Source organism: Lathyrus oleraceus, chromosome 7, assembly GCF_024323335.1.
Source record: "Lathyrus oleraceus cultivar Zhongwan6 chromosome 7, CAAS_Psat_ZW6_1.0, whole genome shotgun sequence".
Classification (NCBI taxonomy): Eukaryota; Viridiplantae; Streptophyta; class Magnoliopsida; order Fabales; family Fabaceae; genus Lathyrus; species Lathyrus oleraceus.
This window is the reverse complement of record NC_066585.1, coordinates 462,134,947-462,207,035: the sequence shown is the minus strand read 5'-3', so window position 1 is coordinate 462,207,035 and position 72,089 is coordinate 462,134,947. Positions and strand designations below refer to the sequence as shown.

At 37.5% G+C, this 72,089-nt stretch overlaps 1 protein-coding gene and 1 non-coding gene across 5 annotated transcripts; both read right to left on the bottom strand.

Annotated features, from left to right (window-relative positions):
• Nucleotides 1-33,206: 33,206 nt before the first annotated feature.
• On the bottom strand, nucleotides 33,207-33,313 carry LOC127108547 (small nucleolar RNA R71). Its single transcript, XR_007796078.1, has one exon. It is a non-coding gene; the product is annotated as a small nucleolar RNA R71 (small nucleolar RNA).
• Nucleotides 33,314-56,879: 23,566 nt separating this feature from the next.
• LOC127108360 (uncharacterized) lies at nucleotides 56,880-63,514 on the bottom strand. 4 transcript variants are annotated; one of them, XR_007796030.1, is made up of 15 exons: nucleotides 63,127-63,514; nucleotides 62,606-62,695; nucleotides 62,308-62,430; nucleotides 61,845-62,012; nucleotides 61,652-61,738; nucleotides 61,387-61,514; nucleotides 60,653-60,691; nucleotides 60,503-60,559; nucleotides 59,416-60,276; nucleotides 58,959-59,141; nucleotides 58,715-58,855; nucleotides 58,392-58,586; nucleotides 57,719-58,303; nucleotides 57,439-57,514; nucleotides 56,880-57,177 (listed from the first exon to the last, which is right to left on the bottom strand). XR_007796030.1 is itself a non-coding variant. In XM_051045824.1 (14 exons), the coding sequence occupies exons 1-14, from the start codon at nucleotides 63,145-63,147 to the stop codon at nucleotides 57,502-57,504; spliced, it is 2,691 nt and encodes an 896-aa protein (XP_050901781.1). In that variant the 5' UTR covers nucleotides 63,148-63,514; the 3' UTR covers nucleotides 57,404-57,501. The 4 variants fall into 4 exon arrangements, 2 of the variants coding, with proteins under 2 accessions (XP_050901781.1, XP_050901780.1); XR_007796029.1 differs by having other exon boundaries at nucleotides 57,439-58,303; XM_051045824.1 differs by lacking the exon at nucleotides 56,880-57,177 and having other exon boundaries at nucleotides 57,404-57,514.
• Between the last annotated feature and the right edge of the window lie 8,575 nt (nucleotides 63,515-72,089).

The following is a 72,089-nucleotide window of genomic DNA, read 5'->3' as shown; positions in this document are numbered from 1 at the left end:
GAAAGGGGGGTTTGGATTTTTTTCATAGGATATAAAAGATGTTTGCAACAACACACATACATAATAAATAATAACAACAGAAACGATTTATCTTGGTTCGCTTGAAATTCAAAGCCACTCCATTCCACCCGGCCAAGGTGATTTCTCCTTCAACAAGGACTTAATCCACTAATCTCAACAGATTATAAAGTTCGTCTAAGAGTTCAACAACCTCTTAGCCCTCTCTAGTCTACAGATCTAAACAAGTCACTTGAGGAATCAAAAACAATTACAAGAATTACAAAATGTTTCGTTAGATGCTTCTAGATAAGCAGTATAGACACAATTTAAGAACAGTGAAAGATAACCACACAATATTGAGCAGCAACTCTTATATGGAAACTTTTTCTTACAACAATAATGGTGAAGAAATAATACTGTATGCAGTGAGTTGTTCTTCGTAAGAGTGGTGAGAAAGTTGTATGACAATGTTGTTTAATCAAAGTTGTCTAAGAGGCCCTTATATAGAACTTGAGATAATATCGTTGGGGGGAAATCAATAAAGATTCCGTGCCAACTGTGGGAGATAAATGTAATAAATTTATTATTCTTTCCATAGCAGACTCGGAGCATAATCAAATGTTTCCTTAAAAGGATTTAACTACTATTTGAATGCTTTCAGCTTAAGTTTCTGACCAGGTGACATCTGATAGCGTGTTTCTGAGCATATGTCAAAGTGAGGTGATCATGATCAGAGTCTTCAGATTAGAGTCTTCATATATCTCTTAAAAAGTCTTTAGATAGAGTTCTTAGAATCAAATCATCAAAGCTTAAACTTTAGAGTCAGATTCTTCAGGTGATTGCTCCTCAGATGCATTATGTTTAGAGTCAGATGGGATTTCTCTGTGTTGGGTCAGCGCTTATGGACTAATTCATATGCCAGATATTCGTTTCTTAATAATCAAAAGATGACTTATTAGATTCATTTTAACTTAGAATCCCGCCCACTTAAGAAAACGGTTAGGGTACAAAATTGTTTCATTCTTTGTTATCATCAAAACTTAGAGATATATTGCAGAATCAAAATCTTGTTCTAATAATCTCCCCCTTTTTTATGATAACAAAACTTAGGATTTTGATGACACAATAAGTACTTTCATAGATAATAAACTGAAAATGATCAGATTCGGATAGAAAAGTGACTCCCCGTGAGATTAGCAATATCCCCCTAAGTCTGATATTTAAAAAAAATTAAAGATGTTTAGTATCAGATATGGGTTTCTGGGGTAGATAATTTCTTACCAAATCTTCTTAGGTTGCTTGACTTGATTTAGTAGTTTCTCTTAAAAATATTCAGTTTCCCTTGATTCAGATAGGTCCTGAGAATTAACTTAAAACTATGCAATAATTTTATGTCAAAATGTAAGCAGTCAGATAGAGTTCTTAGAATCAGATCATCAGAGCTTGAACTTCAGAGTCAGATTCTTCAGGTGATTTCTCCTCATATGCATTCTGTTTAGAGTCAGATGGGATTTCTCTGTGTTGGGTCAGCGCTTATGGACTAATTCATATGCCAAATATTCGTTTCTTAATAATCAAAAGGGGACTTATCAGATTCATTTTAACTTAGAATATCACACACTTAAGAAAACTGTTAGGATACAAAATTGTTTCATTCTTTGTTATCATCAAAACTTAGAGATATATTGCAGAATCAAAATCTTGTTCTAATAATCTCCCCCTTTTTTATGATGACAAAACTTAGGATTTTGATGATACAATAAGTACTTTCAGAGATACTAAACTGAAAATGATCAGAGTCAGATAGAAAAGCGACTCCTCGTGAGATTAGCAATCTCCCCCTAAGTCTGATATTTAAAAAAAATTAAAGATGTTTAGTATCAGATATGGGTTTCTGGGGTAGATAATTTCTTACCAAATCATCTTAGGTTGCTTGACTTGATTTAGTAGTTTCTCTTATAAATATTCAGTTTCCCTTGATTCAGATAGGTCCTGAGAATTGACTTAGAACTATGCAATAATTTTATGTCAAAATGTAAGCAGTCAGATAGAGTTCTTAGAATCATATCATCAGAGCTTGAACTTCAGAGTCAGATTCTTCAGGTGATTGCTCCTCAGATGCATTCTGTTTAGAGTCAGATGGGATTTCTCTGTGTTGGGTCAGCGCTTATGGACTAATTCATATGCCAAATATTCGTTTCTTAATAATCAAAAGGCGACTTATCAGATTCATTTTAACTTAGAATATCACACACTTAAGAAAACTGTTAGGATACAAAATTGTTTCATTCTTTGTTATCATCAAAACTTAGAGATATATTGCAGAATCAAAATCTTGTTCTAACAATCTCCCCCTTTTTTATGATGACAAAACTTAGGATTTTGATGACACAATATGTACTTTCAGAGATACTAAACTAAAAATGATCAGAGTCAGATAGAAAAGTGACTCCCCGTGAGATTAGAAATCTCTCCCTAAGTCTGATATTTAAATTTCTTTAAAGATGTTTAGTATCAGATATGGGTTTTTAGGGTAGATAATTTCTTACCATATCTTCTTTGGTTGCTTGACTTGATTTAGTAGTTTCTCATATAAATATTCAGTTTTCCTTGATTCATATATGTCTTGAGAATTGACTTAGAACTATGCAATAATTTTATGTCTGAATGTAAGCAGTGCATTTCTGAGATTTAAATAAAATAATTCATCAAAAGACTTCTATCTAATTCTCCCCCTTTTTATCAGACTCAAAAAGTAAACAATCCAGAAATTCATTGATTAGAAGAAAAACTTCAGAGAGTACAGCCAGAAAGGAGCGGAAACTAAGCCTTAGAATTAAAAACACTTAGAAAAATATTACAGAGAAATCTTAGTGCCTAAGGTTTAGGTGGAGGAGGCATTCTCTGAAGTAGCTCAGCTAGAAGGCTCTGAATGTTGGTGTTGACCTGATCTTGTTTGCTGATTCTGGCTCTGACTAGTTGTTGTTCCTTCTGCATCTCTTCTAGAGTTTTGATGACTAGAGGGGCAAGATAAAATGTTGATGACTCTCCCTTAGTCAAAACAACCTCAACGGTTTTCTCAGATGCAGACTTCTAAGCAGCTTCTGCGGCCATTGTTGTTTCTGCTTCTAGCTCGGCTTTCTCTTTGGTAGCAGCTTTTGCAGTTTTTTCTCAGCAGCCTCCGTGGCAGCTTTCTCAATTGCTTCCCTTTCATCCTTTTCAGTCGCTTCCTTCTCTAACCGAGCTTCTAGCCTTTCCTCGGCACCTTTAATGAAGTCATTTATGACTTGTTCAGAGAGGCCCTTCATGTTGAAGATCTCAGAAGTCATCCATCTGATGAATCTGTTCCTGTTAGTTCTTACATCAGAAGGATTCTCAGTGGTTTTGGATTCGTCAGAGAGCTTCTTGAACCTAGAAGTTGAACTTTCTGAGAATTTGGCTAATGTCTCATCAAAGGTTGGTAGAGTGAATTCAGGTTCAGAAGGTTCAGGAATAGGTTGGTCTGCTGGTACATAAGGAGTTCTTTTTGAATCAGTTGTGGTTTGAAAGTCTTCAAGGTTTGGGGAGGTCATAGTAAGGAGGGAAGTTGTGGATGGTGGAGAATGTTAGTGATAAGGGTTCGTTGAACAAGAGGGCTTCAGAGTGTGGGATGGAGGTTGTTTGGAGGTTGAAGAGAGGTAATGGAAGAGAAGGTGTGATGGTTCTGAAAGGGATGAGGTCAGAGGTTATGGGTTCTGAGTGGGTTTGGTTAGATGGGTTTGGTTTAGAAGGAATTGGTATGGATGTTGTTGGTTCAAATGAGGTAGGGAGTGAGGTTGTTGGTTGTTGAGATTTGGATTTTTCCGTGGAAGCATTAAAATGTGTGATAGGTGGAGTGGAGGATGTTGTAACTGCGGTTGAGATTGTGGGAGGTGGTAGAGGGAGTGATGAGGCAAGTTGCCTAGAGTCGGAGGAGTTCAGATCTTCTAAGATAGAGATCTTACTAGAAGGTGCTAAAGAAGAGGTCAAAGGCACTGGCTTCTTCTTGGTCACTAAAGACTCTCCCAGCTTGAGAATCTTCTTCTTCTGAACATTCGCCTTCTGAGAGGGTTCCCTCTTTCTCTTCAAGAAGTTAGGAGGATGATCTTGGAGCCAATCCATGTTAAAGCTAGAGATTTCGTAGCCTTGAGCTTCCAGATCTTGCAGATAACATGCTATAACTTCTGGAGGATCAATCTTGGTGAATAGGTACATCTCATTTGCTTTCTCTCTTTTGTCCTTCAGTTCTTCCTAGAAGGTGTTTCTGGTGGGTTTAACAAGGACCTTATCAATCAGTCTCATACTCTTTAGATTCCTCCCATTGAGGGGCTTCCTAACGTCCATTGTGACGTCTTCCAACAGATTTAGATGAATGAGATGATCCACTAAACCACTCTCAATTAGAACATCTGAAATCAACCTACCCAGAGGAGTGTAGTTCCTTGGATTCATGTTTTTTTGGTGTCTCTAACAGAGTCTCTTAGGTATTTGAAGAGAAGAGATGGTAGGTTAAGCTTCAGACCCTTGTGCAAACAGTAAAGGATGCACTTCTGATTTGTGTTGACGTAGTCAGAAGAGCTGGATGATGGGCGATGGTGGATGCATCCCAGAATTATCTTGAGCCACACCCTTAAATTCTTGTGGAGCTCTTGATTCTTAGAGAATGTTCGTCCTTCAGGGTTCTGGGAAAATATGGTGGGGATGATTTCCTGAGACATGTACTTAGCCCTAGGATTGATGTTTTAAATTCTTCTTCCCCCAACCTTTTCCATGTTCAGAAGTGCGGCAATAGACTTTTCAGTTACTACTATCTTGATACCCAGAACAAGAGAGATGATGTAATCATCGTCGCAGTCAGCAAATCTCCATAATTCTTTCACCAGATTTATGTAGATAGGACCATAGATACGGTTGAAGTAGGTGAGCTAACCCTGATTCTTCAATTCTGGTGTTAGATTCATACCATTTTCTTTGAGGTTTTCAAAGTCCACCAGCAACTCACAAAGAACTTCCAGTTGTTCAAATGGTGTTGATAGGTTGATGTGGGATGGGCGATCAAGAACATGGGATTCTTGATAAGAGGTTGTTGTTTGAAGAGTAATAGTGGAGGCAACTTGTTATGGGGATTCAACCTGTTGTTCTGGGGCATTCATCTCTTGAAAGAAAACGAAGACTTATTGTTCTTAAGCATTCATGATGAAGTTGCATAGAAAAAGATGAAGCAAAGTTATAGACAAAAGTTGGTGGTTGTCGCAGCCTAAAGAATATAGTATGCGAAAAACAACCGGCGAGAAAGAAAAGACAGAAGAGTCGCCACCGTGCATTATTTATCCCAAAGGAGGGAAAGGAAACGCTCGAAGTAAACCTGGAAAAAGGAAAGGAAAAGACAAGGCCTCGCAACCAAATCTCGGGTTCGGGAGCCGATTATGCGAAGGGAAGGTATTAGCACCCCTATGCATCCGTAGTACTCTACGGGATCCACTCTTGTTGTTCTTGTCTAAAGGGTGTGGGTTTATCTAATGTACTATTTACTAAAAGAGGGGTCAAAAGAAAATGACTCGCACGGATGTCGCATCCACTGCATACGTATCTCATCTGAATATGAGAATCAGAGTCTTCGTAGCTCGGCTACCTATGGGTTAAAGAGGAGTGTGCTCGCTAAGACATCGCGTCTTATGCCTACGTATCTCATCTGGAATGAGAATCAGAGCAAGCCGTAGTTCGGCTAACTGGGGGTTAAGGGTTGTGTTTTTTAGATGAACGACGTTACTACGCAATCTACCGGATGCTCGACCTTTGGAGACTTACTCGCCTGTAGTAGAAGGAGTTAACGTGTTCTTAGGAGAAGAAAAATCAATGAGTTTGTTGTGTTTTAAGAATGCTCATGCAAAAAGGAAGTCCTAGACGAAGGAACCGTGCTACCTTAATTGACATGCAAACGAGAGACTATACGAAGCCTAGCAATCCTATGGGGAGACGATCACACCATACAAAACAAACATGCATAAAGTAAACAGCCAGCAAGGGGGCTCAAACATACATGGGTAGGGCTTTAGTCAAGAGGGGTCATATCAACCTCGACAAACAAGCCATGGAAGGGTAGTCAAATGGGCTCTTAACCACTGACACTGAATGTCAGGGTGAGCAGATCAGAAGGGTAATGAGGATAAGACCTCATAGCTCTTAACCCTGGACAGGGTGAGCTCATGACAAAAAATGGGGATTCGGAAAGGTGGAACCCTTCCACTGACCGACCGGACAAAAGATCTTGGGCTTTGGTTCTGAAGCATCGACATGTAGTGCGAGCATAAAGAACGACACACTGAATAACGGGGGATTTATTACTAATCCCTTTTATCCATCAATTGCCTCTTCGTGGAGGTCTTTAGCACTGGTGCCTCTTCTTGGAGGTCTTTAGGCACAAAAGTAAACAAATAAAAGAAAACATTGCCTCCTATTGAGGTCTTCCAGCTAAGAAAGCTGTAAAATGCGAGAAAGATAAAGGGATCAAGAGATCTACCACACGGATAAAAATCCGAAGTAACAACAACTAAAGAAACAAGAAACCCAGAGGTCTCTCAAGCTAGCATCATCAAAGAAAGCAAGTCAGCAAAGCAATCAGAATAAATCTCCAAATGGTATCCCACAAATAAAGTGGAATACCAAGCAAGCTATCTCTTCAAGAGTCATGTGAGCCCTCACAAAATCTCAACAAACAGGTTAGAGACACAAGATAGGGTGCAATAAAGAGTTGCACCAAATCAGAATGTAACCACGTGAATCATGCCATTAAAGTTCACAAAAAGCTCACAAGAAGCAACCAAGGGTAGGAGGCCTAAACCTCTTATCAAACCAATGCATCAAAAGGGTATCAAAACTCAAAGTCAGGGGGTAAGGATCCACACATCAAGACGTGCCATATATACTAAAACATGTGCCCGGAGGCAATAGAAAGCATGTCATAACAAAGCGTGAAACGGATTGGAGAGCAAACAAAAAAAAAATCAGCTACTGTCGCGATCGCTACTGCTTCGCCTAGCGAAGGCTTAGCGAAGCTTCGGTGTATGCTCGCCTAGCGATGCGGTTAGCGAATGCCTGCGGGTTCTGGATTTTCCATGGATAACAGTACGATTTCAGAAATTAAGTGGTCAAACATTCAGGGCCTTGTTCTACACATTCATGCATATCTAAACCCACATGTGAAACCTAACTATACCCACTCTCCCGGATTCAACCATAATACCTCATACATTCAAAATTTTCAAATTGAAAGCGTAAAGTAATGGAGATAGGGCAAACCTGATTGGAGAGATCGAAAGAAATTGAATTGCACTGTTGGTTTGCAGAACAATCTTAGGGTTTATATGAGAGGGAATTGGTTCTTTGCAGATGAGTTCCCTTCAGTCTCTGGAGGCTGCTCTGAATTCTGTTAGCTCTTCTCTCTTTTTCCAGGGTTTTTTTTGGGAGATGGAAGTCTAGAATTTATAACCTGATTTTCGTGGCTTTGTGGGCTCAAATGAGAGAGGTCCAAGTCCAAGATTTTTCTGTTATATTCTGAAAACGCGTGTGCTTCGCCTAGCGAAGAATTTGCTCGCCTAGCGAGCATGACAGTTCAGATTCGCTAAGCGAACCACTCTGCTCGCCTAGCGAGCGTGACAGCTCATGAACAAACTTTTGCTCCTTCAAGATTAGTGTTTTGAATGATGAATATACCCTATTTGAACATGTTGGAAGTAACTTAAGTCATTCCCTTGTGTTAACTGATCACTCGGATAAAACCCACAAAGCGTCTTGGATGACATTCATGCTTTTTGGAGCTAATTCTGACTGACATGATGAAATGCAATATGAAATGTTAAATGACCTAAAAATTAATGCATGAATGAGGTGTAAAACATAATCCCATGTCTCCAGGAAAAATGAAGGGTAAATTTTGGGGTATTACAGTGGTTTAGGTTTGTGTAGGTAGTGAAAAGTGAAAGTGTCAAAGTGGGAGTCGTGGGACTATATAAACAAAATTAATTATTGCAAAAAAAAACAGTAACTTGAGAAGGAACATAAAATTAATTGTTGCTAAAACCGAGTTTTGACAATCATGGGAAAAATTAAATGCAGCTAATGATGAGATTCTAATCTCAAGATTGGCACACTGTTTTAGGGGATCTAAATAGTTTAGCCATTGAGTTCTGAGCTAGACAAATGTCTAGAAGAACCAGAGCCACATGTTTGAGAGGCCACGTGTTGATGTATTCGGAGTCAAGAATACCAAAAGGTTTCTGACTAGAGATGTTTCCAATAAAGATATCTTCTAACTTTTAGAAGTGTCAGAATCAAAATCAGAATCAGATAAACATCATATGCTTGAGTCAGAGTCTAATTTTACATTAGAGATGAGAAGCACAGGTTCATAGTCTTTCTGGGAAATTTGTCATATTTAAAATATTCAGAATAAAGAGAAAGTTATCTTCAGCTAAGGGTTTTATAAAGATATCAGCCCATTGATGGTCTATATCTATAAATTTTAAAACAATTGTCCCTTTCTGAACATAATCTCTAATAAAGTGGTGTTTAATTTCTATGTGCTTCACTCTAGAATGTAAAATTGGGTTCTTACTTAAGTAGATGGCAACAATATTATCACAAAAGATAGGAATGTTACTCTCATATATCTGAAAGTCCTCAAGCTGATTCTTCATTCAGAGCATCTAAGTGCTACAAAGTGAAGCTGAGATATATTTTTCTTCTACAATTCACAGTGTAATGGTTGATTGTCTTTTGCTTTCCCATGAGATGAGGTTTCTTCCCAAAAACTAACACTTCCCAAATGTGCTTTTGCGTTCTAACCTGTCTCTAGTATAATCTACATCACAATACAAAGGAAGTCTGTACTCTTATGTTTTCTTATACATCAAGCCAAGATTTGGTGTTCCTTTCAGATACCTAAGGATTCTCTTAACAGCAGTTAAGTGAGATTCCCTTGGATCTGACTGAAATCTAGCACACAGACATACGGTGAATAATATATCAGAATGAGAAGCAGTCAGATAAAATAGAGAGTTTATCATACCACGGTAAAGTTTCTTACAAACCTTTTGACTTACCTCTTCCTTCTCTAGAATGCAAGTAGGACGCATGGGAGTCTTGGCTAGCTTGCTTTCTGACATGTCAAATTTCTTTAGAAGATCTTTTATGTATTTGCTTTGATAGACATATGTGGCTTCTGATGTTTGATTGATTTGAATGCCCAAAAAGAACTTTAGTTCTTGCGTTAAGCTCATCTCAAATTTTGCCTGCATTAACTTAGAAAATTATATCATCAACATAAATCTGACAAATCATAAGAGCGTTTATGATGTTTTTGCAAAACAGAGTGGAGTCCACTTTGCCTCTAATAAAATCATTTTCCAGAAGAAATGAACTAAATCTTTCATACCAAGCTCTAGGAGCTTGTTTCAGACAGTAAAGAGATTTCTTAAGTTTGAAAACATGTTCTGGAAGTTTTGAATTTTCAAATCCAGAAGGTTGATGGAGATACACTTCTTCAGAAATGTAACCATTCATAAACGCACTTTTGACGTCCATTTGATATAATTTAATAGAATAATTTACAGCAAAAGATACAAGGAGATGGATAGATTCTAACCTCACGACTGGAGCAAAGGTTTTATTGTAGTCAATTCCATCTTGTTGACTATAACCTTGTTCCACTAGTCGTTCTTTGTTCCTTACGACTTCAGCCTTTTCATTTAGCTTGTTTATGTAAACCCATTTAGTTCCAATCACATGAGTTCCCTTGGGTCTTGGTACAAGATCCCAAACGTTATTTCTGGAAAACTGATCAAGTTCTTCTTTCATTGCCAGAATCTATTCTTTATCCTGAAGAGCTTCTTCACAAGATGTTGGCTCTATCAGAGATACTAGTCCCATAAGTGTTTCTTCAAAAACTTTGAATGTTGATCTTGTTCTGACAGGTCCATCCTTGTTTCCCCGAATTAGTTCTTCAAAAACATTCTGCCTATTTCTTTGTCTTTTCTGATTGATTGTGTGTTCAGGTGCTTCTGAAGTCCCTCTTTCTGCTTCTTCAGAACCTTTGGTCTTTTCGTCAGAGCCTGCAAGTGTGATCTCCAAATCTGCAAATTTCTCAACTAGCTTTGACTTTTCTAAGTCAAGCTTGTTATCAAATTTGACATGAATTGACTCCTCCACAATTTGTGTTTATGTATTATATACTCGATATCCTTTAGAACATTCTGAGTATCCCAACATAATACACTTTTGCGCCTTAGAATCAAACTTGTTCAGATTATCTTTAGTGTTCAAAATAAAACAAAATCATTCAAAAGGAGGAAAATAAGCAACGTTGGGTTTTCTTCCCTTGCACGGTTCATAAGGAGTCTTCTCCAGAATAGGTCTGATGGAGATTCTATTTTGAATGTAACATGTTGTATTCACAGCTTCTGCCCAGAAGTGCTTAGCCACATTAGTCTCATTGATCATGGTTCTGGCCATTTCTTGGAGAGTCATATTCTTCCTTTCTACAACTCTGTTTTATTGTGGCATTCTAAGACAGGAGAAATCATGGGATATTCCATTAGAGTTAAAAAGTTCTTCAAAAACTTTATTTTCGAATTCGCCACCATGATCACTTCTGACTCTGATAATCTTAGAGTCATATTCATTTTGCACTTTTGAACAGAAACTGGTGAACACATAATGTGACTCATTCTTGTGCCTTAAGAACTTCACCCATGTCCAACGATTGTAGTCATCAACAATGACAAGTCCATACTTCTTACCATTGACTGACATTGTCTTAAAAGGTCCAAAGAGATCAATGTGTAGAAGTTCTAAAGGTTTGGAGGTGGAAACAACATTTTTGGTTTTGAAAGTGGTTTTAGAAAATTTTCCTTTCTGACATGCTTCACAAAGAGCATTTGAGAAAAACTTCAGCTTAGGCAGGCCTCTGACTAACTCAAGTTTATTTAGCTGAGAAATCCTCCTTAAGCTAATGATACCCAAGCGTATATGCCACACCCATTGCTCTTCATTAACAGACATCAAGCATTTCACATTTTGGTTTTTCAAATCTGAAAGTTTTATTTTATAAATGTTGTTCTTCCTCTTTCTAGTGAAAAGGAATGTGTCATTTTTCTGATTGACAGCCTTGCACATTTTTTGATTAAAAATAATATCATAACCATTATCACTTAATTGACTTATGGATAACAAATTATGCATTAATCCCTCAACATAAAGAACATCAGTAATAGAGGGAAGAGATTTGTTACCAACTATTCTAGATCCTCTGATTCTTCCTTTCTTATTTCCTCCAAATCCTACGAAACCAGTGTCTTTAAGTTTTAGGTCTTGGAACATATGATTTCTTCCCGTCATGTTTCGCGAGCATCCTGAGTCCAGGTACCATGACTGGTGTTTTAACTCTACTACATAGGATATCAACAACATACACTATTTTATCTTTTGGTGCCCAAAATCTTTTGGGTCCTTTAGGATTAGTTTTCCCATGGTTTCTGAAAACTTTGAGTTTTCTAGCGTTACTCAACTTATGTGTTTGTGTCGGTGTATAATGGTAAGAAAAATGATATTTTGGTTTATTTTCTATAGAACGTTTCTGATCATCGTCATCAGATTCATAACCAATTCCTATTTTTCTATTATAACTTACACCATAGATCATAGAAGCCATTATACTTCTATCAAGGTTGTTGTTCTGAAATTTCTGAAATGCTTTATCATATTTGTATATGATAGTGTCACAAGTAGGTGGAGCTTTGGAAAGAGTTTCCTCAAGTTTTGAACATTTATTAGTTGAAAAATCCTTTTCATTTTCAAGAATAAAATTATTTTCTTTGAGTTCAGAAGCTTCTTTCTCAAGCTTGTCACACTCTTCAATAGTCTCTTCATGAACCTTTTTCAGGTTCTTGAATTTTTGCTGAAGCTTCTGATACAAGCTCAGAGATTCTGACAAACAGGATCCAAGATCAGAATAAGAGAAGTCATAGAATACCTCTTTAGAGTCGGACTCTGTTTCACATGAACTTCCAGAGGTAGTGTCCATGAATTCTATGTTTGCTTGCTCCTCTTCAGAATCAGATTCTGGAGCTTCAGATTCAGAGTCGTCCCATGTTGATGAAGGTGAGAAAAACAAGAAAGGGGGGGTTTGAATTGTTTGGAAAATAAGCGCTTTTTCAAAATGAAAATCACACAAGGATTTTATACTGGTTCGCTTATAACACAAAGCTACTCCAGTCCACCCGGCCAAGGTGATTTCGCCTTCAACGAGGACTTAATCCACTAATCTTGAAAGATTGATTACAAACAACGTCTAAGAGAAGGATCTCTTAGTCCTCTCAAGTATACAGACTACACAGAGTCACTTGAGGAAATAAACAAACAATAGATAAAAGATTTATGTAATCTAGAGTGCTTCTAAGAAAGCAAATATTACAATAGTAAGAACAAAAGTGATTCACGTTATAAGCAAAAGCTTCGTGAAGATTTAGAGAGCAAGAGTGTTTTCTTGAGCGTTGATGTTTCAGTATAATTTTTCCTTGTATGTGTTCTGTATTGAATGTTGATTTGCAGTCCTTTATATAGAAGAGAAGTAGTGGTTGAAACTGGTGGATATTAAAATGAATTTACGCCATCACTTAAATAGCTTCTGCAGGATAACTTTCTCTCCTTGAAATGACTACTTACCACATATAGTATCTTCTTTATTGAAATTGGAGATTAACGTCTCTTTCTGTATTAGGAAATCCATTTGCAGAACTTTACTTGACTTTAACGTTACTCTTTCATCATTAGTATTTCCATGATCAGAGTCTTCGTGTATCTGAGAATCTTGGAGTCTTGCTTCTGATGTTGATCTCTTTTGAGTTCTGATGGATTCTTCAGATAGCGCTGATAAGTTCTGGAGTTTAGAGATAGCGTTGATCAGAGTCAGAACTTCTAGAGCTTACTTCTTGTTCAGATGCTTCTGATACTTTGCTGTTTTGCTCAGAGTTAGACTTTCTTGAACGTGTTTCAACTTCAGTTGCTTCTGATCATTTGATAATTTGTATCTGATCTGGTTCTGTATCTGATGACGTCATCAGATTTCTTCCTTCTTTCTTTAGAACCCTGCACACTTAGAAACTTTTCGTTAGGGTGCCATTTTTGGTTTCATCCTTTGTTATCATCAAAATCAAGGAATCTGTTGTAGAACAATTTTTGTTCTTACAATCTCCCTCTTTTTGATGATGACAAAACAATCTTAATTAGCAGATGAAACATGAATAATATTAGATCAGATAGACAGAAGCTCCCCCTGAGATAGTGCTAGGGAGTTCAGAAGTTCTTACCAAAGCTTCTAAGTAAAGAGGTTTCTTGATACATTCTGCAATTTCTTAAGTCCAGGTTAGATAAATTTATTTTTAAGAAAAATATGTTGCAGAATGCTTAAGGTATTTAGACAATATTTTCATCAGAGCAATTAATGACTTCTCCCCCTTTTTGTCAGAATCAAAAAGACATAGCAAAAAATAAATAATTGAAGAGAAAAACATTGTATTCATAGAAAAAAGCAAAGCAACAGAGGCAAAAAGAAACAAAACATCAGAAACAAAGAAATCAGAGCAACAAGCAATAAGTCCTAAGTGCCTAGGGGTTCGGAGGAGGAGGCATTCTCTGAAGCAACATAGCCAGCATGTTCTGAATGTTGTCGTTGACAGTGTCTTGCTTATCCATTCTGGCACGGAGTTCATTCTGATCTTGCTTAAGTTCTTTCAGCGTCTGGAGAACCATAGGGATAACAGAAGAGGAAGACTCCCCCTGAGTCAGAGCCTGCTGTGCTTCAGCAGCAGCCAGCGCTTCAGCTTCAGCAGCAGCTTGTGCTTCAGCTTCCTTTATCCTTAGAACTTCAGCTTCTCTTGCTCTTTCTTCCTCCAGCCTTCTAGCCTCTTCTTCAGCTTCTCTTGCTAATCTCTCTTCTTCCAGCCTTCTGGCTTCAGCTTCTCTTGCAAGTCTTTCCTGAAGTCTTGCCTCAGCATCTCTGATGTAGCCATTTCTGACTTGTTCAGAGATGTTCATCAGTCTAAAAGCCTCAGAGGTCATCCAGCCAATGACTCTGTTCCAGTGTGTCCTTACAGAGTCAGGATCATCACTGACTTCAGAGTTAGTGGTCAGAGACTTGACCTTTTGTACTGAAGCCCCTGCGACCAGCATGATGGCTTCCTCAAGGGTAGGTATAGAAAGGTCAGGTTCAGAGGTATGAGGTGGAGATGTTGGAGGGCTGAGATTTAATGTGAGAGGTTCAGATTCTGCTTCAGGTTGAGGTTCAGATCTTTGGGGTGAAGCGTAAAGAGAGTTTAAGTCTAAAGGTTCAGTTTCAGGTTCAGCGGAGGTGTTTGGAGGGGGTGATATCAGAGGTGTGGAAGTTAGAGGGTTGAGTTTCAGAGGGTTGGTCCTCAGAAGTAATGTTGGGTGTTTGTCCTGGTGGAGGTGAAGTTGCTTCAGATTGTGTTTGTGTTTGTTGTTGTGAAGCAAGGTTTTGAGCCTGAATTTGGGCTAAGGTTGGAGAGTCAGGGTCAGAGTATTCTTGGTCAGAGGAGATTTGAAGGTATGGTGGTGATTCTGGTTCTGAAGATGATGAAGAGGAAGTGCTTTGGTTCATTTGTTCAGGTTCAGAAGGAGGTATAAATGTACGGGCGATATTTAAAATTGGTGAAGGTTGTGAGGTTCTGGTTGTAGAAGGTGGGATTTCAGAGGTTGTATAAATGGGTGGTGTTGGGAGAGGATTAGAGGAAGGAGTAGAGGAAACCATCAGAGGTTCAGAGGAAATAGGAGGAACAGACGTACCAGTAGAAATTTGCAGAGGAGCTGGAGATCTGCTTCCAGAAGATTCTCCAAGTCTTGCCTTCTTTGCCTGTGATGTTATCTTCTTCTCAGAGAGACCTCTCTTGTACCTGACGAAGTCTTCTTCTGAATCTAGACAATCGTCGAGGCTGAAGTCAGAGATGTCAACACCTTCATCCAGCAGACGATTAAGATAGATAGCAACCGTATCTCTGGGTTCGTTCTTATAGAACCTAGCAAGACCATGAGGCAGCTTCCTCTGATCTTTCAAGGAATCCCAGGATGTGTCCAGCGTGGGTCTGACTTGAATCTTCTTTATTATTCTCATACTCTTGAGATTTCTAGCGTTCAGAGGCTTCCCAGTGTCTATTGCCAGATCTAGCATCAGCTTGGCCTTCTCCAGATGATCTACCAGCCCATTCTCGATGAAAACATCAGATAACAATCTTCCCAGAGGGATGTAGGATCTGGGCTTCATATTGTTTCTGGTCTCCCTGACAGAGTCTCTTAGGTATCTGAAGAGTAGTGCAGGAAGGCAGATCTTCACACCCTTGTGAATGCAATACAGAATGCACTTCTGATCTGCATTGATGTAATCAGAGGAGTTAGATGCTGGGCGGTGGTGAATAGTTCCCAGAATGATCTTGAGCCACACTCTGAGGTTCTGATGCAGCTCTTTGTTCTTTGAAGGATTTCCTTCAGTGTTGGGTTTGAAGATGGTTGGATTGATTACTTCAGCAACGCGCCTTGATCTTGGGTTGATGTTGTAAATCCTTTTTCCTCCATCTTTCTCCATGTTCAACAAAGAAGCAATTGACTCTTCAGTAATTACTATCTTTACCCCCAAAACGTAGGAGACGATGAAATGGTCATCAGCATCTGCAAATCTCCAGAACTCCTTGATGAGAAGTGGGTAAACAGGGCCATAGAGCCTTTGGAAGTAGTTTCCCCAACCTTGTTGACGAAGTTCTTCAGTAAGATCAACTCCATTTCTTCTCAAGTTGTCAAAGTCCACCAGTGTTTCACATAACACATCCAATCCCTCAAAGGGAGTTGATAGGTTGATGTGAGGTAAACGATCAAGGATATGGGGTTCTTTGTAAACTGGGGTGATGGAGACTCCTGTAACGGTTGGAGTTGGAATGCTTGAAGTTTGAGCAGTTGAGCTTGATTCCATTTGTTGAGAAAAGTTGAAAACTTCTTGTTGTTGAGCATCCATAGTTGAAGAAGAAGAAGATGAAGATGAGTAGTTGAGAGACGCTTCAGAGAGGGTTTAGGGTTTTAGAGAGGGTTTGAGAGTGAGTGAGAGTGATAAGTGTGTGAAAAGTGAGAAAAGTGTTTAAATACCCTAAGTTAAAACACATGCAAAACGACACACAATATTGCGTTAGCACAAAGCTCAAGTAAGCACGCTTGAGGGAGAAATGATTAAGGCTAATTAATGAATTTCTAATCCCAACAGTATGCACACTGCTCGAGGAGATCTCAAACGTTTCCCTTTGATTTTCTTCTGGACAGCTGTCTAGAAGTTCTAGGGTTGGCCGCTAAGTGCTCCACGTGTTGATGTATCTGATCTTCAGGAATACCAAAGGATTGGTTCCTGGAGATTTCTAACTCAGATATCTTCTTAACTTGATAGAAGTATCAGAGTCAGAGGCAGAAATACATTTGTTTATGTCAGAGTCTCATTTTACATTTTCAGAGCCACACTTCATTCTGGACAATTTTGAATGTTCAGATTTTCTAAGATAAAAAGAAATCTATCTTCAGCTAGAGGCTTAGTAAAGATATCTGCCCATTGATGATCTGTATCAATGAACTTCAATGTTACTATCCCTTTCTGAACATAGTCTCTGATAAAATGATGTTTTATTTCAATGTGTTTAGCTCTGGAATGTAGAATGGGATTCTTACTTAGACAAATGGCAGCAGTATTATCACAGAAGATAGGAATGTTACTCTCAAAAATTTGCAGATCTTCTAACTGATGCTTCATCCAGAGCATCTGAGTTGTGCACAGTGATGCTGAGATATATTCTGCTTCTGCAGTTGATAGAGCGATAGTTGACTGTCTTTTGCTAGCCCAGGAGATTAGATTGTTTCCCAGAAGCTGGCAATTTCCAGATGTGCTTTTTCGTTCTAGTCTATCTCCTGCATAATCTGCATCACAGTAACCAGAAAGTCTATACTCTGATGTTTTCTTATACATCAGACCCAGGTTATGAGTTCCTTTCAGATACTTAAGAATTCTCTTAACTGCTGTTAAATGAGATTCTCTAGGATCTGATTGGAATCTGGCACAGAGACAGACACTAAAGAGAATATCAGGACGAGTAGCAGTCAGATAGAGAAGAGAGCCTATCATACCTCGATAGAGCTTCTGACAAACCTTTGAGCTTACTTCTTCTTTTTCAAGAATGCATGTTGGATGCATTGGAGTTTTTGCAGAGTTGCAGTTAGCCATGTCAAATTTCTTCAGAACATCTTTAATATATTTGCTTTGATGAACATATGTAACTTCTGAAGTTTGGTTAATTTGAATTCCCAGAAAGAACTTTAGTTCTTGCATTAGACTCATTTCAAATTCTGCCTGCATTAACTTAGAGAATTCTTGACAAACAGAGGCGTTAACTGAACCAAAAATAATGTCATCAACGTATATCTGGCATATCATGAGATCATTGTTAAGGTTCTTACAGAAAAGTGTGGAGTCAACTTTTCCTCTGATAAAATTGTGTTCCAGAAGAAAATTGCTTAAACGTTCATACCAAGCTCTGGGAGCTTGTTTAAGTCCATATAAAGATTTTTTAAGTTTAAAAACATGTTCTGGAAAGTTTGGATTTTCAAAACCTGGAGGTTGGTTGACATACACTTCTTCTGATATATAACCATTAAGGAATGCACTCTTGACATCCATTTGATATAATTTAATAGAATGGTTAATAGCAAAAGATACAAGAAGACGAATAGATTCTAACCTTGCGACTGGAGCAAAAGTTTCATTATAATCAATACCTTCTTGTTGACTATAACCTTGAGCTACCAGTCGAGCTTTGTTTCTGACGACTTCTCCTTTCTCATTCAGCTTGTTTCTGAATACCCATCTGGTTCCAATAACGTGAGTGCCTCTGGGCTTTGGAACAAGATCCCAGACATCATTCTTTGTGAATTGATCTAATTCTTCTTGCATGGCTGAAACCCAGTCGTTATCTTGAAGTGCTTCATCACAGGACGTAGGCTCAATCAGAGACACTAGTCCCATAGGAGTATCTTCAGAGGTTCTGAAGGTAGATCTGGTTCTGACAGGTTCGTCCTTGTTTCCCAGAATCAAATCTTCAGATATCTTAATACGACTTTTGACTTTCTTTGGGATTTCTGGGGTTTTAATTTCTTCAGAGTTCTGAGTGACAGTTGCTTCTGGAGCTTTATCAGAACCTGCAAGGGTGATTTCTAAATCTGCAAAATCTTCAACTAGCTTTGACTTTTCAGGGTCAAGCTTATCATCAAATCTGACATGAATTGATTCTTCCACAATTTTGGTTTCTGTGTTGTATACTCTGTAGCCTTTAGAGCGTTCTGAGTATCCTAACATAATACCTTTCTGTGCTTTGGAATCAAACTTGTTCAGATGTTCTTTAGTGTTTAAAATAAAGCAAGAACATCCAAAAGGATGAAAATATGAAATGTTTGGTTTTCTTCCTTTACACAGTTCATAGGGAGTCTTTTCCAGAATGGGTCTTATAGAGATTCTATTCTGAATGTAACACGCTGTATTTACAGCTTCTGCCCAAAAATGCTTTGCCACATTAGTTTCATTGATCATGGTTCTAGCCATCTCTTGGAGTGTCCTATTCTTCCTCTCTACAACTCCATTTTGTTGTGGAGTTCTAGAGCAGGAGAAATCATGGGATATTCCATTAGAGTCAAATAATTCTTCAAAATCTTTGTTTTCAAATTCTCCACCATGATCACTTCTGACTCTAACAATTTTAGCATCAAATTCTTTTTGCACTTTGGAGCAGAAACTAGTGAATACAGAGTGAGACTCACTCTTGTGCTTTAGGAATTTCACCCATGTCCAGCGACTGTAATCATCAACAATGACTAGTCCATACTTCTTTCCATTGACTGATGCTGTTTTCACAGGACCAAATAAGTCAATGTGAAGAAGTTCCAGAGGCTTAGAGGTAGAAACAACATTTTTCTTTTTAAAGGAAGTTTTTGAAAATTTTCCTTTCTGACATGCTTCACACAGAGCATCTGAAGAAAACTTCAATTTAGGTAGGCCTCTGACTAACTCGAGTTTAGTTAGCTGAGAAAGTTTCCTCATGCTAATGTGGCCCAAGCGTCTATGCCATACCCATTGCTCTTTATGAACAGACATCAGACATTTAACATTTTGTTCTTTTAAATCAGAAAGATTAATTTTATAAATGTTGTTTTTCCTCTTGCCTGTGAAAAGGACAGAGCCATCATTCTGATTAATGGCTTTACATGTTTTTTGATTAAAGATTACATCATAACCGTTATCACTTAATTGACTTATGGATAACAAGTTATGCATTAATCCTTCTACGTAAAGAACATCAGATATAGAGGGAAGAGTACCATTACCAATAGTTCCGGAGCCTCTGATCCTTCCTTTCTGATCTCCTCCGAAACCTACGAATCCAGCATCTTTAAGTTCCAGGCTTTGGAACATAGACTTTCTTCCTGTCATGTGTCGCGAGCATCCAGAGTCCAGGTACCATGACTGGTGTCTGAACTTTGCTGCATAGGATATCTGCAACATACACAATCTTATCTTTTAGTACCCAGAATCTCTTGGGTCCTCTTTGATTAGTCTTCCCAGAGTTTCTCATAACTTTGGGTTTTCTAGCATTTTCAAATTTTTGTTCTTGTGTGTGTGTATAGTGATATGAAAATGGAGATTTAAGTTGGTCACTAGAAGAAGTTTTAACTTCCTTAGGATCATACCCAATTCCCTTTTTATTGTTCTGACTGACTCCATAAATCATGGATGCCATAATACTCCTACCTATTCCATTTTTCAGAAATTCTTGAAAGGCTTCTTCGTATTTATAAATTATTGCATTTGAAGTTTGTGGAGTTTGAGATAACGCTTCTTCTAATTCTAAGCTTTTTCTTTTTGCTCCATCTCTTTCTAATGTTAACAATCTGATTGTATCTTCTTGTGCTAGAATTGTCATCTCAAGCTTGCCACATTCTTCAAATTTTGATCTAAGACAGCCTTTAATGTTTTTAAACTTTTGTTTTAATTTCTGATATGAGCTAAGAGTTTCTTGAACGTGTTTCTACTTCAGATGCTTCTTATCTTCTGATAATTTGTATCTGATCTGGTTCTGTATCTGATGACGTCATCAGATTTCTTCCTTCTTTCTTTAGAACCCTGCACACTTAGAAACTTTTCGTTAGGGTGCCATTTTTGGTTTCATCCTTTGTTATCATCAAAATCAAGGAATCTGTTGTAGAACAATTTTTGTTCTTACAGTTGACATGAGTCCTTTCTTCTTTACTTTGAATGATTTCTTATTTAAGCTTTCTTTTTTGGAACTATCCTTCTTTAGCTTTGGACAGTCATTTTTGTATTGTCTAGGCTCTCTGCATTCATAATACGTTACTTCCTTATTGGGTCTGCCTCTGGAGGTTGAATCTGGAAGGTCTCCCTTCTGTTTGGGTCTTCTGAAGTTGTTTTGTCTTTTTCTCCAAAGTTGTTTGATTCTTCTGGAAATAAGAGATAATTCATCTTCATCATCAGAATCTTCATTCTCAGAGTCATCAGCTTCTTCCTCTTCAGCTTGAAAGGCTTCGTTCCTTTCTGGATTTCTTCTTTCTGACTTTAGAGTAACAGATTTATTCTTCTTCTGAGATTCATCTTCTTCTAGCTCTATTTCATGACTTCTGAGAGAGCTGATAAGTTCTTTAAGACTTATGCTATGCATATCCTTGGATAGCTTCAGAGTAGTAACCATAGGTCTCCACTTCTTGGAAAGACTTATGGTTATCTTCTTGACGTGATCTATTGTAGTATATCCTTTGTCCAGAACCTTGAGTCCTGTAACCAAGGTTTGGAACCTTGAGAACATCACTTCAACAGCTTCATCATCTTCCATTATGAAGGCTTCATACTTCTGGATTAAGGCCAAAGCCTTAGTCTCTTTAACTTGGTTGTTGCCTTCGTGCGTCATTTTCAAGGAGTCAAAAATATCTTTCGTTGTTTCCCTGTTGGTTATCTTCTCATACTCGTTATAGGAAATAGCATTTAACATAATGTTTCTGGCTTTATGGTGATTCTTGAAATCACGCTTCTGATTGTCGCTCATTTTATTTCTTGGAATAGGAATACCAATTGAAGAGATGGGTAGCTCATAACCATTTGTAACCATATCCCAGAGATTAGCATCGTAGCCAGGAAGAAACTCTCAATTTTGTCCTTCTAGTAGTCAAATTTTTCTCCATCAAAAACTGGAGATTTTGCATTGTAGCTATCTCTTTCATTTGTGTTGGCCATGAAGTTTTTCTCACCCTGGGTCTCTCTACACAGTTAAATGTTTGATTCAAAAATCAATAATAGAGTCGAAGCTCTGATACCAATTAAAGGTAGAGAAAAACAAGAAAGGGGGTTTGAATTGTTTTCATAAGAATTAAAAGATTTTGCAACAACACACATACAGAATAAATAATAACAACACAAACGATTTATCCTGGTTCTCTTGAAATTTAAAGCTACTCCAGTCCACCCAACCAGGGTGATTTCCCCTTCAACAAGGACTTAATCCATTAATCTCAATAGATTACAAAGTTCGTATAAGAGTTCAACAACCTCTTAGCCCTCTCAAGTCCACAGACCTAAACAAGTCACTTGAGGAATCAAAAACAATTACAAGAATTACAAAGTGTTCCACTAGATGCTTCTAGATAAGCAGTATAGACACAATTTAAGAACAGTGAAGATAACCATACAATATTGAGTAACAACTCTTGTATGGAAACTTTTTCTTACAACAATAATGGTGAAGTAATAATATTGTATGCAGTGAGTTGTTCTATGTAGAAGTGGTGAGAAAGTTGTATGACAATGTTGTTTAATCAAAGTTGTCTAAGAGGCCCTTATATAGCACTTGAGATAATATTGTTGGGGGGAAATCAATAAAGATTTCGTTCCAGCTGTAAGAGATAAATATAGTAAATTTCTTGTCTTTTCCATAGCAAACTCTGAGCATAATCAAATGTTTCCTTAAACGCATTGTACTACAATTTGAATGCTTCCAGCTTAAGTTTCTGATCAAGTGAGATCTGATGGCGTGTTTCTGAGCATGTGCCTAAGTGAGGTGAGCACGATCAGAGTCTTTAGATATCTCTTGCAGAGTCTTCAGATAGGGTTCTTAGAATCGGATCATCAGAGCTTGAACTTCGGAGTCAGATTCTTCACGTGATTGCTCCTCATATGCATTGTATTCAGAGTCAGATATGATTTCTCTGTGTTGGGTCGGTGCTTCTGGACTAATTCAGATGCCAGATATTCGTTTCTCAATAATAAGAAGGTGACTTATCAAAGTCATTTTAACTTAGAATCTTGCACACTTAAGAAAACTGTTAGGATACAAAATTGTTTCATTCTTTATTATCATTAAAACCTATAGATATATTGTAGAATCAAAATCTTGCTCTAAAAAAACCAACACTGACTGACAACTCAACCAAAAAATCTTCATCCTATTTAGAACATGTTGGCACACTTTTTTCAGACTCTCCAATTTCAAAATCCAAAAGAAATTCTTTTAAAAGTGTTTGCATCAGGAAAATATTGCTTTCACCACCTGTACCACCATCACCACATTTATCAAAAATGACACACATTAAAGAGATGTCGGTTTTTATGCACAAATATATTTACCAAATTGTAGATGTCAAGGATAACATTAATTGTGGTTATCGTGTGTTAGCTCATATTTTCGACGCCCATTAAGAATTACCAAAAAAGGAAATCATATGTATAGTTGTTTTTCGACCAGAAGGTGATATTCGACCAGCTGGGGGTGATTCGACTGGACAAGGGTAATAAGGATCAGCATACAGTTGAGACTCCAGAAAGATCTCTTAAAAATGGTTGAAAACAATTTTCGATCAAAGATTCAAAATTCAAATAAGGGAGGGAACTTCGCCCTTATCGGAAACCGTTAAGAGTATACGTGGAGCATAGTGGATAGTTTCATACATGCAAGACGCCATGTGTCTCGACGTGATTGAAGAACCATCAGAAACGGTTATCTCGATCCAGTATAAATATAGGGTCTTAGTGTTAGAAAAAGTGTGTGTCAAAGTATGTACAAAAACCTATAAATTTACCAAGTACTCATGTGAAGAAGAATCGTAAATCACATAATGTACGTTTGTTTACACCATTGTTAGTTACTTCAAAGCAATACAAATTTATCTTTACTTTTTTTTCCAGAAATACACTTCTTTACTTATTCATTCCAAACACTCTTCTTTTACTTCGTCATTTACAGTCTTAAGATTTTCTTGCTTTCAACATTTACTTTTGTCAGTTGTTTATTGTAACAAGTCCTTTACAATTTCTATCATTCATATCATCCTTTTTATTAGTTTTCAGACTCTAATTTTACGCTTACTATTGGAGTGTTCGTTATTACTAAAACTCATTTTTAAAACAATTACCACATGTCCTAGGATCAATATGATCGATCCTACAAGTAACCAAATTTAGAAATTTGGAAGATCAACGGTTGTTTATCGATTTTCAAGGTAAACAAATTGGCACGCCTAGTGGGACCAGTGCTAACGTTATGAATTGTATGTAGTTCTAGTTGTTAACTTTTTTTTGGGAAAAGATTCGTTGTATGTTATTAAGAAGTGGTAAAGTAGCCATAAACAATGAACAACAAACAGGGAGAGAATCCCATACAAGGATGGCAAATGTGAATGCGCCAGATACCCAAAACTCTCAAAATCCATCAACCAGTAACATAACACCCCCTTCTTCTTCGATAGGGGCAAACACTGCCATAGTGCATGTGTCCGAAGTAGTTCCGTCTATGGTGAGTTCGATACCTACGCATTCGATCTCCCATACTGAACCAATTTTAACCTACATTAGGCATAGGGGACCTCCTCATACTCCCCCACCAATTAGAGATATTCCAAATAGGCCGTTGGTACCCCCTGGTTTCACAATACCATTTGGTAGTCGAGAAGAGCCGTATGGAATCCCAACTTTAGTAATGGCCAATTTACACAACGTTGGTTCTACTTTTTCAGAACCAGTGGTTAACATAAATTCTCTAGTACAAGGGTCTGGAGTTAACATGGGCCGAACTAACCAATCTTCAGGTTTGAGACACTCAACACAACTACCTACTCTTACCAATAACTCCACGGCAGCATGGAGGTAACCGATGGATGAAAGTAACCATGAAATGGTTCAGATGTTGACCCAGACTTTGACCACCGTATTCAATCCTCTTATTCAAAATACGACTCAGACGAATCAACAGATGACAACATAGGTGGCGCGAATGTCTGAATTCCTTGGTGTACCGCGGCACCAACGACACCCTCCTAGAGATTGGATAAGAGAAAATCAAGAGGCCACTTTTGAAGAAGACCTCACTATTAACCAGATCCCAGAAAACCAAGGGGGGGTAGAAATACCCCCTAGGATCAAACCACAAATACCCAGGGAACCAAGGGTATTAATGGTGAATAGAAACCAAAATGCTGATGATATCATACGGCAAGTTCGACATGACGATGTGGCAGCAGATAATAATCTAGCAGCTATAGTCGAAAGAATTATGGTTCGAAATGGGGTAAATTTCGGCCTTAGAAGGCCAAATTATATGTCACCTTTGTCAGAGTATATCTTGCAGGCAGAAGCACCCTCTAGAACCAAAATACCTAAATTCACTAAGTTTTCTAGGGATACCACTGAATCCATTCTCGTGCATGTGGCTAGATATTCAATTGAGGCAGGAGATATGTCAAACAATGAGAGCCTTAGGATAAAAAAAAACTCCAAGTTCTCTCACAAAGAATGCTTTCACATGGTTCACCACCTTGCCCCAAAGTTCGATCCACACTTGGAACCAACTGGAAAGAATGTCCCATGGGCAGTTTTACATGTGGCAAACGAAAATAAGTTTGAAGGAATTAGCTCGTATCAAGCGTAATTTCACTAAGCCAGTAGATGACTATCTAAATAGGTTTCGATTGCTCAAAGCTAGGTGTTTTACACAAATACCAGAGCATGAATTGGTCGAAATGGTCGTTGGGGGCCTCGATTATTCGATTAGGAAGAAATTAGATACTCAATACTTGAGGGATATGGCCCAATTGGCTGATAGGGTTCGACAGTTGGAACGTTTGAAGGAAGAAAAGGCCAGGGCAAATAAAGGTAAAAGGGTAGCCTATGTCGATTTCAAAAATGATGATGAAGGTTCCTGCCATGGACTTTCAGACTTCAACGATAATGAGATCGACCTTGCTGAATCGACGCAAGGGCCATTAAATGCGTGCAAAGTTTTAGCACCTTCGAATGGTAAAAATCTCGTCGAACCAGAAAAGAGTGACAAATTTCCTAAGAAAACTTATACGTTCGACGTTACAAAATGTGACGAAATTTTTGACTTGTTAGTCAAGGATGGTCAAATGATAGTACCTCCTTTAGAGCAAAGAGAGAAAAGAGGGTTTTGTAAATACCATGGTTTTTTAGGTCATAAAACGCCTCAATGTTTTCTTTTCAGGGATCTTGTGCAAAATGCCATCCAGGAAGGAAGGCTTAAGTTCGAAGACAAAACACGAAGCCAGATGAAGATCGACTTTGATCCTCTACAAGTAGTTAAGGCCCATTATACTGAATCTGAAGAAGTGAACCTTATTGAAGTCGCTGAAGATTTCAACATGACTGAAGTCACTGAGGACTTCGTTAATGGACCTGTTATGGCGAAGGTCCATGAATACTTCGAGCAAAAGCCTCTTGATGATTTCGCTTAAAAGGTTGCAGGAGATATCACCAACAAAAATGATGATGCCTCCAACGCTGAGGATGCTGAAAGTTCAAAGCTAATGATGATCACCAAAGAAACCGTTGATGGTTTCGTCCAGATGGACAAGGCTACTGAGGGCCTTCAAATACAATTCCAAAGGTTAGATATCACTGAAGATATCCACATGAAGGTCAATATGGTCAAGGTATCTCAAGATACCTCTATGGAGGTCGACGATGAATGTCAACAGGAGGAGTATAACAAAATCGCCTTCCCTCAAGAGGAAGAAACATTGTCTGACTTCCTCCGAAGGTGTCAGAAAAATAAGTCGGAAGTCATGTTGTGCCCTCGGTGTAATGTTGTATTCGACAAGAAAGCATCTCAAAATCTTGAAGGGGTTAGGAGAGTAAATCACCAAGATGGTTGCAAAGCCGTCCAAAATCATCAGGTGGGTTAGCCAAGAAGGGCTTTCGACCCTAGGAGATATCCTGATCCAAGACGGCCCATGGTGAGACTTGGTGAAGCCAAGCAAGCAGGGCCAAATATTAAACCCATTTCCTTCAAGCCTAGTGTCGAAGGTTCAAATGGGAAGTGGGTCAAGCCAACTGATGGCAGGAAACGCGGTCATGGAAAATGGCAGAACTTCGAGGTCGAGAGAGTTTCGTCACCGGCTTACTGCAAGGAGTTACAGGCTAACAAAAGGACCTCACATGTGTCTGAGAACTACAAGGGAAAGAACCCTATGACCAGACCTCAATGGAGGAGAGAATAAAGAAGGAGAAAAGCCCAGAGAGAAGCTGGTGAGAGAGACCAAGCTGAGTCAAGTACCAATGTGACTACGAAGAAAAGGGAAGACTCGAGCTTCATCAAAAGAAAGCTCAATAATCCAGTTAAAATGGCCGGTGAAAGACACAATCAAGTGGCCGCTGAAGATGAAATGCTAACTGACAAATTTGACTCAGGGTCGGAAGCCTCCCTAGATATCCTAATCAGGGTGGTATCCGTGATACCAAGGGAATTCGATCGGATTACTGAAGTCGAAGACACCGACAATATCACAGAGAGAGAAATGGTTGCTCATAAGCCAGTGTGTTACTATGTGATGAATAACGGATGTGTTGAAGAGCAAAATTCCTTCTTCGAGAGGCCCAGTGAATCCATGAGGATCCACCTTAAACCCCTCTTCATCTTTGGAAAAGTCGAAGACGTCCCCATTAATAAAATATTGGTGGATTATGGAGCGACTGTGAATTTAATGCCTCACCGCATGCTGAGGAAAATTGGCAAGTATGATACTGATGCCAAACCTCATAATATGGTGCTAACCAACTATGAAGGTAAAGTGGGTTCCACTATGGGAGTCATCCAATTCGAATTAATAGTAGGGATAGTTACAAGATCCATAATGTTTATGATTGTAGAAACAAAGGCTAACTATAATTTGTTGCTTGGAAGGGAGTGGATACATGGGGTCGGAGTTGTCCCATCTTCAATGCACTAGAGGATAATAATTTGGCTCCCATATGGCATTGTCGAAAACATAAAGGGGGATCAGGGGTACTTCAAAACCCCTATCAATCATGTCGACAAGCACCAATTTGACAAGCATTTGGCCACCATAGCTCCCTATGATTCAGATGAGTTTGCATTCACCCCTGATGACAACGCATATTGTTCCTTGTCACTGCACCCTCACTATGGTTTTTGTTGGGACAGAGAAATAGTAGGCGAAGACGACTTCACATATTTGGGAGTGTCTGGAATCGAGCCCACGGGATGGGGAAGTGAATTCAGTAATGATGACTAAGTTTACAGTGCTAAAAAGGATTTCGGCTTACATAGCCGAAAGAAAGCAACAATTGGCCTTAGAGGCCGAAGTCAAAAGCATGGCTGTTGAAGCCAGTGAAGTTTCTCAATCTATAGGTCCTGGGAAGGACTTTGACCCAATTCCACCTGACAATGATCAGAACAAAGAGCAAGATCAGAGGCTCGATGCGATCTATAACGATGAGCCTTTGGGTTTTGAGAAGGATCCACTAGCAACAAACACTAAAATGCTGGCTCAGGATCCCCTCGAAGAAGTAGACTTGGGAGAGGGAGTGATAAAAAGGCCAACTTACATTAGAGTTAATATTCATCCTCAACTAAAAGTCAAAGTGGTTTAGTTGCTGAGAGAGTTTAAGGACTGTTTCGCATGGGACTATGATGAAATGCCTGGTTTAAGCAGAGAGATGGTCGAATTGAAATTGCTGATCAAGCCTGGAAAGAAGCATGTGAAGCAGAACCCAAGAAGATTTTCCCCAGCAATACTTTCGAAGATTAAATAAGAAGTCGAAAGGCTCCTTCGCTGCAATTTCATTTGCATGGCCAGGTATGTCGAATGGTTAGCTAATATTGTGCCAGTTGTAAAAAAGAATGGTACTTTAAGGGTTTGCATAGATTTTAGAGATTTAAATACTACAACCCCAAAAGATGAATATTCAATGCCAGTGGCAGAAATGCTAGTCGATTCCGCTACAGACTGTGAATATTTAAGCATGCTTGACGGGTATTCTGGGTATAATCAAATATTTATTGCTGAAGAGGATGTCTCGAAAATAGCATTTCGATGCCCTGGAGCCTTAGGCACCTACGAATGGGTGGTGATGCCTTTTGGTTTGAAAAATGTTGGGGCAACCTACCAAAGAGCGATGAATTCGACCTTCCATGATTTTATCGAGACTTTTATGCAAATCTATATAGATGATATTGTCATTAAGTCTGTTTCAGGGAAGAGTCACATAGACCATCTTCGAATATCTTTTGAGAGGATGAGAAAGCATGGCCTAAAAATGAATCCTTTAAAATGCGCTTTTTGTGTGCAGGCTGGGGATTTCTTAGGATTTGTAGTCCATAAAAAGGGGATCAAAATAAACCAGAATAAGACCAAGACCATCAAGGAAGCGAAAGTGCCATCAACAAAAAAAGGTTTGTAGTCACTACTAGGCAAGATCAATTTCCTAAGAAGATTCATCCCAAACCTTAGTGGGAAGACACAAGCTTTTTCACCATTGCTTCGACTCAATAAGGAAGGGTTTGAATGGGGGCAGGCTCAACAAGAAGCATTTGATAAGATTAAAGCATACTTGAGTCATCCACCAATCTTGACACCACCTTGTAGAAACAAAAGTATGAGACTGTATATATCTGCATCTGACAAGACTTTAGGGAGCATGTTGGCTCAAGAGGATGATAATGGTGTCGAAAGAGCCATCTACTACCTCAATAGAGTCTTAAATGATGCAGAAACTAGGTATAACATAGTTGAAAAATTATGTTTATGCTTGTATTTCTCTTGTACAAAATAGAAGCATTATATAAAACCTGTTGATGTTTATGTTTCATCTCATTTCAACATTATTAAACATATGTTATCCAAACCAATTTTGCATAGTTGAATTGGGAAATGGGCGTTAGCATTAACTGAACTTTCTTTAACATACATGCCATTAAGAGTTGTTAAAGGACAAGTGGTAGCAGATTTTATAGTTGACCACTCCATAGATGCAAATACACTTAACTATCTCGAATTGGAACCTTGGAAGTTGTACTTTGATGGGTCTAGTCACAATGATGGTACAAGCATAGGGTTTGTAATTATTTCTCCTAGTAAAATTCCAACAAGATTCAAGTACAAAGTAAATGGTATCTGCTCAAACAATGAGGCTGAATATGAAGCCCTCATAGCAGGACTTGAAATATTGTTGGAATTGGGGGCAACTCGAGTCAAAATAATGGGTGACTCAGAGTTACTCATAAAGCAGATCACAAAGGAATATAGATGTATTAAGGAGAATTTAATTATGTACTTCATAATAGCCAGTCGACTGCTAAAAGGATTTGAAATGGCTACTATTCGACACATACCTTGACTAGAAAATCAAGTGGCTAACGATTTAGCTCAGATTGCATCCGGATATAAAACTTCAAAAGAAAATTTGCAAAAAGTCATCGAAGTCAGAGGAAAGGTCGTGGCAACCAGATTAATACCTCTAGACTTAGAAAAGACAAAGTTGGGATATGTTGACGAAGGGAACTTCGAAATATTGGCAATAGATAATTTGACAAATGAAGATTGGAGGAAACCAATAGTGGTGTATATGCAGAATCCAACGGCGTCTACTGATCGAAAAAATTTAGGTATCGAGCATTGAGTTATGTTCTTTTGGGTATAGAGTTGTTTAAAAATTCTCCTGAGGGAATTCTACTTAAGTGCCTCAGCGAGTCAGAGGCGTACTTATCCCTTTCGACTATCCATAGTGGAGCGTGTGGGGAACACCAAGTTGGTCATAAGATGAAATGGATTTTATTTCGCCAAGGGATGTATTGGCCTACTAAGTTGAAATATTGAATTGAATTCGCAAAGGGATGCCAAGAATGTCATATACATGCAGGCATACAACACATTCCTGCAAGTGAATTACATTCTATCATCAAGCCTTGGCTATTTAGAGGTTAGGCTTTAGATTTGATTGGGGAAATTCGACCTCCATCATCTAAAAGTCAAAGACATTTATTGGTGGGAGTTGATTATTTTACGAAGTGGATTGAAGCTATACCCTTACCAAATGTGAATCAAGAGGATGTGATCGAGTTTATCCAGAAGCACATTATTTATAGATTTGGAATCCCAGAGACGGTTACAACGGATCAAGGGTCAGTATTCACTGGTCGGAAAATGCAAGAATTTGCCAAAGAAATGGGTTTCAAACTGTTAACTTCGACGCCTTATTATGTTCAGGCCAATGGACAAATCGAAGCTGCCAATAAAGTGATCATTGGTTTGATTAAGAAGCATGTAGGGAAGAAGCCTGGGAATTGGCATAAAACTCTAGACCAAATTTTATGGGCATGTCGTACCTCTCCCAAAGAGGCCACTAAGTCAACCCCTTTTCGGTTAACCTTTGGCCACGATGTTGTTGATAACATGAAATAATATCACATTTTTGGACTCGATTTAATTAAATTATATTATTATTCACTTCAATTTATTTCATTTTATTCGATATTACTTGGTATTTTTCCTCTTATTTATCTCAGGTAGCTTATTTGAAGCACAAGTGAAAAAGGAAGAAAAGGAGGTGCAAAAAGAAATGAAGAGAAGCAAATTTCACCAAACCAAAGCCCAGCCCAAAAGTACTAGCGCTGAGCCTGTGACGAGCGCCACACATGGTGTGACGAGCGTCACGCCCTGCTGCCTTGTGTTACGAGCGTAACACATGGTGTGACGGACATCACACCATTCTCCTATATTTTTGGCTTCAGAAGCGCAACAGAGGCACGTTGAAGCCTATTTCTACGCTTGACCTGGGAAACGTGAAGACCACTTTTACGGAAGTATTTTGGAAACCGTTACAAATTGGGACAATATAAATAGAGCCAAGGAGCAAACCCTGCAGCTCTCTCTTCTTCGTGCTTTTTCTCTTCCAGCCGTGCAAGCATACTTTACAGCATTATTTTTTACAGTTTTTACTTTTCTTTGCAATTTCTATTTTCTTTTTCAGTCAATCTTTCAGCACTTAATTAATTTATCACACAATAGTTTCTACACCGGAAACTATTGTGTATCTTTTACCGGATCTAACCTTACGTTAGACCCTAGGTTTTTTTTCCTTCACTTTTATTTTCCTGTCCGATTGAAGAATTCAAGAACAAATCCAACCGGTCTGTGGTGGAGTGTTCAAGACTGCTATTAATTACTCAGGTTCTTTAATTATTGTTTGAATTTATATATGCCCTGCTTTATTGTTTATTTGCATTATTTGCTTGAGATGTTTCTATTTAAGCATGATGATTGTTTAGATCTGTTTAGCATGTCTGGCTAATTTATTTAGGTATCAGTATGTAAAGTAAGCGGAATGAAGGAATCAAAACTAAGTTGATTTAATTACACTTAAAAATAAAATCACTCTTTTTATGGTCTCAATTTACAGGTTTAATACCAAGGTTTTTATACGAAAGTAAAAGACTAAAGAAGTTAAAATCAATAGAACGAGAGTTTGAGTTTTTAACTGGACAGTGTAAATTGGACATTAATTCTAGATCAGGGCGAAAGCAATTTTTAGAGTTAATTAAATTCTAATCTTTTTCAAAAAGTATTTTTAGAAGTTAAATGTGAGGACGAGAGTTAAGCATTTGAATTTAATTATATAATCTAAGTCAACAGAGCGAGAGTTTGAGACGAGGGTGTTTAAGCGATTAGTATTTTCTTAAAAAGAGTTTCTATGGATTCTATTGTTTTCAAAAAGTGATTTTGGACTTAACTAATAAGTGACAGCTACGTTAATATAAAGTCATAGTCTATTCAACAGAGCGAGAGTTTGAGAAAAGATTTTTAATCAATAGTATCTACTGAAAAGATTTATTTTAAAACCAAGAAACCAACGAAGATTTGATTCCCTAATTACGACGAACTACATACCGATATCCGCTTAATTGATATTTAATTTAGATCTAGTTTTAGTTTTACATTTCCCTCGAACAATCAAAATATCATCCGCCTTAGCTTTACGAAGTAACCTTAGAAAACGGTATATCGATTCATAAGTCCCTATGGGATCGATATCTTTTAAAACTACGCGATAGAACTGTGCACTTGCAGTTAGTACCCCAATTCGACTCATAAAGTCGCGATCAAGTTTTTGGCGCCGTTGCCGGGGACTTTTGTTTAGTCGATATCGTAACTCTTCTGTTACGCTGTAGAGACTAAGGCATTTTTTATTTTCTTTCTTTCGTTGATTTGTATGCCACACACTCGCTCACTAGGCGAGCCGTTTTACTTACGAATCAACGATATCGAACTATATCTCCGAGTCTTACGACAAATTCGGGAATATCGTGCTGCAAACAATCTCCCTCCTATCGAAGTGCCCGACCTCAAAAATCTTTTTCATTCACCAATACCCGAGATGGCAGAACCAGCTCGTGCTCTTCGAGATTACGCCGCTTCATCGCAAGATGAGCCGCATTCGAGTATTGCTCCACCCGCAATCGAATTCTCTGTTGCAGGCAGTGCAACAAAATCAATTCTCTGGAAATCCTACCGAGGATCCAAACCTTCATTTATCCGTATTTGTCCAATACGTTGATACTGTTAAAGCTAATGGTGTCACTTCAGAGGCAATTCGACTTCGCCTTTTTCCTTTCTCGTTAAGAGATAAAGCTAGAAGATGGCTTCAGTCTCTTCCTTCCAACTCAGTTACCACATGGAACGAGTTGAAGAAAGTCTTCCTTGCCCGATATTTTCCTCCAAGCAAAACAGCTATGTTGAGAGCCCAGATAAATGGATTTAAACAGAAAGATAACAAGTCTCTTTTTGAAGCATGGGAAAGATACAAAGACATGATGAGACTTTGTCCACACCATGGTTTAGAGGACTGGTTAGTAATTCATACCTTCTATAATGGTCTCTTGTACAACACAAGGTTAACAATAGACGCCGCAGCAGGTGGTGCACTTATGGATAAACCTTATGCCGATGCTTATCAACTTATCGAAAGCATGGCTCAAAATCATTATCAATGGGGAAGCGACCAAGCAATGGTAGAGAAACCTCAAACGAAAAGTGGCATGTACGAGATAAGTAGCCTTGATCATGTTAATGCAAAAGTGGAAGCCCTGGCCCAGAAAATTGAAAGTTTGAATGTATCACCTCCAACCACCGTGGTTGCCGCAACTCAAAATTGCGAAGTCTGTGGAATCCAAGGTCACACTCCTGCTGATTGTCAACTCCTAACCGGAATCCAAGCAGAACAAGTGAATTATGCTCAAGGAAATCCCTACTCACATACCTATAACTCAAACTGGAAGAATCATCCTAATTTTTCATATAAGAGTAATAATGCTTTATACGCACCAGGACAAGCCCCAGCTATACCTCCTGGATATCAAAAGCCGACCCCATCTACACCTAACAATAATGTTCCTAGGAAATCCAACTTGGAAATAATGATGGAGAACTTCATAGCTTCTCAACAGCAAACCAAGAAAGATTTCTTAAACCAGAATATACACACTAGTGAACAAATCAAACAATTAGCAAGTAAAGTAAATGCCTTAGCTACCCATAACAAAATGCTGGAAACATAAATATCACAAGTAGCTCAACAACAAGCGCCTACTGCTGCCCCAACTGGTGCATTTCCTGGACAGCCCCAACCTAACCCGAAAAGCCACGCTCATGCAATCATACTAAGAAGTGGAACGGAAGTAGAAGGACCAGTAGATCCAAGAAATGAAAACCAAAACTCTAAGAAGTCAATTGAGGAAGAAAGTACACCAAAGGAAAAGGAAAAGAGTAATAAGGAAACCGTAGAAAACAAAGAACCTTATGTACCTCCACCACCTTATAAACCACCTATCCCTTACCCTCAAAGGCTTATTAAAACCAAAGATGCGGGCCAATTTAAAAAATTTGTTGACCTACTGAAACAGTTAAACGTCACAATTCCATTTACAGAAGCTATTACGCAGATGCCCTCATATGCTAAGTTCTTAAAAGAAATTCTTTCTAATAAAAGGAAACTTGAAGATAGCGAAATTGTTACACTCACTGCTGAATGTAGCGCTATAATCCAGAATATGCCTCCTAAACTTAAAGATCCAGGTAGTTTCTCTATACCCTGTCACATAGGAAAATTTGTCATAGACAAAGCTTTATGCGATTTAGGAGCCGGTATTAGTGTTATGCCCTTATCCATATGCAAGAAACTTGAAATGGGAGAATTAAGACCAACTAAAATGTTTGTGCAACTAGCAGATCGTTCTGTTAGATATCCTGTAGGAATTCTTGAAAACGTTCCCGTGCGCATAGGTCAATTCTACATCCCAACCGATTTTATAATTGTGGACATTAGAGAAGATGAAGTTACACCCATTATATTGGGAAGACCATTCTTAGCAACTGTCGGTGCGATCATAGACGTAAAACGAGGACGACTCACTTTCGAAGTAGGAGAAGAGAAAATTGAGTTCATTCTTTCCCAATTTTTGAAAGCACCTGCAATAGAAGATACATTTTACTTCATGGATATCATCGATGAATGCATAAAAGAAACAGAACTTGTAGAAGACAAATCGTCTGACTATCTTGTAGAAGACAAACTAAACCAATGTTTAGCAATAACACCGGATTCTACGCAGTACCTTAAGAAACCAACCCTAGACCTGAAAACACTTCCCAAAAATCTGAGATATGAATTCCTAGACTTAGAACTTGAACGACCAGTGATAGTCAATGCAGACCTAGAAAAACTCGAAACCGAAAAACTCCTGCATATCTTAAGAAAATATCCAACCGCACTAGGATACAACATCACCGACCTTAAAGGAATAAGTCCTTCAATTTGTATGCACCGCATCATGCTAGAAGAAGACTGTAAAACTTCTAGGGAACATCAGAGGAGACTGAACCCGATCCTGAGTGAGGTAGTGAAGAAGGAAGTAACCAAGTTATTAGAGGCAGGTATCATATATCCTATATCTGATAGCAAATGGGTTAGTCCTGTACACATGGTACCGAAGAAAGGAGGTATAACAGTTATTGAAAATGAAAAAGGGGAAACTATAACCAAACGAATCGAATCGGGATGGAGAATGTGCATTGACTATAGGAAACTAAACAAAGCAACCCGAAAAGATCATTTCCCTTTACCATTCATTGACCAGATGTTAGAACGATTAGTAAAACATTCTCACTTCTGCTATCTAGACGGTTACTCAGGTTTCTTTCAAATACCAATTCATCCTGATGACCAAGAAAAGACAACATTCACGTGTCCTTTTGGCACTTTCGCTTATAGACGAATGTCGTTTGGCTTGTGCAATGCTCCCGCAACCTTCCAAAGGTGCATGATGGCAATATTCGCCGATTTTCTCGAAAATATCATGGAAGTATTTATGGATGACTTTTCCGTATGCGAGCAAAGCTTTGAAGAATGTCTTGAAAACCTAGAAAGAGTTCTAGAACGATGTGTAAAAGTAAACCTAGTACTTAATTGGGAAAAATGTCACTTTATGGTACAAGAAGGAATTGTTTTAGGACATATCATCTCAAATAGAGGAATTGAAGTAGACAAAGCCAAAATAGAGGTAATCGAAAACCTTCAACCTCCGAAAACTGTGAGAGAAGTACGAAGCTTCTTAGGACATGTCGGTTTTTACCGACGATTCATTAAAGACTTCTCTAAAATAACTAAACCTTTGACCGGACTATTGATGAAAGATGTTGAATTCATCTTCGACAACAAATGTTTAGAAGCATTCCAAACGCTTAAACAAGCATTGATCTCCGCGCCCATAATGCAAACACCAGATTGGAACGAACCATTCGAAATAATGTGTGATGTCAGTGATTACGCCGTGGGCGCTGTTTTAGGACAACGAAAGGATAAAAAGCTTCACGTCATATATTACACAAGTAGAACTCTAGATGAAGCACAAATGAATTACGCCACAACCGAGAAAGAACTATTAGCAATAGTGTTTGCACTAGATAAATTTTGTTCTTACTTGGTTGGAGCCAAAATAATCATTTACACCGACCACGCTGCTATCAAGTACCTCTTAACAAAAAAAGATGCTAAACCTAGACTCCTAAGATGGATCTTGTTGCTACAAGAGTTCGATTTGGAAATCAAAGATAAAAAAGGAACTGAAAACGTAGTAGCAGATCACCTCTCTAGACTTGAAAACCTGGAACCGGAAACAACATCGATCAACGATGATTTCTCGTACGATAAACTTATAGTTACTTTGGAAGAAAATAAAGCTGATAAACAGGTAGAAACCACCTTAGCTATATGTGTTACACCATGGTACGCTGATCTCGTAAATTATTTAGCTGCCGGAATAGCTCCACCTACTTTATCCTACCAGCAGAAGAAACAATTCTTCTATGACATAAAACACTATTACTAGGATGACCCTTTACTTTTCAAAAGAGGCCCCGACGGTATTTTCCGTCGGTGTATACCTGAAGAAGAGATAGAAAATATAATCCAACACTGTCACTCCGCTCCTTATGGTGGACATGCAAGTACATCCAAGACCTGCTCCAAAATCCTACAAGCCGGTTTTTATTGGCCAAATATATAGAAGGATGTGCATGCGGCTATCAAGAAATGTGATAGATGTCAACGCACAGGAAACATATCTAGACGTGACGAAATGCCACAAAAGGGCATTTTGGAAGTAGAGATTTTCGACGTGTGGGGAATAGACTTCATGGGACCTTTTCCATCTTCTTTCGGTAACAAGTACATACTCGTAGCAGTTGACTACGTATCAAAATGGATTGAAGCTATAGCTTCTCCAACAAACGACACACGAGTAGTAACTAGACTCTTTAAGAATATAATATTTCCGAGATTTGGTGTCCCAAGAATAGTAGTCAGTGATGGTGGATCGCATTTCATATCCAAGGTACTCAAAAAACTACTGTTTAAGTATGGCGTAAGGCATAGAGTAGCGACACCTTACCACCCCCAAACCAGTGGACAAGTGGAAGTGTCTAACAGAGAAATCAAATAAATATTGGAAAAAACAGTCACCACCTCAAGGAAAGACTGGTCATTGAAATTACCAGAAGCTTTATGGGCGTATCGAACTGCTTACAAAACTCCCATAGGGACAACCCCATTTAAGCTTATTTATGGAAAATCATGCCACCTCCCAGTAGAATTGGAACATAAGGCCTACTGGGCTATAAAAAATCTAAATTTAAACTATAAGGCCGCCAGTGAAAAGCGAATCCTTGATATAAACGAATTAGAGGAACTCAGACGAGACGCTTACGAAAATGCCAGAATCTACAAAGAAAGAACAAAACAATGGCATGACAAGCGTATATCAAGGAAAATCTTCAAACAAGGCGATACAGTCCTGTTATTCAACTCTAGGCTAAAGTTATTTCCGGGAAAACTACGATCTAGATGGTCAGGTCCTTTTCAAATTACTAATGTTTTCCCCAGTGGAGCGGTGGAAATTAAAGGAAAATCCACTGAACCGTTTATCGTAAACGGGCAGCGTCTAAAACATTATCATCATACAGAAAACATTCAAGATTCACAAGTCCTGCACTTAGACGTAGTGCCCCCAAATTTTATAGATTATATTTGATAGTTTATTGTCGAGCTTGCGACATTAAACAAAGCGCTTAGTGGGAGACAACCCACAAATATTTATATTTTCATTTCTTACTTAATTATTCTTTTAAATTCTATTTAGTATTCATTCTTAATCTATTTTAATTTTTCTTCTTCTATTCTTTCGGCATTTGGCCAAATCCTGACTAAAACTCTTGTTTTTCCTTTCTCTAGCTAACACTAACCTGATGGGACAAATTGATCGTATGGGTATCAAATTCAGAGGGAAAGCTCAGAAACAAAGGTTTGAGGAACTAGCAGAAAGAGAGATGTTACCTAGTTTGTATGCTGATGATTGGGCAATGACTGCCCTTGGACTAAGAGAGAGTGTCTTGTATTTGCTGAGTCAGATAGGGTGGGAAACCACTCCTATCCGTAGACAATTCGTCACTTATCGGAGACTGACTCTAGAATTCCTTAGTTCTCTGATCTATCTACCCAGCCATGGAAAAGGAATAAGCAGAGGTTTCATTCAGTTCAGAATGTTCAACATGGAGTATCAATTTAACATTCAAGATTTTATCAACCTTTTAGGTTTCCCTGCCTCTTTTGATACATTCACAGTGAGCCAAGAAGAACTTTTTGAATACAGAGAACTTGAACACTTTTGGGGAAGCTTGACTGGAAACGACGATCCCGAGGAACATGAGTTTCTTTCTGGAAACATACATAATTCGGCCTTTCGTTATTTCCATAAGATCCTGACCCACACCTTATTTGGGAAGAAGTCAAACAGTACCTTAGTTTCACGTGATGAACTCTTCATCATATTTTGTGCTTCCCAGAACCGTCCAGTAAACGGTGCCACTTTTATGTTGGCAAATTTTGACCACCTTATCCAAAATGAACGAGCACCAATTCAAATAGGCGGATTGATAACCATGATTGGTAATGCTATCGGATTACGTCAACCTATGCTTGACTTAAGCCCTTTCTGTGGCATTGCGACTATGAGTATACCCTTCCTCTTCAACACTATGTTTATAGCAAACCTAGGGTCTGAAAAGTTTGAGCTTATAATTAACAACCAAGTTCTTTGCCTATTCACCCTGCCTAATTCAAGGACTAGTGTTCATAACCGCAATAACTGGCTCTACAATCTGAACGCAACACCCTCTCCTGCTAGATCTACTGAATCCATCCAGGACTATGAGATTTGTGACGACCAGATCCCTTATGCTGAATCTGACCCTCAGACACCATCTGGCTATTATGATATTGATCCTCCTCCTCAACCTGTCCCGACCGAAGAATCGGCAATACCCGATCTTAGACATCATGTGCCCGGAGCTAATTATAACACCACCATTCAGGCTTTGATGTCAGAACAGGACGCCCTCAGAGAAGAGTTAGCTAACATGGGACAAGAATTTCTGGGATATATGAACAGTATGACAAATCAGTTCCACGAGTTGCTAAACCGTGTTAACTCCTTTGCTCCTCCGGCCAGAGATCATGCAGATGGATAGAAGTTGTTTTTCTTAGTTACTTAGTTTTAGTTTAGGTTATTCATTAATTTTGTTTCAAATTATTTTAGTATTTGTTTTTCTTTCGCATGTTTACTTTTGTCTTCCAATGTTACATTATGATTATTTTATGAAGCTATTGATTTATTTTACTTTATTATGACTTATGCAAATATCTATCAATAATGCTCTCTATTGTTGCCACCTACATGACTTATTAAAGATATATATATTATGAAAGTAGAATAGCATGCAAGGCAATTTAAAAGTATCACAATAGCAAAATAAAATAAACATATGCATAACAAAATAATAACAATAATATATAATGATAAAAACAAAGTACGTTACAAGAAAGATTGTGTGACGAGCATCACACAATCCATTACGGTCGTCACACCAAGTGCCTGTGACGCCCGTAACATCCCTGTCACGAGCGTGACACCTTCTGACTATGTGAACGTTACAAGCCGTTGGAACACGACCGTTACACCATCCCACCTTTTTACCTTCCCCATTTATTCACATTTACCCACATTTATTTACTTTTCAACCACTTCCTTTCCAACTCCCAAAATTTTTCCTATAAATACCCACCATACCTTTATTCATACACCACAAACCATTCTATAAAATCAATCTCATTTCCCTTCTCTCCTTATTACCTTTTTCAAACCACTTATCGGTATGGCGGGAAACCAAGATTTCGGAAATATCATCTTCCGATCCGAAGATGAAAATTATCAAAGGGAGCAGTTTGAGCGTTTCCAACAGCGAGGCGTCCAATCCACCAGGTATCCTGATTTACATTGTTTACAAGAATTAGGATTACTTCAAGGTATAGAATGGATGCTCCGCCTGGCTGATTTAACCTTTCTTTGCACTCATAATCAACCTACCTACCCCGCTCTCACCTTAGAATTTTTAAGTTCTTATTCGTACAACACTCCTACCGGTGAAGACGAGTACCTAACCGGTACCGCGACTTTCCGCATGTTCAACACCGAGTACTCCCTATCCCAAAACCAGTTGAGCACCATGCTACAATTCCCTGTAGAAGGTCAAGTCCACCCTAGGATACCTCCGAACTCCCAGTGGCATATAAACGCCTTCGGCCTCTTTAGAAAAATTTCCGGTGTGGAAACCAACAATTGGGATGTATTACTTGCTTCACATATACATAACCCAACCATCCGGTACTTCATCCGCATCCTGCAAAACACTATTTTCGGTCGACCGAACAACAGCAAAATCAACGCCAAGGAATTATTTTTCCTCCACTGCGTCTTTGTAGCAGATACACAGGTAAACGCTGCCTCCTTTCTATTTCATCATATCCGCACCCTATGTGCTAGAGGCCGTCAACCTTTTGTAATTGGTGGATTAATCACCACTATAGCACTTGGCTTAAACCTTGGGGATCGACTTCAGAATTTACAATCTCTCCCACCCCTATTGATGGATATAAGCTACTGTCGGTCCAGCCGCCTAATCAAAAACAGGGTAGGCGGAGGGTATTACCTTATGGTAAATAACCAGGAAGTCCCAAGCGTTGTTCTACCCAACATTGCCCTAACAGATGTCACCAATCCCAACCGCCACATCTATGATCTGAATGCTCTCGAAGCTACTGAGCCTACACAAGCAAACCCGCCTTCAGACGAGTTTGCCGAAATGGAGCAGGGTGATCAGGTTCCTGCACAAAAATCAGTCCCGCTCAACCCTTCCGATAATGCAGTTGGTCCATCCTCACGACGTCGTCGACGAAGAAGGCCAGCAACCAACGACGACATCATGGATGCTATCGATGGTATGCAAGCGCAGAATCTCGAAGTGATGCAGATGATGCGCCAGATGAAACAACAACAACAGGAGGCAAGGATTGCATTAACCGATCAGCGGTTCGCTGAGTTGCTCAGCAGGTTTGATGACTTGGAAGTACGTCAAAGATCACCAGGTCCAAGAACACGCGGCGAAAGGCAACATTGACTTTAGTTTCTTTTTCTTTTTGTATTTCTTTTGTTTTCTCTGAAACATTGGGGACAATGTTTCATTTAAGTGTGGGGGGAAAACCTTGTTCTTTAAATCTTCCCTTTTCAAGTATGTTATCTTTCCCTTTTCATTGTTATTTCCTTTTCTTATGAATCTATAATATATATATATATATATATATATATTATATATATATATATATATATATATATTCTAAATTAAGTCCCTAGTGTGAGAAAATTTCTATTATCTATTCCCTCAAATTTTCATGAGCCATAACAAAAATTCAACACACTCAGTAAATATAAAGGTTGCTTATTTTATCAAACTTGAGTGAAATCAAGACAAAATTATTACCATACCAACGCTCTAAACAAACCTCAACATGTTAGATCAGAAAGGCACCTGTTATACAAGTCCCTGGACTTTTAACTTTATAGTAACCCCGAGTAGTTTATACAAGAAGTCAGCACCATCTTAATAGCAAACTACGTGGAGGGCCGATGAATATAAGTGAATGATTCCCAAAATAAAAATATATATATCAGGAAATACACTAACTAAGTTAGGTGATCCTTACCAGATCATTTAATCTAAAGGTTGCAGATCATACGAAAGCATAATACGAAAGATCCATTATGAGTTGGTTCAGCAGGTATCTGGTGCTGAACTTGGCAGGGCGGACTACGGTCCGATCCCCCGCAATTTGCAATGGACCGAAAAACGAAGTTATCCGACTTATGTACCAGAGCTTCAAGCTAAAAGGGGGATCAGAATCACTAACCGGTCACTCCACTATGTGCGCAAAACGATAAAGGGCTTAATGTGATTTCGCTAGAATGAAAACGGGTGAAATAAGAGTAAAAGAACTAGGCTGGTTATAATAGCATGGCTCGAACTGGTTTGCATGAGGTAAGGTTATCAGATGTTGTAACGGTAGTTCTTGATGTCAAGATTTGACTCAGGTTATTGCTAAACAAGGTTTACCTGCAACCTAGTACGAATTGAAGTGTGTTTTGAAATTTCATCTGGCCAAATTTTTTAAAATGATTTCTATACTTTATCTTGCTTGAGGACAAGCAAAGATTTAAGTATGGGGGAGTTTGATAACATGAAATAATATCACATTTTTGGACTCGATTTAATTAAATTATATTATTATTCACTTCAATTTATTTCATTTTATTCGATATTACTTGGTATTTTTCCTCTTATTTATCTCAGGTAGCTTATTTGAAGCACAAGTGAAAAAGGAAGAAAAGGAGGTGCAAAAAGAAATGAAGAGAAGCAAATTTCACCAAACCAAAGCCCAGCCCAAAAGTACTAGCGCTGAGTCTGTGACGAGCGCCACACATGGTGTGACGAGCGTCACGCCCTGCTGCCTTGTGTTACGAGCGTAACACATGGTGTGACGGACGTCACACCATTCTCCTATATTTTTGGCTTCAGAAGCGCAACAGAGGCACGTTGAAGCCTATTGCTACGCTTGACCTGGGAAACGTGAAGACCACTTTTACGGAAGTATTTTGGAAACCGTTACAAATTGGGACAATATAAATAGAGCCAAGGAGCAAACCCTGCAGCTCTCTCTTCTTCGTGCTTTTTCTCTTCCAGCCGTGCAAGCATACTTTACAGCATTATTTTTTACAGTTTTTACTTTTCTTTGCAATTTCTATTTTCTTTTTCAGTCAATCTTTCAGCACTTAATTAATTTATCACACAATAGTTTCTACACCGGAAACTATTGTGTATCTTTTACCGGATCTAACCTTACGTTAGACCCTAGGTTTTTTTTCCTTCACTTTTATTTTCCTGTCCGATTGAAGAATTCAAGAACAAATCCAACCGGTCTGTGGTGGAGTGTTCAAGACTGCTATTAATTACTCAGGTTCTTTAATTATTGTTTGAATTTATATATGCCCTACTTTTTTGTTTATTTGCATTATTTGCCTGAGATGTTTCTATTTAAGCATGATGATTGTTTAGATCTGTTTAGCATGTCTGGCTAATTTATTTAGGTATTGGTATGTAAAGTAAGCAGAATGAAGGAATCAAAACTAAGTTGATTTAATTACGCTTAAAAATAAAATCACTCTTTTTATGGTCTCAATTTACAGGTTTAATACCAAGGTTTTTGTACGAAAGTAAAAGACTAAAGAAGTTAAAATCAATAGAACGAGAGTTTGAGTTTTTAATTGGACAGTGTAAATTGGATATTAATTCTAGATCAGGGCGAAAGCAATTTTTAGAGTTAATTAAATTCTAATCTTTTTCAAAAAGTATTTTTAGAAGTTAAATGTGAGGATGAGAGTTAAGCATTTGAATTTAATTATATAATCTAAGTCAACAGAGCGAGAGTTTGAGACGAGGGTGTTTAAACGATTAGTATTTTCTTAAAAAGAGTTTCTATGGATTCTATTGTTTTCAAAAAGTGATTTTGGACTTAACTAATAAGTGACAGCTACGTTAATATAAAGTCATAGTCTATTCAACAGAGCGAGAGTTTGAGAAAAGATTTTTAATCAATAGTATCTACTGAAAAGATTTATTTTAAAACCAAGAAACCAACGAAGATTTGATTCCCTAATTACGACGAACTACATACCGATATCCGCTTAATTGATATTTAATTTAGATCTAGTTTTAGTTTTACATTTCCCCCGAACAATCAAAATATCATCCGCCTTAGCTTTACGAAGTAACCTTAGAAAACGGTATATCGATTCATAAGTCCCTGTGGGATCGATATCTTTTAAAACTACGCGATAGAACTGTGCACTTGCAGTTAGTACCCCAATTCGACTCATAAAGTCGCGATCAGTTGTCCTACCAGTAGAAATTCACCTACCATCTATAAGGGTTCAAAGGCACCATGAACTTCCAACAGAATCATATTGGAGCATGATGTTGGATGAATTGATTGACTTAGATAAAGAAAGGTTAAATGCCTTGGAGTTATTAAAATGTCAAAAGAAGAGAATAGAAATCTATTATAATAAGAGGGTAAAAGTCAAAAGTTTTGTACCTGAAGACTTGGTCTGGAAAGTGATCCTTCCAATGGAACGAAAGGATAGAGCCTTGGGGAAATGGTCCCCAAAGTGGGAAGGCTCTTTTCATATTTTGCAGGTATTCTTTAATGGTGCCTATGAAATCGAAAAGCTTAATGAAGATAAAAGGATCCTAAGAGTGAATGGGAAATATTTGAAAAAATATAAACCCGTACTCCAAGAGATAAAAAAAAGAGACGAATAGTTATATAAGTAAAGCAAAGCCAATATGGTAAAAATGCCAAAATTGTTATATTGAATTTGAAGGCCCAAAGGGACAATATTCATTACAAAGAAAAATTTATCATTACATGCAAAATAGACAAGGAAAAATTAGAAAGGAAGGTTGGCCTTGATCTGAAGATACTTGGCTTTAAGAAGCTCTAGATGTTTCTCGCACAAAGATCTCTTCGATTGTAAGAGTTTAAGGTCAGACTCAAGTTTTCGAGCCTATTCGACAAACTTCATGCCAAATGATAGCTCTTTAGCCATTAAAGATTCATCAAACTCTAAGAGTTTATCTTTGCTTCTTTCGGCATCAGAAATCTTCGCCTGAAGTTCTTCTATTTGCTTCCTCCAAGAAGCAATGTTACGATCATGACCTTCGATCTTTTCTTTGTTTTTCTGTTTGGTCTGCTCCAATTCCATCGCCTTATTGGTATATTCGGTGGCAGCATCTCAGGCAGCAACCTCAGAACCAGACTTCTTCTTAATTTCCCCTATGAGTTGAGGTAACAACTTATGATCCACAACATCTTGGTCGGTCATAGTACTGTAAGACCCCAATTTTGACCCTAAGATCCCTCATGCAATCTCATCATATGCATTAGCATTGGGATCACACCTTGGAATCCTCTTTACCCCTCATTCATTGGGTTTTTTTTGGGAGAGATCACCAAGCACCATGTGATTGTATCATACTTTGTATTTTATCATTTACTAACCAAAATACCAAAAATATGTCTTTGCATTTTCCTAACTCTTTTGTAGGTATGGCACTTGATCTTCTTTGATCTATCAAGTTCACATCTAGGGTTTAAGACCCTCATTGCTAAGAGCTCAACTAAGGAATGATCCACAATGGCTCTAAGCATCATATATGAGTCCCCGTGATTTCTTCAAGAGTTTGGAGTTGGTTTGCATTGGAAACCCTAGTTCATCTGGGTATCTTGAGTAACTTCTTCAAAAAGTTTCTTCACCAATTGATCAAATATATCAAGGGACACTTCAAATTTCATCATATTATGCATATATGATCTTCCATGAGTCCAAAAAGTCAAGAGAATTGCAAGTTAGCAAGGTGGTTGATGGTGGTTGACCAGATGAATTCATCTGATCAAAACTGGGTTCCCCTAGACCCTATCTCCTACAGTTTTCATCATAAGGAAATGATTCCAATATCAAAGTTACTCTAAATGACATTCCAAACAACTTGATCTGCCACCTCAATTAATGAGGGAGATCAAGTGGTCCACGTTTTTTTTATTATCTGAATTTTCATTTTTTTTTCCTTTTATTTTCATTAATTCATATTAATCTTAATATTAATCCAAAAAATTTGAGAGTTTCACCAAAAAAATTTAAATAAAATCCTCTTTCATTTTCTTAATTAAAAATATTTTTTGGATCATTATTAATATTTTCATGATATAATTGATTTTGTGAATATTTTTAATTGTTTAAAAGTACTTTTAAGTTTCCAAAAATTCTAAAAAAAAATCTCCAAGGTTCTTTGACCTTGTTTGACCTATGATAAATCTCATGGCCATTTCTTTGGTGTTTTGATGAGGTTTTAGGAAATTGACCAACCATATTTAATTTAATGTATTATTTTTAATATTGTTAATTGATTAAATGCCAAATTAATTGTGTAGAGCTATTCTAATTGACTTTGTGAGTTTGACTTGTGTTGTTGTGCCTTGGTCAAGGTTGATTTGACTTTATTGGGTTAAGATCATTGGATTTAGGGGATTGATGGAATGTACATTTCATCTCCCAAAATGAATGAATGATCTTAACTTGGTAAAATTCCTCCTTTGTCCAATTTGTGTTTGATCCATTCCCCCTCCCTCTTCATCTCATTCCCCTTCTTTATGCATTCATGTCATGGACCTATGATATCTCAATATCCTAAGGCTAGTTGATTGCAAAATCAACATAAGTATGGATGAGATTAGGCCCTCCACTTTGCATATTCTTTTTGTGTGTGGTATGTTTCATGAGCATAGTTCATTATATTATGTCTCTAACATGCATTAACACCAAAATTCTATTTCCCGACCTCAAATAGTTGTGACTTTTACATAAGGCCAATTACGATTGCTTAACATAGAGCTAAATTTTGACACAAAAGGCATAGCATTCTAGTTAGTGAGATTGTAAGTCTCCCCTCTTTCATGGTATTGTGTGGAAACTTGGCATTTTTTCCTTCATTTGGAAGATGTCTTGGCTCAAGGATCCATGCTAGTGATAAGTGAGTTGAGTGTTCTCCAAAGAATGACTTAAAACAAAAAAGCAAAACAAAATCAATACTAACTTCTAACTCATTAACAACTAACATTTAATTTCAAGTCCTTTACTTTTAATGCACTTTATTTTTTAAGCTTTATTCATTTGACATTATTCATACCATTCAAATTGTTTATGTTAATGTCATTTTCACTTTGTCCACTTGGACCATATTTTGTGATATATTGTGATTGTGTATATTGTGATTGTTTGTGTGGTCTTTTGACCTTAATGTACATAATAAGAACAAAAACTCTAAAAAAACATTTTGTGTGGACTGTTGGTTTGATCTGAGACAATTGGACTTAGAAGTTAGGAAGCACTCCCTATGCAAAGGACTTGGCCAATGTCAACTTTCATGAAACCAAGTGCTTGTGAAGTGAACATTCATCTGATACAATATTGAAGATCCATTTGAGTTCATCTGCAACATGATCATTGTGAAGTTGTTATTTTGAACCTGTGACTTATGCCATCTTTTGAAGTCATTTGCTACATGGGAAAAACTTGAAGAAGATCATGGAGTTTCTAAGCTTGGATGTGGACATCTTTATTTGATGTCTTGCTCTTCAACTTGCTATTTGTGTATTTGCCTTGTTTCTTGATTCTAAAGTCCAAGGGAAATTTGGGTTTCTATATGACATTCTTGTCTATTGAATTGCAGCCCATTGGTCAGATCTTTTCAACTCTCAACTTTTAAATTTGTGCTTAGGATTTGTCTCTTCATCTCCTCCCCACTTCTTTAATTTCAAAATCTCTCCCTCCTTTTAAAAATCTTCTTTGATTGTATCTGTTTTCTAAACTTTGACCATATTGCAAATTAGAAACTTTGGCCTTATGCCATTGCATTTTTACAATCTTTTCTTAATCAAACTTGTAAATGAACTTAGCTATACTTGACTTCAAATTTCAAAAGACAAAAAGAACTAACACTCATGCAAACCATTTTAGGCCCTTGTGTCTTTTAAACTTAAATTTTTGTTAAAAGCGATGCACTCACTTTGAAATTGATACCACGAACTACGAGGTTTTGATCCCTCATTTTTATGTTGGTACGTAGGCACAAGTCCGAAGGTCTTGTCAAACACAAAAAATATAATTAATGAATTCTTCTCTCATCCCCCCATTACATTTGTTTGCAAACATCATTTGTACAAAAACACATATGCACACAAGAAAGGGCTCCCTAGGAGTACCTAGGACACTTTGGGTGCTAACACCTTCCCTCTGTGTAACCAATCCCCTTACCTGTAATATCTGGCATTTTATTAGTTTTGTTTTGAAAACTTCTTAATTTTGGGTTTTTTTCGTACTTTTCCCTCTTCCCTTGGAAACAATAAAAGCGCGGCGGCGACTCTGGTTTTATTGACATCTAGTTTATCCATAGCTTGATGGTCATGAATTTACCGCTACAAGTACCTATCTCCAATATAACGTTGGCCACTTCAGGAGAAGTTTCTAGCAGATGGACTTGGTTAAGAAGAGCCTTTATAGTCAAAGGGGCAGAGGGATCATCCAGCAGCAACAGAAACAAGTCACCTTTGAAGACTTTGTCTTTAATCTTAGAAAGTACTTCATTTGCAGGAGTGCTCGAAGGGTGATCTTCAGACATCGAAGTAATAAGGCTTTTGTCATAGGAGTTTTCCATGCAGTTTAACATTGCCTTCAAATACTCAAGTGGTTGGCTTCGTTTCAGAATAGCCAGTCTTTCTGCAGAAAGACCCCCAGTACTACTTGTCGAAACTCCGGCCGTTGGTACAATTGCCATAGTTGGAGTGACAAGAGTTTGAGTTTGAGCCTGCTCTTCGCATGCATCAGCCCTCCCCCCCCCCCCCCCCCCCCCCCCCTTCAAAGCCTTCGTCATCATCAGGGACTGGGATTGGGTTGCCTTCGTTCACCTCCTTCATAACAGTATCCTCGACATCTCCACTTTCTCCCTGAGGATTGTTTGTTCCTTCATCATTGTGTAAATCATTCTCAAGAGCATCTTCTTCTTCAACTAATTCATCCACAACCATGGGTTCTGGATTGCCTCCAGCCTCACCTTCTTCGATTGAAGCAGTTTCGTGATCGGAGTCACTGGTGTGAGAATGTTGAGTAGCATTTTTCAGTGGTGAAGCATCACGGTCACCAGAGGGAGGTTGGTTAAAATCACTTATAGACCCCTTTTTCAGATGAATGTCGATAAGTGGGTTCACCAACACTATTTAAAACATCTGGTATAGAGACAGGCACGAAGGAGGTTGTAGTCTTGGTTCGAACAATAGTGCTTACGCCACCCTGAAATTAATACAATCGAAACTAAATGGCGAAAGACGGTAAACAAATTATGTAAGGTAGAGAGAAGTTTGTTATACCTTGTCACCTTCGACCCCAGGGCTGGAGTTGTCGCTCTCACTTTGGGCCGTTGCTATCTTCGCCATTTCTTCAGGAGTAGGCTCTTGGATAACAAGTTCAGCAGGCCTTTTCCTTGGAAGTTTTGCTGGAGGTTGGTTCGAAGTATCGATGGCCTTTGGCTGTTGCTTCCTCTTCCTAGAAGTTAGGTTGAGAACCGGCGATAAATCCTCTTCATCAGATTCTATTATGACGGGATGTCAGCAGGTTTTTGGATTTTTAGGGGGCTTACTGGAGGTTTTCGAGCAGCCTGAGTTAAGAATAGGAATATTAGCATCATTAAAACACAACAAAAGCAAAAGAAATGAGAAAGCAAAAGTATACCTTTACAGGCTTGTTGCCTCCTTCAGTCCTCGATTCAACTGGTCTCTTGGTGGTGGGTTTTTTAGGTGGAACCCTGATGGCTAAATAAAAACAACATAAAATAGTTAGTGTTAGCTAAGAGTAAATGGATTTAAAAGGGAATGTACTTCGAGGAAAACCTCTTGTATCACACCTTCATATATGTCTGATTCGATTCGGACATCCTCGATCCCTATATGAAGATGCCCTTTGAAACTGTCTAGAGTATGCTTAGTCGCAACCACCCGCTGAGCTTTTTTCTGAGATTGCTGTCGAAGTATTTTAATAGAATCTCCACAAATAAACCAATATGGAAATGGAGGGGCAAGTGCCACTCCGAAGTCAGCATTAGGCAATGGAGGAAACTTTGGGGGAAACAATTCAAGATCCATTTCATAGTGTTTCTCATGAGGAACGTATGAAGCAATCTTTAGGTTTTCCATTTTCTTTGAAAAAATTTCTTTAAGCATGACAGCTGCTTCGCGGATGGTTCGATTAAGATCATCAGGCCTATAGGCAGTTTCAAAGTAGTTTTGAAAAGCTTAGATTTCTTTTATAAGCGTGTAAGTACCTTTTCTGTTCTTTTCCTACACAAGAAGAAAATCTTTGTCAAATAGTTGAATGAAAGAGGTGACATCACAGAATTCTTCGATGTAATATTTAGTTCACCATTTCCCAAACTCTCGACTGTAGAGGAAGTTGGGCTTGAAGTTGAACGAAGTAAGTTGGGTTTTCTGCCAGTATATCTAGCTATTTGTTTGAGGGTAGTAGCTTCATTATGGACAGCATTTTGGAGAAGGAGACTACCCTTTTTGTCATACAGGCACTTTGGAAGAACCTGAACTAACCCAAATTATCGAGCGACAAGGTTGGGTTGATAGGTTATCAAAGTAACATGAACCTTCGAAGGGTTGAGTCGAAGGGTTAGAATCCCGGGGGTCAAAAAGGCTTCCCAAATCACCAAAGATTATGTCTCTTGTTTCTTGGATGGAGATGGGAAGGTCCTGGTAAACCATTTGGGACCGTGCTTTCTGAAGGAAAATGGGGTCATGCTCGAAGTGAAAACACGGCGCTTAGCAAACATCATTATATAGCCCATGAAAGTCGGTTGAAGGGCTTGTCCTTCATCATTTAGAGTCAGTTGAGCTAGCCTCGTGCCTTCGACCCTTCTGTTCATGATCTCCTCAGCATCTTCGTCGACGAGGCCTTTGTTCGGAAGGATGGCCTCGAAAGTGGCATTTAGCCAAAGTTGCAATAGCTAGAAAGGGCCAGACAGGAGAAGGTTCCCTTTCTCCCCCAAATTCTTCAGTTGAGCCACTCCATCGCTCAAGGATTCATAAAGACTTGCCAAGATCATCTCACTTAGACAAATATCATAAATTCCTATGTCTTTACAAGCCTGATCCTTAGACTTCTCTACTTTATTTAACCGGTCTAGATAATCAGTAGGATCTTTAAAGGTGGGAGTAGCACGGAAAGCTCTGAAACCATTATTCATAAATCTTAGATCTATAATATCACCAGCCTTAGGATTTTCAGTAAAGGTGATTTCAGTTCTAGGGTTTCTTTCTTGTCCTATGGGTTTAAATTTGTGATAAGAAGGGAAAAATTCTCTAAGCTTACTAGGATCAGCATCTAAATAAGCTAAGGGTCTAGATAATGCATAGTTCTTTCCAGAAACAGAGACAGGAATGAGTACCTGAGAAGCGTAAATTCTACGTTGTTCTTCTATTTGGGGCTCTAGTATATATTATCGGTTGCCAACCGCGAGGGGAGTAGACAACATGGAAATTGGAGGAAGCTCTGAGATCTTCTTCGGAGCTTTTGTCTTGGTGGCGGTGGTTTTGATGGATACACTTGTTCCCTTAAGAGCTTTGCTTAAGGTTGCCATTGTTAGAGATTGAAAGAAATTTGAGTTTAGTTGAAGAATGTTTGAAGAAAGAAAAGCTAGAGTATTTGGAAATTCAAAAGGCGTAAAAATGTGAAATGGGTAAGTTTGTGGGTTTTATAGGCATGCTTGGAAGAGAGAGCATTTTAAATCAGTATTAATGGTTGACAGGTTAGTGGGACACGTGTCTTCCTTGGGCAGTGTGATGGAGATGTCAATTAATGCTTCATCCCATGATTTCCTAGAGTCTAGGAAATGTGATGAGTGAAAAGATTCAGTTGTGGGATGAAAGGACGTGGTTAGGAAAAAGATAATGATGACTCTGACGTCACCAGACAAGTTGGAGAAACTGAAAAGTTTTGCTAACGTTGGGACACTTGGCACAATGTCAGAGTTATTAAGGCGTTGAAACAATGTCTCAAAAAATGTATTTTTCTCACAAGTGTCGAAAATAACATTTTTTGGGGGCAATTTGTTAGCTCATATTTTCGACGCCCATTAAGAATTACCAAAAAAGGAAATCATATGTATAGTTGTTTTTCGACCAGTTGGTGATATTCGATCAACTGGGGGTGATTCGACTAGACAAGGGTAATAAGGATCAGCATACCGTTGAGACTCCAGAAAGATCTCTTAAAAACGGTTGAAAAAGGTTTTCGATCAAAGATTCAAAATTCAAATAAGGGAGGGAACTTCACCCTTATCGGAAACCATTGAGAGTATACGTGGAGCATAATGGATAGTTGCATACATGCAAGGCGCCATGTGTCTCGACGTGATTGAAGAACCATCATAAACGGTTATCTCGATCCAGTATAAATATAAGATCTTAGTGTTAGAAAAAGTGTGTCAAAGTATGTACAAAAACCTGTAAATTTACTAAGTACTCGTGTGAAGAAGAATCGTAAATCACATAATGTATGTTTGTTTACACCATTGTTAGTTACTTCAAAGCAATACAAATTTATCTTTACTTTTTTTTCCAGAAATATACTTCTTTACTTCTACATTCTAAACACTCTTCTTTTACTTCGTCATTTACAGTCTTAAGATTTCCTTGCTTTCAACATTTACTTTTGTCATTTGTTTATTGCTACAAGTCCTTTACAATTTCTCTCATTCATATCAGCCTTTTTATTAGTTTTCAGACTCTAATTTTACACTTACTATTGGAGTGTTCGTTATTACCAAAACTCATTTTCAAAACAATTAGCATATGTCCTAGGATCAATCTGATCGATCCTGCAAGTAATCAAATTTAGAAATTTGGAAGATCAACGGTTGTTTATCGATTTTCAAGGTAAACATCGCGTTATTTAAGCTTTGTAGTGTGACAGAAAGGAGAATGATACACTTGTCTGTCAACATCTAATCAAAGAGTTGAAGGCGCATACACAACGCTATATGGAAGAAGAAAAATGAACATTTCAATGAAGTTCATGCATCTCTTATTCCTTGTGTTAGTGGTCTAGCACCAGAGAAAAAATGAATGTGTTTCTCTAAAATTGGTTATCTTATAGCAAATACATATAACAAGGGTATGTGTCAATCTAACAGGATATGGTTTCTGAGGAACATTTTTCCCACTTCAAAATTATCCATCCCGAAATCCAATTGGACACATTATTTGTATGGGTGACTCATAAAATCACAATATTTTGTTCAAGTCTATTTGAACCTAGGATGTCATATACCACGAACATCCTTAAGTGGACATCTCATTCGACAAAAAAGATGAAAGTTGACTGAATAATTATTTTGATAGGATTGAAGAATTTGTCAAGCTGAACAAAATTGAAAGAGAATCAAAACTGAAAAAGTCAAAGACAAGACCACCTATAGATAAATATTTAGGTAATGACACATGTTTTGATTCATTTTAGTTTTATCTCACCTTACATTTTAGGTGCTGACATTTTTTTTTATATGTAATGTTGAATTGTTATTTTCAACAATGTAATTCGTATATATTTTGATGTGTTTTAATATATATCTAACATTGTTTTGTATAAAAATTGGACCTAAATCCCCCCCCCCCCCCCCCCCCCCCCTACCACCACCCGCTAAAAAAATATGTTTTATTTGTGTGTAAAATTTGTTGTCTGCAAAACCAACTTCTATATTGGATGGCTCCGAATTTTAATTTCTGAAATACTCATATTTATTGTCTTATTTCATATGTAAAAGGTCACTCCCAAGTTTAATATCTAGAAAAATACTTATTTACACCAAACTTTAAAATTAAAAATTAAAAATGATCCGTGAGACATGATAACTTTTGTATGGTCCTTATTTATCTAACACTTGTATAAATATATCTCTTAAGTAGATGTAGTTATCAAAAACACTGTATAATATCTCAATATTCATATCTCGTATTTGTTTACTTCATCGGTGTAAAACCTCCTCTTCAATTTATGATCATAAAGGACATCGCTCTTTATGTTCTAAAATCCAAATCAGATAATCTCTTGTGTTACTCAGACAATTGAATGGTGATTAAGACCAAGTATGATTCACCATCGATTGATAATGAAAGAAAGGTGAAATTCAACAACTTTAAATTGAAGACACGTGAAGATTTAAAAGTTATGTGAGATACATTTCACCATTACGAAACAAAGGGTTTGATCGAAATAGATGCAAGAGTGCAAGATCGGTCGACAATATTTTAAAAATGAAATGCCATCCACCATCTCTAGATCATGAAATATGATGTTAGATTATGTGCTACCAAAGATCGATGTAATGTTAGGTATTTTGTGTACATGATAACAAATATTTATATTAATTTGTGTTTTCTTCATCTCTTTTCTTCATCTCTTGTCTAAATTATTTCTAATTCTTTTTTATAATTTGTGTTTTCTTCCTCTCTTGTCTAAATTACTTCTGATTTTTTTATAACAAAGTATATTTCAAATTTCAAAATCCATAACTATTCTTGGATTTGAAAATCCAAAACTATTCTTGGATGAGTTTGTCGTGCGTTTGAGTAGTATATCATGAAAATTTGGAATTTTAAAATTCGAATTTGTTTTTAACATGCATTTTCATAAGAATGTTACATAATTTTGCTTGGGTGCATAACACATGGGATACATATAAACACTAATAAAATTAAAGTCCACCACAAATTTCAAGACATCTGATATTTTATCCTTTTTATATTCACAATATCTTTCTTTTACTCATTGTCTATAATAATCTTCATTCTATTTTTCAATCTAGATTTTACCAGAATTTAAATCTCACTTTATTTCTTATAGACTTTGTCAGTTTGTTTTAGCTTTAAAAAAAATGGATTTTTTCTTTATATTTTTTAAAATGGATTCTACAAAAATGTTTTTCAAAATATTATAAGTTTTTCTAAATTTGTTTTCTATAAATTAAAAGATTGAATTGTTCATTCTATAACATAAATATACATTATTGAATATCAAAACATAGTCAAAATCACATTTTTTTCAAAAAGTTGTATCTTAAAAATAATTTTTATGAAAAGCTATTTGAAATAGCTTCAAAATTAAGTGATTTTTTGAAAATTTGATATCCAAAAAAAGTTTCGATAAAATGATGAAATATCTAAAATAACATTTTAAGAATAACTATTCAAACCAAATTTTCATTTGAAGTTATGAAAAATTTCTTTGTATATTTTTTTTACACTAAAACTTATAACACTATAAAAATCATTTTTAAAAAAAGCCAAAACAAACGTGCCCTAAATTGATCCACAAAAAATAAGCTCATAAAAATCTTCTATTGCAACTTTGCAAGTCAGTTTGTACCATCAACAACAAACCTGCTAGTAACAGTCATGATTATGGTTAGTGTTTGGATTATATTGGCAAAGTATGTTTAGTTAAGAGCGTTCTATTTGTGGAGTATTGGAGCAATCCCCCTACAGAATGGTTAAACTGTCCAATACAGTGTTTTTTGTCGCCCGGTTAAAGAAAAAGAGGGTTTAAATTTAAAAAACTGTTGATTGAACTAAAATCAAATCTTTTCAACCAATGTTTACAATTTCATACGATTTTCTCTAAAAAAACAATTTGCTTTGAAAAGATTCGAATCTAATTTAGTAAATAAAATGCATCTTTCTTATTATTCATTCACCCACACTTTATCAAATCCCAATAATCTTTAAATAACATATCGTAAGCTTACGTTAAAAAACAAAGTTGAAATTTTTTGTATGCACTTGAATGTAGCCATCAAATGGAATATGGTTACAAAATCTTATCTATAATAGCAACAACATAATGAATCATACAGGCATATGGATTCGGGAATATGCTTAAAATCAGAAGACTTCCAATTATCTGAAATAAAATGGTGTATCAAACTATTGAAGACATTGGCGCAAATAGGGGTGGGCGTAAACAAAATGTTGTATCAAACTAACACATGTTAGGTTAGACCAGATTTGCCAAAACCAAGATATCTAACCCATTTATATTTTAATGGATTGGATTCATTTTTCAATCCAAAATTTCACAATCAAAACCGACCAGAACCAACCCGGTCATTTCCAAGTTGGTTGGTGGTTTGCATGAAAAATATTTAAAAAAATGATACTAGTATATTTTTTCTAATTCTAAAAATTGTGACACAATTCAATGCAATTGTACAATTTTTTAAAACATAAATTGGATTAAACATATCATATAATGTCAAATCATCGAATAATATATAATGTCAAATAAAATTATCCATGTATCATACATGTATTTTTATAAAATCCATAAGTTAAAAATGATACAAAAGCAAATAAACAACCAAACTAATACTAAAATTACATAAATTTACTGGTTGGGTATTGGTCTACTAAATATTGGTGGTGAGTGAAAACTTAGGACAAAAGATTACTTTGTGATCATAAGCTATTTATAAACTATTTATATTTTTTATATAAAATAATAATAAAAATAAAATCATTAACTTCACATCAACAGGTTGGATCAACATATCCACCCAAACCAAAGTTATACGGATTGGATCAAGTATACCGTAAAGAAACGAGTTCAGGTACTTAGTGAGTTGGTTCAGTTTAGATAAACGGGCTCGCAGATCGACCCCACCATGAACATCACTAGCGGCAAAGGGCAAACTTTAAAAATATAAGTGTAACAATAGCATAATCATGTATAACACAATAAAGAAAAAAGTGCAAATAAGCTTGAAAATCATAAATAAATATTTGTTCTACAAAGCAACAATTATATAAGATAACCACACTAGAATGATAAATATAATATATTTATTTATTCTCGCACACAACCAAAGTACATATATGACAACACATCTGTACAATACATACAGCTGCATCAACTTCAAAATGTGGACCAACTTGGAGAATTCCGTAAGTCATAAAACTTCACCTGATTTGAAGTTCAAAATATAAGTCTGCACAAGTTCTGCTCACCAGGTCATCTAGAGTTGACATAAATTCATCTAACAATTGACCAGAAAGCTAATTTAGTATCAACCTCGTGATTAATAATATATCACAAGACCTTCGGGCCAATCTACTCCAAATAAGAAACTAAATACCAGCAACCACCTCAGACTTAGGAAAAAATAAAAGAAAGCAAATAAAGAAAGCATAAAGGAAGAAAACATAAACGAAGATAGCCCTCAAAACAACACAAGGAAATAGACAAATGCACCACCATAAAAATGCAAAATTCCCAACAAAGGGGAGACAAGTATTACCAGTAAATATAGAAGAATGTCTGCATAGAGTTGCACTCAACAGATATGCTCAGAAATCGTCATTTATCCAATTCGGCTGCCAGCATTAAAGATAGACCACATCAAACATTTACCAAAAAACAACATAACTTAACATTTGTAAAACCATATGTTTAAAGAAGCTAAGCATATATTTCCGAGAAGTTTTGAATGCATAAAACAACTTAAAATGCAGAAGTGTGGCATTTAATTGTTCATGCCCCTCTTTGCTTTGAGGGTTTCAAGAGCCTTATTTCGTAACTCGATCTCAAGCTTCTTTGGATCATATGGTGCTTCTTCATCATCACTTTGATGACCATCCTTTCGTTCAGCTTCCTCATCTTCTGAAATAGTGTCTGTTTTACTCTTCACTTTCAGCTTTCCAGCATGCCGCTCTTCCCTTTTCCGTCTTCTCTCTTCCCGCTTTCGGTGCTTCTCCTCTTTTCGCAGCTTCTTCTTCTCTTCCTTTTTCCTCCTCTTTGCCTCTTTCCTGTCCTCTAATTCAGAATCATAACTGTCATTCTCATTGGAAGAGACGGCTTTTTTCTCTGACCTTTTATGCTTTCTTCTATCCTTTCCATCCCTTCTATGCTTACCACTTTCTTCAGAATCATAAGAAGCACTCTGATTGATGTGGTCAACTTTTCCAACTAAATCTTGAGTGGTTTCTGGTTTGTGGTGCTGATCACTACTTTTGGCAAATTTTGAGTTGGATTGATCCTTGTCATCAGTTTGTTTTATTTCTGCATCATAAGAATCATGAGGCTTCTTGCTAGAAACAATTTCTTTGCTCATTGGTGACTTCTGTTGACCAGGAGACTCACCTCCCTTGCCAGAAGATTTACCACTGCCAAAAGAGCTTCCAATAATCAGAGATGTACAGTGCACAGTCATTCATATTAGTTAGAACAAGTGTGGTAAGTTAATCATATTACCATTTAATATCCTGGCCTTGCTTACTCCTTTCATTGCTATCATACTGATTATACTCAGAGGCCAGATGACTAGCTGCCCTTTCAAGATTAAACTCATCCTCGTCATTAAATTTTGCAGATGAACCTATTCTCTTGCTAACCGGGGAGTGTCTTGATTTCTTTTCAGATGAATTTGATTTAGGATCTCTAAGCTCTCTACAAGAGAGATGGGAAAAAGAAAAGAGAAAAAGAAGTGAGCAACACAATAAACAAATCAATTACAGTGATTTACATTTCTCGCATTTAAGAGAAGTAAGTGAAAGTTATCTAATTCATATTCAAACCTAGAATAATATGCTTCTTCCATTCCTTCACTTGTCTCTGGGATGTCATGGCTAGGTTTATGGTTTGTTGGCTTCTTTGGGGGACTCAAGCTTCCTTCATTGATCAACTTCTCTCTTTGCCTCAGACGGATTTCATGTGGACTGAACATTTTCAAAAGTCAAAATTAATATGCGTAAGCTAACTACTGCAGGCATGCAACCATGAGCAGATAAAGGTTTTTTATGAGAATTCATGGAAAATTACCTTCTATTTATACTGCTAGTCTTACTTATTGCTTGTGGTGATATTGATTGAATTGGAGACTTCTCTGGTGTGGACATTGAATCTTGTGATCTATAGCCCGAAGCTTTGCCATTTTTATCTGTCTGTATAGACTGCAAAGGGCTAGAGGGTTTATAAACTTCCGGTGATAATTTTTTTTGCACCCTGCAACATGGGTATCCCCACAGATTTTATAAATTTCCTTGCAAAAACAAACCTAATTTAAAATATCATTCTGCAAAACTTCACAGCTCCAGTCAGGATATGGAGTAGAGTCATTATAGAATTTCTGGCTTTAAACTATAAGCCTACTTCAAAATTGAGTAAGAGTAAATTTTGAAATATTTCTTTTTAAAAGCTTTAACCACATTAAAAGCATGCACACCAAGAAAAAAAATTAAACAAACTAATTTGAGCCTTCCCTCAAGTGTTGCTATACCTGACTCTTCCCATAGAAGACTGCACAGGACTTCTTTGGTGTCTTGGTAAAGTTCTCTTGACTGGAGATGGAGATTCACGAACAGGAGACTGAGAACTCCAGTCATCTTGAGGAGACCTCTTAGGGGAGGCACTTGAAGATCTTTTCTTACCAGAAAGAGGTGATCTATACCGCAAGGGAGACGGAGACCTATTCCGTGGAATTCGACTATCAAGCCTTTGCACTTCGGGGGAATGCATTGGAGAGCTTGACCTTTGACCACGGCTTAGTGGCATTCGGCGCATCGGTGAAGGTGACCTACGCCGCATGTTAGGAGATCTCTGTTGCATAGGCAAGGGTGACCTTCGTCTAATAGGCAATGGGGATCTACGTAGGTGCATTGGAGAAGGTGATATACGTCGCCGCCGCATAGGAGAAGGTGATCTGCGTTGTCGTACAGGAGAGGGAGATCTGCGTCGTCGTACAGGAGAGGGGGATCTGCGCCGCCGCGCAGGGTAAGGTGATCTGCGTCGTCGTACTGGAGAGGGTGGTGATCTGCGTCTTCGTACTGGAGAGGGTGATCTCCGTCTTCGTACTGGAGAGGGTGATCTGCGTCTTCGTACTGGAGAGGGTGATCTGCGTCTTCGTACTGGAGAGGGTGATCTGCGTCGTCGTACTGGAGAATGCATTCCGCGTCGTATAGGAGAAGGAGATTTGGAGTCTGACCTAGATCTAGATCTTCTCCTTGAATAAGATAGCCTCCTGTGGGGAGATCGTTGGGGTGAACGCCTTCGGGGAGAAATAGATTGGCGTCGTGAAGAACGCTGTATCCTTTCAGAAGAAACTGAACGTCCGCGAGCCTTCGGTGATCTGGATATACTCCTTGACATGTAAACAAAATAAACCCATTAATTCAAAATCAAAATTCCAAATACAAATTGAATATGCAATATATTACTCATTAATAAATGCTAAAAGGGGCGAGGGGGAACAAAATAAAGGCCCATTAGTTGGCCATGTTGAACATCTAATATCCATCAAATTACTAATTTATGGCCAAAGCCACACGAACAAATGCAAGCCAAAGGAAACAGGCTTCAAGTTATACCTTGAATAACTTCGGGAATTTGAAAATGATTTACTGTTTGCCCTTGAAGGTGAGCCTCTGTCAAAGATATCAAATATCACATGTATAGCATTTCAATCGAATATAAAAGATGGAAAATATGTTAGATAGTATGATATTAAATGGTGGTACCGATAAGGCGAGGTGGAAATTGCAGGTGAATGTGAGGACCTAGAAACAATAGAAGAAAGTAAAAGCAAATTAGTACTCCAGAACCCAATTAATAAGTTTTAGGTGCAGAGCCCAAGTTCACCAAGATACTCTCTGCCCAAACACCAAACACCAACAACAAAACAATAATAGAGATTAAGCTAAAAGAAAATTGAAAATTACTGCTTATGGTATCACTTGAAAAATGAACAGAGGTTATTCCCACATCTAATACAACACTCAAAACATCAAATATGAAGAAATAACAAAGAATTCAAATGACTTCATAATGCGGGTAATTCACAAATTTCAGGTAATTTTCCTGATGCTTAGGCAATTCTATGGTTGTCAAAGAAAGTTAGGAGCACTCTGCAATTGAAGGATTTCATACGGGTCTTAGTAAGGTTCTATAAACCATTTGTTGTTAGTTAAGTTGATATAATACCTACCAGATGGCCAAAGTGAGTTGCAACTAACATTTTTAGTTATGCGTGTACTGTTAGGATTCTAGTTCCACTGCTAGAATGATGCCTAGCCATTTCCACCATGTCTAACTTTATAAAAGCATAACACAAGTCCACCCACTTTAAGAAAATGAAAACTTAGTTTAGCATATATATGTTGATATTGGACCCCACTGTGAAACTAAATAGAAAATGCAAAGGAGACAAGCATCGACACATAATGATTAAAACTAAGGAATTGACCTACTTTACCTGTTCCTTACTCTAACACCATTCCTCTTGTCAGTTTCTTTCCCATCCTGAACATAGTTCCCCGAGTCCCTGAGCTTCAAAGTTGGATCTGAAGCAGTATCATTTTCCTTTGCATCTAATCCTCCGTCCTACAGTAGTTTGAGGTAAAGGACATGAACCCAAATAATTGCAGAAGCTAGCTGAACGCAATGAAAGCACAAACGGAAGTTAAAACCAAAATCTCATCCCTAAAAAATGTAATCCAGCAACGAACAAATAGTATTACCAGTTTCTTCAGCCTCTCCTCCATGATCTCTTTGCTTTCCTTATCTTTCTTCCTCTGAATTTCAGTTGATATTCTATCATTTTCAGCCTAAACCATTCACAGGAAACGAATTTATTCAGACATCCCCAAATAAACACAAGGATAAAAGGTATTGTTATACCCAATGAATGGTTAAATCAAGACTCAAAAGAACCTTCTTTTTCAGGAGCTCTTCTTCTTTAGCATCCAAGAACTGCTGAGGAACACCACTGGCATTTTTCTGTGCACTGAGAAGAAGTGTCCAGAGCTCTTTCATGAACTTGCCAGTGTTCTTTTCCATGAATCCAGTAATTTGTATTTGAACTTCCTTCCCGTTCACTTTCTGCATCATAACAATCAGAATGTCGCAAGAAGGTAAAAAATCAAAGTATTGCACTGTCAAAATGTGATGTAAATCAAGGATATTTCATTTAGAGAAAAGGGCACAGTTACAAATCAACCTAAAAGCATATAGATGTAAGAATAAAGTAATATAGAATATAGATTTCAACAAATCCAATTTAATAATAAAGAAACAAACTAACGTTTAGATCTAGCAAATCAAATACAGAATGCTGAATGCACCATGAATTCCAAGATTACCATATAACCAAAATAATTCAAAAACAATAAATTACCTTAGCATCCAGAAGACCGTGTATGAAGTTAATAAGCACTTCATCTTCAAACCCAAGAAGCTCGGTCACTTTTCTGGTGATCCAAGGCCTCATTACTTCCATATTCACCTTCGTCATGTCCACCTACAAATCATTTTTCAAGCATGGCTCACATTGAAACAAAAAGATGCAGAGAGGGAGGCAGTGAGACTAATTAAAAAGATATAAATATATCAAGCTCTTATACACCATAATGCCTGTGGTTCCAGATTAGCTAAAACAGCTGAAATAATTTTTCAATTTACTCAAGGAAACAAACCAAATGCTCCAATTCTGGTGCAAACTTCTGCGATTTAAGCAGCTTCGCTTGCTTGTTCGAAAATCGGGTGTCTTGATCCGCAGATGTACCCTAAATCCAAAATTAAAATTGCATAACATAAGCTAATTGACTTGTTGCAAGTATGGATATAAAAAATTCAAAAACAGACCAAAACAAAATAGAGTACAATTGATACACATCGATTATAGACAGCACACTATAACAAACTGAATTACAACACAACTCTCTTATTCAATTTATGCTTGAGAATCAATACAATTACAGTACATGCAAGGGTGGAACAGTTTATTGAGCAACAAATATTCAAAGTTCTGAACCCTAAATAACACATATTTTCATAATAGTCATAATATACAGTACTTTATTTTCATCAAATTAAAGTCACCGTAAGGATTATAACATCGAGGATCTGAGAAATGATGAGAAAACCTAGCTTCGGTTCAATACAAAAAGCAATTGATAATTGTAATTACAAATTCAACAGTTTGCGATAAGCTTACTCGAAAGAAACCGCCCGACATCTTCAAACGGCGAGAGATTCCGAACGGAGAAGATAGTTTGTGGCGGAGATTGTGGTGGCGAATTCGAGAGCAGCACTTAGGTTTAGTTTAGGGCACGAATCGGAGCATAAAGAGGAATAAGCGATTGGAAATGGATAGGTTTTGATTCTGAACGCTGCTATGTGGAGCCGAGAATTCGAGTTCGGACTGACTGCACTAAACAACAAACCTGTGGTTTGGTTGGTTGGGTTCAGAGCCTACTTGAAGCATGCCCTAATTGAACAGCACGATTTACTACATCATCCCACGCTTTAAGTCAATTACAATTTTACCCACAAGGAATCGTTTTTTTCTCCTTTTGCCTTATTGATTGTTGAAAAATGATCCTCTCACTTTTTCCCTATGTTAAGCCTTTTCAATTTTCATTTAAGTAGATGTAAGATTTTGAAGATTTTCATAGGAATTTTTTGAGATGAAAAAGCTTTATGATATTGATTAAGACTTTTATTTCAAAGTTAATCTTGTGATATTCAATTAACATAAGCAGAAGCGGTTCTGCTTATCAGTTTTTATTGATGGTTATGGCGTATTGTTACGTGTCGTCGACTCATTCTTTTTTTTACTGATTCAATATCTTACTTAATCGGTTGAAAATTGGCTTTATTAGGTAATAATGTATCACCTCATGATAATTAGGATTGTGATTTATTAGTTTGTTGATTAGTTAGTTGTTGTATTTTTCTGCTTTTCTTTTCGTTTTTGTGTTGTAACTTTCTAGTTTTATGTTATAATAACTCTTTCATTATAAGAATCAAGTTGATAAAAATCTAATATTTCTTTCTTTTTTTGCTTTTGCTATGCATTAGATTATCCTTCTTTTAACACAGACTCTTAAACCAACATCATCTATTTTAAAAGATTCGATAATCAATCGAGTAATGATGATGATTCTCCAACCACAACCATTATCCCTAAAGATTTTATGCTTAATCCATATAGATTTGTCTATCTTCATCCTGATGAGAATCCTAGAGGCGCTCATGTTAACTGATTTAACTTGTTTGTTTGTTTATGATTTCCACGAAGTAAAACTTCAATTTGATGTCAAGGTTGCTAAATAAGTCAACGGACATTCGACTTGTGAATCGGACCTCGTTATCTTTGATGATAGAGTATGTGAGACCGCGTCGGAAAATAATGTTCTTTCATATGAACTTTCGTGTCATTTCAATATTAATGATAAATAGAGATTTTGCCTCTACCCATTTTTAAAAAATTGCATATCACAACAATAAAAAAATTTAGCTAGCCTAGGGTAGGTGGGAAATGTCCAGGAATGTCTAGCCCACAAGTATTAAATGTCAATGTCATCACGACATGGTATACTGCTTCATGTGGTTGATGAATTTGATCAGCAAATCTTTGGCACTTGTCACATTTTTGCATTATTTCCTTGCAATCTAATCATAAAATTGCTCATTAATATTCAGATGGATTAAATATGTTTTTAGTCCCTAAATATTCCAACATTCAATTTTAGTCTCTCTAAAATTTTCCTTTAAATAATGGTCCTCCTAAACTTTTCCGCCCATAAATTTAGTCTCTCTCGTTAGTTTCCACTAACTGAGACTTGTGTGGAACTTGTTTAATTTGTCAACATGGATTATTTGCTAACGTGGATGATTTTCTGATAATGTTAAATAAATAAATAGAAATCCAAAATGTTTTAATCCATTCCAATGTTTTCTTTCGAAAGTCAAACCCTATCAAATGTCTTCTTCTACATCTGTGTGGTCTCATATCTTATGGTCTCTTCAAGTTGAAATCTTGTTGGTGTGGTGGTCCCTTCCACTAGAAACCAAGCTTGTGGTCTCAGTTTTTTCGCATATTCCAAAGAACGAATTGTGGTCTTATTGTGGTCCTTTAGGTTTGTCGCTTTATTTATTCAGTAATGTTAGGGTTTCTTTATCCATCATTTTACTTGTATTTTTACTGAATGTCGTACGTATTGGGTTGAATTGTATTTGTATCTGTAAGACCCCAATTTTGACCCTAAGATCCCTCATGCAACTTCATCATATGCATTAGCATTGGGATCATACCTTGGCATCCTCCTTACCCCTCTTTCATTGGGTTTGTTTTGGGAGAGATCACCAAGCACCATGTGATTGTATCATACTTGTATATTATCATTTTTTACTAACCAAAATACCAAAAATATGTATATTGCATTTGCCTGACTCTTTTGTAGGTAGGGCATGATCCTCATTGATCTAGCAAACCCTTATCTAGGGTTTAAGACCCTCATGGCTAAAAGCACAACCATGGATGAATCCACAATCTCTCTAAGCATCATATATGAGTCCCCATGATCTTCATATGTTACTTTTGAAATTCTGGTGTAGTTAGAGTTTAGATGTTCTACTCCAAGTAATGACATCTTATCTAACATTGTAACTAATACAGCAAGACAGTTATACAAATTACAACCTAGTACTGATATGCACACATTCACAGATGTCACGACATCTGCTACTATATCACCATAGAATGGAAGAACACCCAGTTCTGTCCATCTGGTACACAGGCACAGCAGAGATCAAACATAGCACTTGCTTCTGTTGAGCCTGCACAGTTATCAGCATGATGTCTCAACATTGATTTGAACATCATCTGTTAGTAGTATCAATTCAAAATTATAACATGCAAAAGGTAAAAACACAAGTAATTGTTAACCCAATTCGGTGCAACATCACCTACGTCTGGGGGCATACCAAGCCAGGAAGAAGATCCACTATTAGTAGTATCAATTCAAAGCTAAACTCACCCGTTTACAACTTATCACTTAATCCCTACCCAATGCAATCTATACCTAGGAACTCCTATATAGAAACCTCCAGTTTCCATTCCTATCACCACAATTACAATGTAATGCTAAACAACTTGAACTAGCTTCACAGCTTCGTTCAAGAACATAATCACTCTTGCCTACAGGCTTTGAGTTACAAATACTCTCAGCTTTGAACACTGAGAAACACATGGTAACCATCCCACAGATTGGGAGGTTTACCTTACACACACCCCTAAAAATTCATTCTAAGAGGCTTACAAAATACTAGGTTACAAAGTGCTATTTATAACCTAATCACCCAACTGGATTTGGGCCTTCAGAAAACCGCAGCAACTTGTTCTTTGCTGTTACAAAGTCAGCAGAAACTTTCTGCTACAAACAAGGTCTTCAATCCTAAAATCTCTCCATATATATCTCCTTATTTTGAGCCTATATATATTCCAAGACCTCCACAAATAATGCCACATAGGATTCTAACTAATTTCCAGATATTAGTGTGCTAACAAATAGGCTATTTGTTAGGTTCCTTAATTGTAGCTTGGTTGTTGGTTTCCTGGATTTTAGCCTAAGAAAATTGCTGAAACAGAAAAGCTAAACAACCTACAATATAGCATATGCTGTCAGGAATGAATGTCACAACATTCAGCTTGACATCAAGGACCATATGCTAAGTCTGTTTTTCCTGAAAACAGACTGTACATAATTTGCTGAACTGTACAGGACCAACCTGTCCATTCTACAGTAGCAGCTTACAATAATAAATGTCAAGGCATCCAATTTGACATTTACACATTTGGCCTTAAGTTAGTTCTGTTATCCTCTTGAAGAACAAACTAAGAGACATACTGAAGTGTAGCAGAATACCACTCTGTATATTATTCAGTATAGGCTGTCCATGATGAATGTCATAACATCCAGTTTGACGTTCACACCGTAGGCCTTATGCCAGGTCTGGTTCTTCCTTGATAACCAGACTGCAAATGAATACTGAGCTCTAACAGAACACCAACTGTTCTATTCCTCAATAGCTGCTGACAGGGATGAATGTCACAGTCTCCAGTTTGACATTCAATAAATCCTGTATTAGCTAATCCTGCAGTAACTACTCAAGTGTGTCATGACATCAGTCAAGACATCAGAGTACAGTTAGATATTCTAACCTACACTGCAGTCACACATCCACACCATGTCATGACATCAGTCAAGACATTAGAATCCAGCTAGTGTTTTACCATATAATGCAGCCAATTAAACACCTACAAACTCCCCCTTTGGCAAATTTTTGGCTAAAACACTTTGATCCCCATAACAGAGTTCATAGCAGCGGAATCACACAACTAGCAGGAAATAAACCTAGCTAATACACTCAGAGTGGCAGCACACTCACACATATGGAAGTTAAATAAAAACTTCACAAAGCAGCACACGTCAGCTGCTGCAGGGGGGGAATCTTCGAATCTGTCAAGAACGTCTATTTTCACAGACCAATCTGTTGTCTGGGGTATCACCTGTTACTCCCCCTTTTTGTCAAAAATGTTGCCAAAGTCAACAACATAAACAGAAAAAATGACAGACTTACAGACTTGGTTTTACTTCACAGTTTCAACCAAGTTAGTACCCACTTGATCTTGCTTCTCAGCTTTGATCAAGTAATCACCCACTTTTGCTTTACTGTAGGTACAGCCATATCAGATTCCAAGACTTTGAGTCTGACATCTTGATCCACTCCTGCATGAACACTTTATTGAACTCCAGCAGGCACATAAGATATCTTATGTTAAAACATCACATATGACATCTTGTGAATACTCTGTCCTTTTTGTTAACAAGGCAAACTATCAGCAGTTTAAACCACATAATAGTAGTTTAATCAGCAACAGGAGCAAATACAATTACTAGTTATGGCTACTAGTAATACACACAAGCACAAGGGTACTTCTCCTCCCCCTAAATCTTTGCAACAATCAGAATTACTAGTTATGGATGCAACTAGTAAGACACACAAATGTACAATGCACAAGGGTACTTCTTCTCCCCCTAAATTTGTGCATTCATCAAATAACAGCTGCTATAACTCCAGCACCTGTACCAGCCAGAATGTCCTACTGGCATCTGCTTCCATATTTCCTTATGACTATAAGTTTCAGAAGGAAATAAAAATATTGTCCAAGGCAATGTCATGACATCCGGTCAGACATTCTTCTGCTCACTCAGCCTTGACACATACCACATCATCCCACTAGCTAACAGGTTTCCAAACCTTGTTATCTGAGAACACATAGACCACAAGCTTGATGATTACTTGCAGTGCAAGGACAGAACTCCCCCTGTCATGGACACCCTACTCTCCTCTTGACACTTGGAGGTCACACATGAGCATATCCAACACCCCAAAGTTGGACCTTCACATACTTCCTGATTCAAAGAGAATCCAAACCACTTGATGAATGGAAAACATAAGACGCATCTTCATGTCTTCAAGAGCACACCCTTTGTTCAACCCTCTTAGCTGAACACATTCACACTCTGTGTCAATCTCTCTTCTAACCAGAACAGAAGACCACTTCACAAGATGTTCTGACATCAGCTGGGACATCCTTCACAACATAACAAGGACCACCAACTGAGAGTCTTCAAATATTGCTGAGTCACCAGCTTGATCAAGAAGAACCCAGACATACATTGGGACATATACATTTTCATCCCATTACAAGAGATACTCTTCCATAGATAGCTCAGAACTCCTACCACAAGCTCCAAGAGATGAATAGAAAACACCTCCTTTAGTCTTCAACTTACTACTTTTCTGCTCAAAAGTAATTTGTCTCAGACTTTCCTCAAGAATAATCAGCTGCCATATGTGGATTATCTTGATTCTTCGAATTCACTTCTGAGATAGACCAAATGCCACTGGTTGATTACCTCCTTCATGAATCCTCATATGAAAAGGTCAAATGCTGCTTTTTGACCTCCCCAAGTTTATCAGACTTCTCCCAAAGATATTCTGACCTTCCAAGTGAGATTTGAACTTCAAGTTACATGTTAAACAAAGCTTAGGGTCTCTAAGACATGAACATGTAACATCTTCTCCAACCAGCAACTCCTACGAACTGCAATGAGAACGATCCTTTTGAAGTACCCAATCTACAACTCTGTAGACCCTTCTATCTTAAGTTGATGTGCCACTTCATCAACTAAGAATCTGATGTTAAACCAAATGTCACAACATTGTGTTTAGACATCTAGCTGTTGAATTCAGCTCCTTCTTCTGCCACTTGAAGAAACTTCCTCCCTTCACAGAACAAGAGTTCAAAGTTCTCATAGACTTGATTGTGGAACCAAGTTTGAGTAAACAACCTCCATCCTGCAGGTTTGCAGTTAAGTCATCCAAGCTCACACCTTGATGAATTACTGCTTCTTCTCCAAAGACATCAGACACTCTGATGCATGAGTCTTCAGAAGGACCAGTTAGAAACTAACCCTTCAACTATACCAAGGATTTTACTTCCTAAGGCAAGGCTGTTTCCATGATGCCAAGAATGCTGCCACTTGTTCTTGACTCCATAGTGTGCATAAGCTAATGCACTTCCTTACCTAGATCAGAAATAAACTGATCCAAGTAACCACCATCAAGACTATGATGTCTTCTTCTTCTTGTACATACCAAGGCTGAACATGTTTCTTGCCAGGAAACCTTTTCAGAGATCATATGCTTTTGCTGCCACCAAAGAGATAGATCATAAGCCAATGTACTATCCTTCCTGTGATTCTGCACAGGGTCTTGAAGAAGTGATGTTTCAACATCTTTAAGAACATCAGTTATCTTGAGCTCCAAGGATAATCAATTAAACACTTGTACTTGGCACAAGTAGACATTGATCTTAAATCCTTTCCCAATTATCCTTTCAGATACTTCCACCATAAGACTACTTTGAAAGTACTCTTCTTGTGTCAACATCTTCTGCTTGCAAGCACCTCGACAATTTTGAAAGTCTTCCCAGATTAAATTCACCCTTAGGAATAAGAGAGATGAATTCTTCCTTGCAAATGTGTCACACAACCACCAGAACCCATGTGACACAGGTCAACAGCCAACCAGACCCTAGGCTGACCAGACTTGAGGAGGTTAACCAAAACTCCCCCTCAACTTAACAATCATGGAAACTCCACACCAATAACCATGCATTGTATATAAATGTCTCAACCTGACATACACCATCCCTACCAGTGGCAACTAACTCTATGAGTTATACCTATACATACTCCAATCACACCAATCAGACTCCAGCTGACCATAAGTACTAGTGATACAAAACAGCACCAGTCAATGGTAAATATGCATTGCTAGAGCATACTACCTCAACTAACCTCTGAATCTTCATATTCTCACTCCTCGCAAGAACTGCCACTTCTGAAACGTGGTGTTTGAATAACAAGATTCATGGTTCCAATCCTCTTAAATGGTATAGCAATCAGGTTATCCCATTGTCATACCCCAAAAATTACCCATCATTTTTCCTAAAAAAAAAAAAAAAAAAAAAAAAAAAAAAAAAAAAAAAAAAACGAAAAAAAAAAAAGAAATTTTTTTTTTAATTAATTAATTAATTAATTAATTAATTAATTAATTAATTAATTAATTAATTAATTAATTAATTAATTAATTAATTAAATAATTAATTAATTAATTAATTAAATAATTAAAATAAATAAATAAATAAAATATAACAAATTATTTTGGACTTGGGTCTCCCTCATTCCAAGCCCATTACCCACGAAATTAGTCTATAAATACTGAAGTTTCAGTAGGGGAGTTAGACTTGGAGTTTACACTTGGAGTTTACACTGGGAGATTCACTGGAGAAAGAAGGAAGAGAAGCAAAACACTCTGAGGTTTCCTTGGAACAAAACCTTGAGGAAAAAGAAAGAGAGAGAACAGAGAAGGACGGATAGAAACTTTGGCATAGGAACCCTGCCTACCCGGAGAATTCAGAGTAAAGAAACCCTGAAGGCAGCCCATCTGCACCGAAGCCATCGCCGTCCAATTCCCGCTGCCTAACTTATTCCGATACTACAAGTGGTCAATCCCTTCAACCTTGAATTGGCAAACAGGTTTGCGTATCTCTATTGTTTATACTTTCAATTGGCCATATCTACATATATAATGCACCATGATTAAATGTTGATATATAATTTGCTTTCGTATGGGAATTTAAATATGCCTGAATACCCTGAATGTTTGACCATGTTATTCCTGTGATAAAATGCCATAAAATTCAAAGTTCCTAACATGGGGCTGTTTTCAAATTCAAAATCAGTGGTCTTCGCTAGGCGAGGCAGAGGCGAACGAGACAGTACCTGATTCTTCTAGTCTGTTTTTTTTTTATGTTTTTATCATAGCCATGCATTATTCATCCTATCCTATTTATTGTTGTGATATTTCTCCGGTGTAATCTTCGATTGCACCCTGATTTGGTGTTCTGACATGTTTCTTTTTTTTTTGAGTTTCGTAAAGGTTCACATATCCCAGGAAAAGATTATTGGCTAGGTATTCCACTTTATTTGTGGGATACCCTTGTGGAGTTTCACCCTAAATTAATTTTTTAATGTATTAATTTCTAATGTATTAATTTTTTAATATATTATTTTTAATAATTTTAATGTGGAGTTTCATCCTAATTATATAATTAATTGTAAAACTTTGCCTTTGAATAAGTGATCTTGGACCTCTCTTTGTTGCCTTACGATTACGATATTACGATCATGTCCCGCGAACGTGGGGATACCCTTAGCAAAGACCCTTCGGTTAAATCATCATAAAATAAATTATAGTCCCTCGGATGTTGCCTTCGAATATACAACTTTGTCCCTCGATGACCCTCTAATGTTGCCTACGGTTAAATGATGATAGTCCCTTCGAATGCTAAGGTATCCTCATAACTGTTGCCTTCAATGACCAATCGATGACCCTACGATGACCCTTTTACATCCAAAGGATAAAACTACTTATTTCTCAATAATAAGGACAGTTTTACCCTCATAAGGATAGGAAATGCCCGTAAAGACCTTGGGTCGGTATAACTCTTAATTGCTGACTCACAACTTAAAACATTTT

Coding starts and splice junctions, on each gene's coding strand:
- LOC127108360 (XM_051045823.1), bottom strand. CDS start 63,147: ATGTCGGGCGGTTTCTTTCGA. Junction 62,696..63,126: donor TGTCGGGCGGTTTCTTTCGA/GTAAGCTTATCG, acceptor TTTTGGATTTAG/GGTACATCTGCGGATCAAGA. Junction 58,304..58,391: donor CAAGGCCAGGATATTAAATG/GTAATATGATTA, acceptor CTCTTTTGGCAG/TGGTAAATCTTCTGGCAAGG.